Source organism: Neocloeon triangulifer, unplaced genomic scaffold, assembly GCF_031216515.1.
Source record: "Neocloeon triangulifer isolate White Clay Creek 2 clone unplaced genomic scaffold, ASM3121651v1 ptg000008l, whole genome shotgun sequence".
NCBI lineage: Eukaryota > Metazoa > Arthropoda > Insecta > Ephemeroptera > Baetidae > Neocloeon > Neocloeon triangulifer.
The window spans coordinates 4,586,425-4,655,333 of NW_026775550.1; the positions used below are offsets into that span (position 1 = coordinate 4,586,425).

Genomic DNA, 68,909 nt, shown 5'->3' on the forward strand with positions numbered 1-68,909 from the left:
TATCATTCGATCACAACATCACAATTAAAAAACAAAAATCTACCTCTTGTTTAGAACATTAGTGATCAACCGATCAGAGAAGCCATAAAATTCGAAACAATGACTGAATGTTTGCCTCCATCACATACGCAAATCAATTGTTGAGGTGCAAAACTTCCGACTCCGGGGGCACACGTGGGCAGTTTAATCGGCGTGCAAATTGCGTGCATTCATCTCGCATGAACGTGTCGTTTTATAATTTAAAATGCAATACCCGCGGCGGCCTTTGAGGCCTTTCACATTTATATATTTATTCCTTTTGTGCACTGCTTTTCTTCTCTGAGATATTTACTGCCGGCCACTGTGGGAATAATGCACCCGCAATTATCGTCCGTCGGCGGGTATAAACTTTATTTATTGCGCGATAATCTGCGTTTAGCATGAAAACATCTCGCAGAGAGTTACGAGCGGCGAGGGCCAGAAAATTGAGACGCGCGGTAGCCAAACTCGCAGCTGTTCGAAATACATAAACAAGAAAAAAATAGGAGAGATTCTTCATTTATTTGCCTGCAAATTTCTCATCGAGTACGAAAGACTTGGAAGTTTTTTGGCGCAGTGACTTAAACTATAGGATAAAAAAATTCACCGTCGTTTATTGCTAGAAATTGCACCGACCATAAAATTATAGCAGAATAGATTAATGATTCCCTGTTTTGGCGCCTCATTGGCAAACACAAACAGGAAATTTTATTGTTTTCCTTACAAATTTAATTTTTTTCCTGCATGCGTATCAGCAAAAACTTGTGATCAACAGAAGCCCAAAAATCATTAAATATACGTTGTTTTAATTACAATTCAATCAAAACTTGGATAATAATGCTAAATTTTTTATCACAAATAATATTAAGAATATGCCCCAAAATGAAATTTATCAGAAAATTGTACCTGGAATGATAGAAACTAAATTACTACAATCTTACTTTTCACATTCAACTTAAAATAAGAAAGAATGTTACGAGTCTTTAAAATTTATTAAAAACCTTTGCGTTCTTTTTTAAGCACACCATATTTCAAAATCAGCACAATTGTAAACAAACGGGTTTCAGTTGAGCGTTGACACTCGGTACAATCATTTTCCCTCGGCTTTTGTAAACAAGAGGAAAAGTGCAAGGAAAACATAATTTACGCGAAACTATTAAAATTCTCAGCGGAGAGCAAATAAATTATAATACGCTGCGAAGAAGTGTGTGTTTATTTCGCACTCGTCGCTGCAGCTCTAGATTGCATTACAATGGCCATAAATTAGAAATAACAAGTGAAAAGCCGACAGTTAAATCGTCTATAAATACGCGCACACACCGAGAGTATCAACTTCTTCTCGGATTGTGTAGTAAATAAATATATAAATATTGGCCGCGTGCGCGGCGGATAACATCTGAAAAGAATCAGGATCGCCAGCATCTCTGCTGCGGTGTGTCCGCGGCGGGGTCAAGAGGCGCGAGAGAGAACACGACACCCCTGCCTATTAGGAGCGGCCACACTCCTCTCTCGACATGCATGAAATTGTGTTGCTCTCACGGCCGACCGAGCTGTGCAGTGCAAGTGCGAGCAGGGGTATTAAATCTCGTGCATGCAATTAGATTGATGCGGACGCAAACAACTAATTGGTTGTAAAAGAGTGAGCGATCGCTCTGCTTTAGTGCAGCAGCCAGCACGACACTCTCTTATTCTCACTCACACATGTGAATGAGCTGGAAATAATGCATCTCTAGGAGTCGAGGTGTCAGTCGATTGTTATTCGCTCATTGACAGATAATCGTGCAACTGATAATACCGTAGGAAAGGAGACTCTTTTGGTAAACTCAAAATTCATCTAGAAAAGAAATTTAATGTTTTTACTGACATTTCTTGACTTTGACAGTTTCTCCTTTTGCGTTGTTAAACCATGGAATGACCTGCCACCCACCCCGAAAGACTGTTCTGCACAACTTTTGCAAAAATTTTGTTGGCAGCAGAAATTTTAAGATTAATTTTTTTATGATAAGTGATAATTAGCTTGCGGCCCAACTCGGCGCAGACCTCTCTTGAGGCTTCGCCTTTTAACGACTTGTTCGCCAGAGGTGCTGCCGTTTCTTCTTATCATTTTCTTATTTTATAGCTTAATTTGTGAAGAATAATAATAAATATAAAATTTTCTGGCGAGAGTTTTCTTAAATTCTCTCCAAAATTCATCTCGGGACATGGATCTTTGCAAATTTGGTCTTCTGAATAAGAGACTAATTTTACAATATCATTTTATTTAATCTTTTCTTACAATTTTTTTACTTTCCTGTGACTTTCTTCCAATATTGGGACTTTTCTTAAAAAAAAAAATCAATTTTATTCGAATCTTATTTTATTTCGAAACAAACTGAAAACTCTCGTATCAAAAACTGACCAGTTAAACAATACTTGAAAAATAAAGTCCGTTATAAAATTAAAAATTACATGACTTGGCTGTAAAAAGTAAACTGCGAAAGATTTGTTGGAGTCAAAATAAAATAATCTTCTTCATCGTAATAAGAATTTAAAATATATAGAGGCCTGGGTTGAAGTCTTTCGTTAAAAAGAAAAGTCTCTTCAGCGTTTTTTTTTTTTAATAATTATATTGTATTTTAATATTTATTAAATAATTTAATAGCAAAATAAATTTATTTTTATTTTTGTTCTTTAATATTTTATTATTAACTATCTATATTTATTTTACTTGTTATTAATTTTATTTTAATTTACTACATTTTAATTTATTATTATATTATTTTTTATAATATTTTTTTTCTATTATTTTAACTTATTAGTTATTACATTTTTAAATATTTTATTATATTTTTTTATTTATTTATGTTTTTCACACTATTCTATATTTCTTTATTGTACTTTCAACACATTATGAATTTTTCTTTATGATTATTATGCGTTATACGTTATACTCTGTCACATAAACTTCTAATTTTTTTCTCTGATTTATTATTTCACTATACATTTATACTCCACTATTTCTATTAATTTCCCAGGGAAAAAGCATAAGTAAAATAAACCAAGCTTTCTAAAATTAAAATTTTTACGCGAGTCTCATTGGAAATAAAACTTCTCAATCTATATAAATAGGCTCTGTTGCCAGCTTTTTAAGCACCATAACTCAAACAACAGCAAAATAAAAGCGAACAATAAAAGCCGCTGGTGTTGGAGAAGCGAGTGAGCTGCACTTAAAGTATCGACGCTAATTGTTATGAGAAAAGTATTTCACGCCCGAACACCGCAGCAACTACTCGGAGAGTAAATTATCTCCATCCTTCGCTCGCACACACTCGTGAAGAGTGTTATAAATAAAATAAGCGTCTCCCATTCTACGGTATTATGCATTTTACGGCAGCAGCAGCAACGCTTTTCATCTTGTTTGCTTTAATTCTCGTTACTTTAATGCTAACTAAGTAGAAAATAAACTTTAAACGTCTTTCATATCGAATCAGTTCAGCTCCTTGTTATTTATAAATATATATAAAAAAATATAATACCTCGCGATTTATCGAGGAGGCGAACAAACGGTCTTTTCCTTTTATTGCTCCTTTTTTGTTCCGGCCTAATCACTTCGTTAGGGCGTGAAAAATCATCGCGCTTCTCTATAAAAGTGCATTTTACTTTTTGTCCGAACGCATGCACCGAATCAAGGTTGTTATTTTTGGTGGAAAGCAGCACGCATCTCTCTTTGGTGCTCCGCCTTGGGAGGTCTATCCATTCTTTTGCCTAAACGGCTCGTCTTTTTACTCTTTTTGCTACAAATTAAAAAGTATTTTCAGCCCGGCAACAAAACACCGATTGTCACACGTCAAATCGAGCGAAAAATTGAAGAAGAAAAAAAGAAGTGCCGAGCGCGCCGCCGTAAAATAATGACTCGTCGATTCTGCCGTCAATGGAGCATTCATCCGTCGTTGTGTGCCCAGAGCAAATATTTCCCCCCGATAGCTTTGCAACTTTGCAACAGCTCGTTACGTTATTAAATTCAAAGTGTTCTTATTGAGTACGAAACCTTCTTTTTCACTTACGTGTGTGCGTAATAAAATTCAAATACATGTTTCGCGTGATTACATTTTTGTAGAAGGCCAATTTTTATTTCGACGCAAATATAAATTTTTCATGTACACACGCAAATTTCACATAGTTTTACTTAGTCTTTCGGTATATTAATAAATGCCGCAAATAATTTGATTTTTATGAAAAATGAAATTTTTCATTAAAGATTCCAAATTCCAATTCAAAATATAATGCCTTAAATAAAGTATATTTAATTTCTTAGATAAAATTAAACGGACAATTTAAATTAAAATTGCAATTTACTGATCAACTAAGCTGACGTTTTTTTTAAGTAACGCCAAGACGATGTCTTGATTGGCCTATTGTAATGCAAATTGCAGGTTCCTTATGTTTATTTATTAATTTCCACTATTTTGTAATTTTATTTAATAATGTAGTATCAATTTTAATGATTAACATTTCATAAAAAAGTCTTAAAAATATAAAAGCATGATAAAATTTTTAGAGAAATACTTTAAAATATTCAAGAATGAATGAAAAATTATCATACAATTTCAGTCTTTAGGGCAAGGATGGACGCGATCTCAAATTTTTGCGATTGCGATCGCGATCGCGATCATGAAATTGAAAAATCGTGCGATTGCGATCGCGTTCGCGATCAAAAACGTTGCGATCATTTGCGATCAAATATATTTTTGAATAACACATTTCCGAACGGTTTTTTATCAATTCTGGTTTCAGAACGAGGAGTCCGAACAAAAATGAACTCCTTAGTTAAGGAAATTTTTCTGTCAAATTACCTGAAATTGACATTTTTTTCTTCCAGATTTAGCATTAAATTCGCCCTAATTAAGCATAAAAATTGCTTTCCTCGATCGCAAAAAGATCGCAAATGATCGCCTGCGATCAACCACCTTTTGCGATTGCGATCGCGATCGCGATCATCTTTTAAAAAATTGGTGCGATTGCGATTTTGTCCATCCTTGCTTTAGGGGATCATTATTAAAAATTAGAGCTTAAAATAGTTATTGAATGATAATAATGACAATTTAAATAATTTCAAAAGCGGCAGATGAAATTTTTATTAAATAAATCAGTTTTCTTAACTCAATTGCAACTAAAAAGGAAATAATTTAATTGTATAATGGTTTTGAAGCATTCAAAATGTAGTAATTTGCCTTCTTTTGCTCTTTTATAACAGGTACTTTTGCGTTTTTAAAGCGTTCCATTCTCTCCATAATGTTGGATCGGCTCGGGGTCTTGCGCGCGCGAGATCCTCGCCGGGAGATTATTTTAATTGATTGGCGTGACCTTAAGGCAACTTTTCTTTCTTCCATGTCAGAGGTCGTCTGTTTGCTTCTCATTTCGAATGTGTATCTCTATTGCGGCGGCGGCGGCGGCGACCGGCTCGCATCTCTATCAGGCAGCCCGAGGAAAACACATTAGGCGCGTTAACAGCCAATAAGCATGCTAAGGGCGCGCACCGAGCCCTGACAGAAAGAGCTGCAGAGACACACGCCGCGGCCCATAATTCTCTCTCGACCAAGCGACCTGTCCTCAGACGGACGACGAAGGCAAATACCAGACTCGTTGATTTATTTTGATGTTAATAAAAACGCAGAACTGTACTTTGTGGTAAACTGAAAGGGGAAAACAATAGGGTAGTGCGAGAGATCGATCAAGAGGCAATTAAAATTAATTAATATTGATCAATATATATTAATTTATTAATAATAATAATAATTTATTAATATATATAGGGCAAAAAATGGACTCTGAAATTCACTTCTAGTCCAGTAAAACACTGATTTTGTTTTTTAAATTTTCTTCCAACAAATATAAATGGAAATTAAACATACTTATAAGAGAAATCAAATCGGAAAATTATCATAAAAATTGCTGCAAACGCGGTGGTGTCAAGTAAGGTTAAATCTAGTCAATTAAACGAAAAACCTGATGTGAAATATTTTATCTTGATTGTAATATATAAATTAAATTTTTTTTTTAAGGTTCGACCCTCATCTTATTTTAATAAATATGTAAATTTTGTATACTTTTTATAATTATTGCTCTGAAAATAAATAAAACGATATCATCAACATAATTATTATTACTCAAGATTTTCGTTATTATTTCAAATTTATAAGAATAAATAAATTTACAATAATGATGATACAATCCACTGGAATTGTAGATGATTATGTGAGTGGGTTCTTCTTAATCGTAAAAAAAAAATGAAAGTAGAGGCCCCTTTTGTTGAATTGAATCTCTGAAACGGCTTTTAATAATATGTATTTTATTTACTAAATAATTTAAATGTTATTTCTCAGATAATTATAATTGTTAGTGTGCGTGTGTTTTTCTGTTCAAATTAGTGTAGAGTAGTGTTTTGTTTGTGTTGTAAAGTGTAAAGCAGTTTCAGGGGTTAATTTTTAACAGGTTTTTACGTGGATTTACTGAAACTGTGCGAGAAACACTTGGCTTTAAAGAATGGAAAATTTTGGTTTGTATATTCCATTCTTTAAAGCCAAGTGTTTCTCGCACAGTTTCAGTAAATCCACGTATAAACCTCTTATTAATGTCATATTTATTAAAAAATTTTGTTTAATATAATTTTATTTCAAAACTTAAACTCTTAGTCTTACTTTTTATTTTATTACAATTTTTTAATTATATTAACATTTTAAATTTCTTTATTTTATATAATTTCTTTTAATTTCATTTCATGTGTTTTTATCTTATTTTAATTTAATTTAGTCTATTCTATTTACTTTCTTACAATTTAAATTGAATTGCTGCATAGGTGTAAAAGATAAAAAGAGTCATATCTAGACAATATATTATACAAAACAGCCTCTAAAATGTTTTAATATCTTGATTGTAATATTATGTTTAAGATTTGATCCTCATTAAATAATTGGGAATATATACAAATTTTCTATAATTTGCATAATTATTGCTTTGAAAATAAAAAAAGCATCTTTAATACAATTTACTAAAACTTCAGTTTAGAGTTATTATTAAAATTTATAAGAATAAAATAAAATTTTATTATAATAATACAATCCGTTGGAATTGTAGATTATATTAGTGGGTGCAAATTTTTTAGTACATTTTTATCTCATTGTCAAGCAAAGAGAATAAGTATGCGGTTCAAATTTTTGCATCCCTTTCGTCACTTCCCTCAATTAACCTCCGTTTAGATTAGAAAAAAGCAAAAAAGAAGCACGTGGCGGAAAGTCTTGGAAAACGGGTCTGAAAAACAATTTGACCTCGCGAGCGCTTAATAGACACACACGCAGCTCTCTCGAACAAAACGGGGACAAAAATAGGAAAATGGTGAACGTGAATCTTGCAGACTGCGCGACGCGGCGTGCGTGCAAATGAGGTTGGAAATGGAAATGCGCGCCTCGCTTTGTTTGCCTTATGATTTACCGACGCCTACGTATTAATTTGCCTAATGCACGCACACGCCACTGCGCTGAACAAATAATGTATATATTCGGACGAACCGAGACAAAGGTGAGTTATGATTTTAATTTGCGCGTTATTGGACGAAAAACAAGACTCTGCGTGTGGAACGCGAAAATGTTGCGAATTCTCCTCTGCTCGATGCCACCGAATGTTTTCGCAATTCGCAACTTACTTAATTCGCGTTATTTTTCCCGAAGAGTGAACTTTGCGCACTTGGCATGGAGCAACTTTGGCCGACGCTCTGAAACAGTTTTTGTCCCTTCTTCCTTGTACACCGACTGCGTGCACGTTTTTTTTTTTTTTTTTTTTTTTTTTTTTGTACAAAAACGTGCGCAGCGAGTGGAACTTGAATACCGAATTCGAAGAGAGTTTTTTTTATTTCGTTTTGCATTTCAACTTATATCGTTGTTGCCTCTTTAGAAGGTGAATAAAATGCGTGACTCAACAAGAGCGACCAGAGGAAAGCAAAAGTTTGGATTGGATCCAGAATGTATAAAATAAAGTTCTGTTTTAGATTAGTTCATTTTTCAAACCAATTACATCACAATTAAAACTTATCAAATCAAATAAATGGATACGTAACTTATTTGTAAAATTAGAATTAGAATTTTTTTAATTAAATCATTTTGAATTTACCTTATTTCTTGGCATAATATTTTTGTTAATCGATTGTCAATTTACTGGACAAGAATAATAAACTGCATATTAACAGACTAAGAAATTAAATATTTAATCTTCCAAATTACAATTAGTGGATAAAACTCCTAATTTCATTTTTTTTTACTAGAAAATCATAAAAATTGAAAATTCAATTACTCTTGTAGTAATTTTAAATTAATGCAATCTTCAACCACAAATAAATAAAATTTTCAAATTCGATCTCTTAAATTTGCATTAAAAAATTAACCGTTTTGACCGAATAAAAGTCTGGCTGCTCCGGTGGGCGCGCAGAGCGCGGCGCTCTGAAATGTTTTTTAGGCAAGGTCGTGACCTCACGCAGGCCCTTCGCCTTTTCTCTCTCCCACCACCCCAAACAACAATAAAATCCGCCACCCACCCACTCACCCAACCCCTCCTTCGGTGCCTCGCTCGCTCGCTCGCCTCTGCTTTCCGCGCCATTGCGTTCCATGCTCCACCTCGGTGTAATGATCTCGCGATTTTTTATTATTACCACTCTTGCTGCACGCATTATTATGTACATTTATTTATGTACGTCACCTTGATCACACGACGTGACGTCAGCGGATCATTCGCACGAACGCCGAAACAAAAATCGAGGAGAGCGTGTCGCGCCGGCGAGAAAGGAACGGTTTATTGAGGGCGCAAGTCGCTTTTGCTCGATTTCAAGACAATGCCCACAGTTCTAAGTGAAGGTTGGCGAAAATGATTGAGACAATTCTTGAATATTTGCTGTGCAAAGCAGCAGATTCGTTTAATGTTATGAAAAAATCTCAAAATCAAAAAGGTTTTTAAAAAAGAATTTTGCGATAAAATCTGAGAGTCCCAATTTATTTGAGACGATTTTTGATCTTACATAACAAAACTTAAAAAAAAAATCAATTGAAGCTTAATTTATATAAAAGACCCACTGCAGTTGATATTTCTCTTTATTTTATAAAATTGTTCTTAAAAAAAAAAAAAAATCATCATCATCGCGTGGACCAAAATTAAGGATATGAGAGCAAAAAATGATGATTTTTTAGATAAAGTTGAACTCAAAATAAAAATAATAAAAAAAAATTGGGTGGTGCCTTCCGCACCACTAATAAAGGGCATAGGCCGACAAGACTTTGTCTTGGCCTGACCCTATAAAAAAAAAAAAAAAAAAACTACCCATGAATCCCTCCGAGAATAGCAAGATAGTTGATTTTTTTGTTAATTTAAGGTGATTGTAAAGCTAGTAACCTGCTGCAGTCTTTTAAAGCCTATAAACTATTATTTCAAACATTTTTTAATGTTAAGAAAATTAAATAAATTTTAAGCAAGTAAAATATTATTTACTATATAATAAAATTATTTAATACGCTTTTATGATTATTTTGTTTATTTACGTATTTAATTAATTAGATAATTATTATATTTATTCTTTCATTAATTTATTTGTTATGTTCATTCGACTTTTTAAAATAATTGTGATAAATTTTAAATTTAAAATATATTTATAATTCACCGCATTATTGTGTATTAACAGATTATTAGCATCAACTGTTAAAATCGTCTTTTTTCAAATGTTATGATTTTTTCATTAATATGATCAACATAACAAAAATCAAAATATTCTAGCAATTTCAACTGCCAAAAATTTCTTTATTTATTTCCAAGTCATTAGTCACTCCAAATCCAAAACTATTACATTAATGTACTTGACTTCAAAAAAAAATAACCAAACGGGTTCTGTAATAATTTAAATTCGTTTAGATAACGTTCTTAGCTCTGTCTATAAGCTTTTGGATCGAGTCAGCATTCAAGGAATTTGGAGTTTCGTAATTATAAAAATTATTAAAATAAATAAATAAAACACCTTTAACTTACAATTTATAAAAAAAAAATCAATTTAATGCATTCCAAGCTTTCAGCCTAATCAAATTCGCAATAGCTTCTGATGGAGCTGGAGAAGTTTATGCAAATGGAAAAGGCCATTTGTGTCGTCAACATCTGCCGCGACTGCAATTCCATTCCGTTTCTTCTCTCTCAATTTAATCTTTGATGCAATCATTCAAGACCGCGTCTTAACTCGAACGGAATACCAAATGAAGCGTGTATTTATGCAGAAACGCACTGCGCCACTCTTTTTTTTTAAGTACAAAAAAAAATGATCGCAAGGTGCTGCGCTTCGGCCAGACGGCCAAGCAAAAAAAAATCCATTTTAATCATTCTATGTCTAGCGGAAACAACCACGAGAGCGAAACTCATTCTGCAGCCGTCCATCCGCGATCGCAGCTTTTTGCGCCAAACTTGTTTAATCTCCGGTAGCAATCATGCGTGGCGTTGATAATAAATTATCCGCAGCGCGTCTAACGGCCAATTTTTCTTTCGCTCGAGGACGATCTGGGAAATTGACTCATTACCTCAGATTCTCACAATCAAAAAGTTTCGATGCTTTCCAAGCAAAAGGGAAAGGAAATAATTTATTAGAAAAAAAGAAAAAAATATGTTCAGAATTTCACTGAGTGGTTTACAAAATTGTTTTGTATAGTTTCCAAAATCTTTGAGGGAACTTTGTTATGGTTTAATTGAAATATACCAAAATTTGACTAAAACATTGATTGGGCATCAAAAACTTGATTTAAATAGATTAAGGAGGATAATAATTGACTTAAAACTTTGACAATATTGCAAAAAAGCCCGTTTTAATTTAAAACTTGTTGATCATAAGTTAAAATTTTGGTCAATTTCCAATTAATTTAAAAATAATACTTTATTCTTAATTACTTTCACCTTGCTTGAATCTGTAGAATTCCTCGTGTTACAATGTGAGCAAAATAGAAGAAAAATGGTTGAATTAATTACAATAATATATGAACAAAATTCGAATTCATTGGAAAGTTTTAATCATAGGAAAAGAGGGAAATGATATAAAAAAAATTCTCCTCTAAAATCGCAATTTTTCATCTTAGGCCATCATTTTTGTAAACCAATTATGTTATGATTTATTACTTTGAGATTCTCTTTCGGCAAGAATAATTTCTGTTTCTTCTACTAAAAAAAAAATGAAGAAAATGCACGATCCTGAAAAGAACAGATCCGCATTGTGCACACAATTTTGCTTGTTCCATCAATCAGACGGAGCGCGGTCGCAGATTTACTATTTTTGCATGCGAAAATAAATTGTGATGAGAACTAATTTTACTGCCTTTGATTCTGGTCGAGTGCGACATTGAATTTCGCGTACCCCCCACCACTCGCGGCCAAATTCGCTCCATCTTCGTTTTATTTTATTTTTTAATTTTTTTTCCATCACGCGCCTGATGGCCTATGCAGCATATCCGGCTGAACAGACGCGCTCGAGTCTCTCACCGTTGCGATCATCGCGTTTCAAGGTCCCGAACTCACACACTTTTTTCCACCCTAGGACGCCCGTCGACGGTGGCGTGACTTTGGATTCGCCACCGCACATCGTAAAAATCTCGCAATGCCGCGTTGGTGTCGAAAGTGATAGCTGCAGAATAGTAAAAGTAACAAGCGTGTAAAGAGAAGGAGGTTTTTTTTCGGGTCAGATGTAATAAAGGAGTGAATTCGCTGTTTATCTTCAAGACTACAATTTACAACATCTTTTTCGATCATTTTAATGAGAAAAAAGATATGCAAGTGTTCGCGCTAAATTATTTGAAATTGATTAATTTTGAAAAAAAGAGGCAAATTTTTTTTAAATCTCTATTTATTCTTGTTATCAGCAATGGAAATGTAAAATTTTTAACTTTCAGACACGTTAGGAGTATAATTATGAAGTTCTCTTTGGTGGATTTTTTTAGTTTGCAAACTTATTTGAAGTTTATTTTGAATTTCAATGAAGGTTTTTGGGCGATAATATTTTTTGTTAGAGAATATTTAAGGACCGAATTTTTAAATTTAAAAATTAAAGATTTACGAGAAGCATCAATAAAAATACTCACATTTTTTGCTTTTAAACAGATAAAAATATGGAACGCTTGACCAAAAATTTGTACCAAAATCAAGGCAGAACTATTAATCAAAGTGCAGAGAGTGGGAAACGAGCGTCCGTTTGATGGGCGAGACGCAGTGTGTTGCTCCGGTATTTTTTTTTCTTTCTTTCTTTTTTTACTTTTCGCGTCCATCCGCCTCGTTTGACTCACGCTTTATTACCATTACGTACACTCCTTCTGCGAGAGAAGAGGCCTAATGGTGCAAAATTTGCACGGTAGGTTGCAATTTAAAAGTGACGCGTCTATGACTTCGCTGCGGGAATTCCCGCGAAATTGCGAATGCAGGCGTTAAATTACAAATAAAAAAGCAGAAATAAAGAGAAAGATGCATTGGCGCAAAAAGCTGCTTCATTTTTATTCCGCCTTTTTGCAACTCGCTCCTTTTCTATGCAGAAAAAAGAGCAAGTCTTTCTCACTAATTCAGCGCAATTGCGAGAGAGATGCCCGCGTGTGGAGCAGCCTCTCCGCTTTTTATCTTTTATCCATCTTGATTACGTCTCTATAATGAGCGCACAAGGGGGTCCTCGCAGCAGCATTCATTAAAATTTCTCGCATTTTTCTCTCAGCTTGCAAATTGAAAATGCACAAAAGCTGAATTAATGTATTAGGCTTGATACGGTGCACTTTGCAATTGGCAGTTCACTGAACAAAAGAAAATATATAATAATCTAAAATTCTCCAAGCTGTTGCATGGTGAGAGATATTTTAAACCAGAATTACTATTTTGAAAATTACGAATTACAAAAAAAATTATTTTAAAAACAAAATATTAAACTATAATTTATTAAAAAAAATAATAAAATTATTAGATAATTTTTATTATTTAGTTATTTACTTTTTATGCTTTTATATGTTTATTTATTTTATTTTTATTTATTTCAATTATAGTATTAAAAAATAAAAAAATTTCCAGAACTTATAATAATTGCATATTAGATATGATAATTATTTAAATTTTTTTTATAAAATTAAAATTCTTGGTTACTAAATCTCGATAATCAAACTTATAGTCTCTGGACACTTCTGCTTGTCATCAGTCATCATTATTTGTATCTCTTAATTTACACATCCATCTTGATTTAACAACATTAATACTTATTTCAAACAAATTTTTGTAAACTTTAAAAACACCAGATTTTTAACCTTCAAATATCCATGTTCAGTTGAATAAATTGTTCACAAAATTGAATTTAAACTTCACCTAACGAAAAAATGTAAAACAAGATAAAATATCTGCATTTGACAACTTGAAATATCGATTTGCATCTGGGTGGGTGCGCGCTTCAAAGATCTGCAAGTGCGATCAGTTTTCGCAGTTCATTTTCGCGTCTCGAGAGAGAGATCGTGCGATCGAACCGGCTCCGAAGTACATTTTCCGCCGTCTCATGGGTGCACACAAACGCGCCGGTTCAAAAAAAAAATATATTTACCGATCGAGAGGCTTGCAGACGCAAGTTGGAAAAAATACATAAGCCATTTGCCTCGGCCGGACTAAAAATAAAAAACTAGCTGCTGCTGAGACGGTCTGGTCTCGAACCCGGGCGTATATTATGATTTGTTAAGGGCACGCAAGGAGTCACGCAAGCCTTTATTATCCCGGGCGAGCCGTTACGACAATTTTTATATCTGAATTACTTATTGCGTCCAATGTGATTTTTTATGGCGGCTCAGCGAGCGTTGCCTGATTCTATTTATCATAAGGCGCACTACTCGGCAGAGGTGCCGCCGTTATTATTTCACGTTTTATCTCACAGTGTATTATTTTATTCAAAATAAGCCGCCGGCGTAATCTCGTTTTTATATATTAAATGCCATTCAACGCAGCCGGTCTGGCACGACGTGTGAAATAAAGAGTCAAAGGCTTTTAGTGCACACATCGCGGCTAGAGAGGAGCCTAACCGAGAGCCTATTGTGTCGGGTGTTCGTGCGGCCTAATTTATTCGCCGAGCTCGGATTTCGGATGAAAAGCTTTCGTGCTACTCTTCGCCCTATTACCTGCGTTTCCACCGCTTTTCGTAATATTTTCTCTGCTCCTCCACAGCAGGAAGCAATGAGCTTCAAAACAAATCTGTAATAACCTCGCACGAAAACGCTTTTTCGGCTCAAAACATATATTTAAATCGTTATGAAAAGAGAGCGCGTGTGGGATGTTGAGAATGGAAAATAATACGATAATACATCAACTTCCTGGGTTCATTGTTTCAAAATTCGTACAAAGAATTTCAAATTGAAGTATTAAATAATTTATTCCTTGAACCCTCCATATTGAAATATGATTTATTCAAATCTAAGATAAATAAACATAATTGAAATTCACAGTTCAAATCAGAATAATTCTAAAAGAATTGCTTTTTGCCACCTAATAAGGAAATTCAAAACTCTAAATCAGAACCAATTCCACCGCGGTAATATTTTTTACATTCAGACTTGATTAAATAAAACTAAATTTAATATGAAACTTACACTTCTTGGAGCTAGTTTATTGCAAAATGACAGCAAAAAATTTAAGTTGCGATTGAAAAAGTAAATCAGAAGATAAATTTTACCCAATTTCATGAAATGAACAAACGTCTCAAACTGGCTTTTTATGTTTGTTGAGAATTTCAGGTCATTTTAATTTATTAAAACCAAATTTTTTTTCTATTTTTAAACGAAAAACTAGTCCTTATAATAAAAAAGTTAATTCATTTTAAAATGAAATTTTTGACATAATCAATTAACGTTACAATTTTATTGTTTCCAAGTACACGCAATTACTCGAGATAATAGGACAATTGAAGAATAAAATCAATTTGCAGGTATCGAGCTCGCGGCACCTGGCGACGTGCGTTGCGCCGCCTGACAGGCGTGCTCAAAAAATTGCCTACCTCGTAGGCTGTCGGTCGAGCCGCTGCCGGGAGAGGGGAGGGCGATTTGAAAGGCAGTGATTTAACTACGCGAGCACGTTTCTTTGAATTAATATAATTAATAACACATACGAGATAGAGAGAGACGCGGGTGCATATATATTTTGAATTTATTCTTGAGCTAGGAAATAAATTATCCATTGTTACACACTCGGTGGCGCTACTGCCACAATAATATAATACTGTCGCCGTCCGCAACAACAATGATAATAATAAAACGCTCTTTATTATATTTACTGTAATTTTTCAATTGCTCTCTGCAGCCACCATGACATTATGAGAAATCGCCGCTGGCTGCCTGTTTGGAGGAGAATTTTTTCGCCTTGCGTGTATGTTTGTGTGTACGAGAGGCGGTACACATAGGAGAGAGAGAATAATCAGGGAAAACGCAATGCGCAGCACGGTAGCACTTCTAACATTACACAGAGAGACGTATTTATTTATAAACGGGAGAGCCGTTCGTCCGCTCTCTGGCTCGTAAATAAAAAAAAAATAGGTATAAAGAACCGAACGGACGGACAATAAGCAGAAAATAAAAAGAAAATCCACACACGCTCTCTTCGAGATTTGATTCGCTCCTTTTTAATGTGCGAGGTGTTGCAGATGTGTGTGCCATTTGAGATGCGCAAAAAAACGCATCCCTTTTTTTTAATCACTCCGTTCGTATTGATGGGAAAAAGTATTTAGGACTTTTTTTACTTGGCCATTCAAAGGCGCAGCCGTTCGATTTGCAGTTTTCTGCTAACAGTTTTCCAATTTATCAAACTGGAAGTGGAGAGTGGGAATGAAATCGTTATAGCCGGACTTTTATATTTAGATTGTAATTATGCACGCACCATTGGCAGTGCAAATTAATCTACGTGCGAGGCCGTTGCTGTGCGCAAATAATAAATTCCTTTCGATTCGGCATGGGAAAAGTCAGTTGGACGTGTTGAAGGATAAATATCGTCACTTCTAAATTAGACGAGTCTCGCTTCGTGACGGATGAGAATCGATACTGGTTCTCATATTTGATTTATTTTCTTTTTGACAGAAGTGAGTGTTTGAGACATTTAAATTGAAATATCATTTCAGATTACATTTTCTCGCAATACTTACTTCTAATTGTAGGTTTTTAATGATTGCTCTCATTTAGATTTTAATAAATTTTTTTTCAAACAAAGTGGATAAATAAACAACAATAAAAAGGGAAGAGTAAATCCGAAAATGAATTTTAAATTTATAAAATTGGTTAGGTCACTGATAATCTTTTGATGACTGCACTTCTATTAGTTTTGAAACCCTTTTCTGCTCATTTCCCACTTTTCAAAATGTTATTTAACAAAATTGTAGTTCATTTACCCTGAGTAAGCGCAATTTGATCGCTTATATGCTAATTTGATCTTCAAAATAAAATTATATTTTACATTCTGTTGTAGTAATAATTTTGTAATCCTCTAATAACTGAATCATTTAAGGTTAAAATTAATTTTTAAATTTATTATAATATTTTGTACCATTTAAAACTTTTGATGTATGTACATTTTGTGTCCATTAAAATATTATTAAATTTATTTTAGAAATTTAATTAGCGTAAAATAATTAAGCTTAGAAAAAATTTCAGAATAAAATCTTCACAAGTGTATTAAAAAAATTGTACCCAAAATCTCAGCATTCATACATATTTTAACAGAAACGTCAAATTTTAATCCATAAATCTTGTATGAAAATGTTAAAGCGAGACCGAGTGTATCTTGAACCACAAAGATTAATGGTGCACATCACAGCCAAAATTTTATGGCTTCATCTTACAAAATAAAAAAATAACACACAGCACGGTGCCTGGAATGATGAAAAATATTTGACCATAATTTTCTGAGAAGCTGATCGATACTTCCCGAAATAGCCGAGAGTGCGTGCGGAACATCGCACTGTAAATCATATCTGGATAGAAAATCCCGCGCCTGCCGGCGCACAGACCACTTTTCTTTCTCCGCTCTCAAATAAACCAATAAAAGTGGCGCGGCCCGAAAATTGCGATAATACAATGTATTAACCGAAACGCTCGCTCGCTCACTCGCAACAACCGCCGGTCATGCCGAACATTGTTTTAGGCCAAAGATTAAATTTCTGGATAAAATGTGTGCGCAATTCGGAGCAACTATTTATCTTAAGGGATCATCGTTATAAATAACCCCATGGGAAGAATGATTTCGCCACAATCTTGAAACATATTGGCTTGGCTCGCTTCGCCAATTTTTCTCTACATTTTCATTCTGCGTAAAAAAATAAAAAGCGAAACAAAAAAGAGAAGTGAGTTATGTTTGAATATATTATACATTTTTTTTAAAACACACAGCTGATTTGCAAGTTGAAATCTCATGGAGATTTATTAAGAAATAAAAAATTGAAAAAATAAGTGAACAAAATTAAAATATTAAATTTAAAAAAGGCGCACCCAGATAAAGGAAAAGAATTTAAACAATTAGGAAAAACACATTGCGACAAAAAATTAAAAGTTCTAATTAAACTAATTGCAATAGTTTCGATAAGTTTTAGCAAAATTCCTGCTAGTGGTGGTGCTTTCTTGTCCACAAATGCATTTCCACAAACAAATTATTAATTTATTATCAAATATTGAATATATTAGACAAATTAGACTGTAAAAATAATACACATCGATAGACAAAAATTGATTGAACACGTCTTGTTGTTTAAATATCAAATTAAAGGTTTTCCACAAGGTTTATTCTGCTTTTCTTTATCAAAAATTGGCTTGAACAAACCCCAGAGAGGTGATTGTTTAAATGAAAAAATACAGCAACCAGAGAACATTTAAAAGTCATCTTAAAAACAAAGAATATCTTCACTTCATTTAATAAAAATAAAAATTGATCAAAATTATTAAGAAAAAACAGTTATTTCGCCTCGTTTTATTGCCGATTTTGTCAATGCAACTTTTAGCCCAACTACTACAAATTTTACCAAATTGTTCTCAAAATTAGAATTTAAATTTTATTTTGAATTGTTAAAATTGTCTCCTTTAGCGTCATCCAACTATCAAATAAATCAAATAGCTGCGCTTGCAATCCTTTGATTGACTGTGAAAATTATTACTTTTTATCTAATTTTAATTAAAAATTTAAACGTAAGGAAGCATTTTTTTTTTTTACTGTTTGGAAATAATTTTTAACGTGTAAACCCAGCGTACGTTTGGCCCCCAATCGAGTTAATCTCTACGAGTCACTAATCCAATTTTGAGGAGAGACGCTCTTCTTGCCAAATCCGAAAGAAGAAAAGTGGCGCCGCTGCGAAAAAACGCTGGTCGAGCATTATCATCTGCCGTCTTTCCGTAATGGTGTTGAGACGCGATAATTATTATTTGGGCTGTGCGCTGCTAATGGCGTTCTACGCATACTGCATGCGGCGTGTCCGGGGCGAATGGTGCCGGCAGCGGAGGAAAGACCTTCTCTATAATTAGTCCGGAATCAATAGCCAGGCAAGCAAACCCGCCAGTCTCTAGCCGCGCGCGTCTAGCCCGACAAAAAACGAACGCGTTGCTTTTATTCGTTCGCCGTTTTTTTTCTCTCTTCCTTTTTCATCATCATCATCATCAGCCTAAAGTGCGGCAATAGGGCCCGAGTTCGTGCCCATCACCAACCATGTATGCGTGCGTGATTCCAATTTATACAGCGGCAGCTACTCCTTTTCTTTTTGATAGAGACCTTTGCACTAGAGAGGCGCACAATTAGGCACACACACCTGTCTAAATTCGTTTTCAAAGTGTTGGATTTTTTTAAATTGTCAAAGTTCTGAAACCTTTTGATTTAAAAAGAGCATAATGCATTGTGTCAATCAATGTCGAATCTAGTAATTTACGAAAACTTGTGATAAATAAATAGAAATCTAAAATTAAAAATTATATAACTAAAATCAAGAATTAAAATCTTGATCAATTATGTTGAAGTATTTTAATTTCAAGAAAAATGTGCTATTTTTGTAAATCAAATAAATGTGGAATAAAAGTTAAAAATATAACGATAAATTATAATAAATTAAAATTATTCATTTTACATTAAAAAAAAAAATTAAAACCGGGCGAACCTCGTTGCAAAGGAAAAATGAAAAAATAAAGGACAACTGACCCCAAAGGCGACCTGCGATCTGCTGGTACTTTAAAAACCTAGGGTTTCTTGTGTCCAACTAAAAATAAGTGGGAGGAATTTTGAAAAATTAAAAATAAAATAGGGAGAATGTAATGTTAATAAACAAAAATTGCAGAAATTAATTAAGCAAAGGAAGACACAAGAAACCCTAGGTTTTAAAGTACCAGCAGACCGCAGGTCGCCTTTGGGGTCAATTGTCCTTTATTTTTTCATTTTTTCTTTGCAACGAGGTTCGCCCGGTTTCAATTTTTCATTAAATCCACCACGAGTGTTACCATTCAATTTTCAATTTACATTGTTTGAAAATTTTACAAACAATAACTTTGCCATACAATGATAATCCAAAATAGCAAGAGATCTAAAAAAAGATACTGTTTCAGAAATAATTTCGGAGGGAATTGGTTGGTTGGTTTAATGAATTGAAACAAAATCCGCAAAAATCTTGAAGACCTTTTCATCATTCTGACTGGTCTTTAACAAGGGAAACAATTGCATCACCATAATAATTTAGTGTAAAAAAAAACACGAACTAGATAAAAATAACCTTTGTAATTATAATTTTAAAATCTAAAAATAAAATGATTTGCAGACAGTTTTCTAAAAAAGGGTCCAAAGAAGGCATTATTTCTCCGCCGTACAATAATAACCGCAATTAATGCTCGTATGACGACGGCTCGTAAAAAAGAGTGCCGAATTTAACGATTTCCAGCGTTGTGTGTCCGTGCATTTGCGTCTCTCTGCGGCGCAAACTCTTTTTTCGGAAGATAATTTTAACTCGGGCTGGTATAGCAACGAGAGCGAGCAAAGCGTCTCGCCGCACGCATGCCTTCGCCTAGGAATACAATTTTTATTATTGGGCCAAGAGTTGGGTTTTATCGGGTGTGTGCCGCAATAAAAAGTATGCTCGGTCGGTCCGCTCATGGTGCGAGAGAGAGAGAGAGAGAGAGAGAGAGAGAGAGAGAGAGAGACCCAGTTCGTTCTTCGTTCGCACATTGATTTTGGCCGCTCCGAAACAGGATGCGGTGCGTCCGTCCGCCGCCCCGTCTGCCTGCCAGTTCGCACGCATTCGCTACTCTTTTGTGCCACAGTTACCGGCCCGAAATGATTTAATGGTGCACGACGACCAAATGAATATATATATTTGTGCATTATTCGTGAGCGCGGCCAGAAAGAGCGAATGCGTGCGTGTCATTGTCCCCGCCGGCGTATCGATCTCGCATTTACTTATTCCCAACTTTGCTCGCCTAGTCAAGATTATTATTTTCATATTGCGGGGTCTACATGTATACATTTTGACCAAAAGGATTAACCATAAAAAGTTTTTTTTAATTAAAATGGGACAGAAATTAAATTGAACATTATTTTAATTTACTGTTCTAAGGGAAGTGACATTTAAACAGGTTGTAAAGATCCTCTATTTTTGCAATAACGGTAACTTTTTAAGAGTTAAATTGTTTTAGGTAAAAATTTAATTAAGCAAATTTAAAGTGGTTCATTATTATATAAAATTTCTTAAAAAATCCAACTTTATGTTTTATTTTATTTTATTTATTCAGCATATATTTAAATTATTTTTAATAATCATAATAATTAATATTTTGTTTAATTGCATTATTTTGGTTGTTTGTCACACATTTTCAAATATTTAATCTATTTAATATTGATGATGGTTTTAAATTATTATGGAGATAATTCTAAAGGAAGTCTTCTTGTTTATTGTGTCAATATGAAAAACAGTAAAATTTTCTTCGAGTCATAATTGTATAATTGTATAACAAAATTAAGTCCGTTAAGAAAGTATCAAATTCATCTCTCGACCACCGCCGAGAAAGCTCATGAATTATGGCTGCAGCCCGCAGCCGAAACATGTAGAGCAGGATATTGTTTTTTCTTAAACAATAAACAACTCACAAAAACCCATCGAGGAAAAGCCGATTTTAAATTCAAATCACCATGAATCAACCCTCGATTGTGAAATTCTACCACAAAAAAAAAAAAAAAAAGTATCAAATTAGTCTATAAATTGAAAAGTATGATTGTTTTTGATGAAATAAAATCCGGCTTCCTCGGTGAAGATGAAAAACTTATTGTTTCTGTATCATGCAGAAACAATCATCTTCACCGAGGAAGCCGGATTTTTTATCAAAAAAATAAACACCTTAAGTGCCAAAAGGTTCCACAACTACAGGAACATCTGTAGAAAAATTGTTGAAAAAAAAGTATAAATACTTTGAGAAAGCAAAACAATTAAAGTAGTTTCTTTTTGCATTAAAAAAGGCAATCTTTCAGTCTAGTGATATCAATGTAAGGTGGGATCAAAGAATTATATTAAATTCAATTCAATTTTATTGTTGTTCTGTTAGACAAGAATATTAATAGTAGTCTTTAGAACATGTCAGGTCTAAAATTAAAATTAAAAAATTAGACTTTTAGTCCTGTTTTAGTTCCTTAGATTCAACGAGTTCCTTAATTTTTCTTTCGATTTGAAACTTAATAATTTGTGCTCATTTGATGATTTTGATTGCCCTTAAGCGTAACAAGAAGGAAAACTAGATTTTAAACATATTTTTATTACAATTATAAAATTTTCCACACCTATAATTTAACAAACATCATTATGTAATTATGCAATTTCGTTTGCAAAAAGAACTTAAGAATGAAAACAATTCGTCGGGTTTTAATTATACGGTCTTTGCTGCAGGAAAAGTGAAGCGGAAACTGCGCGTCGGCACCTGCTTTTGCGCGAGGTAAATGTCGCAAGTTTCAATTAAAGTTCAAGAGTAAACTTTTTCTCTGTGATCCTTTTCCTTCCGTTCTCTCGCACCGGCGGCATGTGCGCAGCTAGGCAGGATGCAGCAGATAGAAAAAGTTATGCAACGCGCACTACGCCCGAGCTGTGCAGGCTGCGGTGACGTTGAAATAGGGGCGCTAGCCTCCAGCTAGCGCGGCAGACGCCGAGTGGGGCAACACAAAAAAATAATAAAACGCTTGCTTCATCGCTGCTGCGCCTTTGCTCTATTGCAGACCGTCAAATGGAAATATTATACTGTGCAATAGATTTTTATACTCGCAGTTAACGACCGCTTCTTTCGCCTGCCTCATCCAACGATAATTAATTGAAATAAATTTACCACAGATAGAGTGAAAAAGAGTCTTTTATAAAAAAATAAATTTGAGAAAACGTGCAGAAGGAAATACGTGAATACAAAAGAGATTTTTACTTTTGGTTTTTCAAAAAAACAATTTTCATAATCAAAGAATTGATTTGATCCATGTAAAAAAAAATGGCATGTATTAAGGGTTGGCGTAACTAGAAGAGACAAATACAAGTGAAAAATTGTGAGATAAGAGATCTCACCTGCCAAACTTTGTTTTATATAGAACTTACAATCAGGACTTAGGACCCTCGTGAAACGCAGGTCGTGAATTCAACATACCAAACTAAGCTAATTTTAATCCAGTTGAAAGTTCTACATCCGAATGACCTTGATTATTAAATAATAAAAACAATTTTAATAAACAATAAATCAAATCAGAATTAACAAATAAGTTCCAAAATCACTAGGCAACCTATTTAAATTGTAAGTCATTTCAGCGAGGACTAAAAAGCTCGTCAGATGCTCGATAATGTACATTTCGTATATTTTCTATCAGTATTAAAATAATTTTTAATTATAGGAATTTATTACAAAATCTCTCATCTGATTGCAATTTCCCATCAAAATAAAAATTCGGCGGCGACAAGTTTCAATCTGGCTGCTGCATAAATGTATCGATCTTGGAGCCAGACGCTTTTTTTCGCTCTCTCGCAGAGAGAGAGACAATCGAGAGCGAACTCACACACACACACGTCTACACCGCAGACTAATTCGCGCTCGCGCACGGGGAATAAAAACGCACACGCCATCCAATTTGCAAAATTGCCGTCGCCGCCGAACCGAGCCGGAGATCAAAGTCAACTCGAGCGAAAAGAGCATCTTGAGAGTCGCCGCGGTTCTTCCGATCATAATAAAAAAAAACGCACACCTTCCTCGTTCAAAGAAAGTATAATAATAATGCAGGGCCATTGTTTACGCCGGGGAGGAGGAGATAATTTACGCCTTTTGACATCTTGAGGGGGTTCGGCCGCTTCTTTTTATCCCGGCGTAGACGGAATCATCGACCGGGCGGCGGCGCGCCAGCCGAGTGAGAGTATAACACACCCAGCATTGCTCCATCACACATTTAGGCTGCGTCCTCCCGACCTACCCCACCTCGCCCAGCGCTGTCTGGCTCGGCAGCCAGACTCGCTCTATGTGTGTGTGTGTGTGTGTGTGAGTGTGTGTGTGCAACCCCTTCGGCCGTGGTGCGGCGCCCGCCCGCCCTCGAGTAACCCCAGACGCGCCACCCGAGTGCAACCACCCGACTGTGCGCTTCATCGCGCGTAGTTTGCGCTCTCGATCTCTCTCTCTCCCTAATGCTATGTGTGTGTGTGCAGGCGTGTGTGGGCGCATATTCGCAACTTGACATACGCTGCTTGTTGTGCACAATACTCCCTGCAGTTTAGTCACGTGCGCGTCATTGTAATTATCAAACGTTTTCTCATACAAAGGGAAATTATTGAACATTAGAACAGTTTTTTTGTTAAGAAATTAAATATAATAAATTTATTTCATTGAATTGTTTTTTCGGATAATTGATTGGCCAAAACGGCTGTCCTAATCATTATTATTATTGTTGTTTATTTGTCCAAATTTTTACATCACATTGTTCACATAAAAATTGTTGAAATCAGAGTAGAATTTTTTAATTTAGCCATAAGTCTCGCGTTGCGCAGGTTCATTTTCTTGAAAGGAAAAGTTATATAGAATGTTATCATGCTGGGTCCGAAACGAATAGCTTATAATTGCTCAGTTTCACTGTTTCTTAAAGATAATAACTTGACCATTATTTATTTTAATCATTACACTAGTAACAATAAAAAATTGCAAACTAGTAGGTTACGCAATGTGATATGATAAACGATATTATTATTATTGATCTTTATTGACGTATGAGGCGTCACCACGATTTAATGACTCATTGCGACGCGCCCCATTTGCAACATAGTACAAAACAAGTAGAGAGTAAAAAACAATAAAAATATTACAATGTATCAATTAGTTGAAAAAACCTCTCTTTGCTGTATAAAATTTATGTAAATGAACAAATCACCTCAAACTACTTTCAAAAATCTTGTATCGAGGCTCTAAGCGAATCGAAACAGGCAATTTGTTATACAAAGCAGCTAAACAAGTCAAAGGGTTCTGCTTAGAAATTAACAAAGTCTGAGCAGGAACATACAAATCCCTTTTTGCCTGTGTCTGATAGTTATGAACTTCACTTGTTTTTTTTAAAATAGTGCGGATATTTACGAACAAATTTACACTATAATGTAATATTAAAATTAAGTTGTAGAAGCAATTGGAAGCAACGAAGATAATAGATTGATTTTTAATGCGAATGAAGCAAAAAGAAAACAATTTAATTTCTAATTGTATATTATTTCCTTATTGCGCAAGACAAATTAATTCTTTACTTAAAATTTTTTTCCAAAATCTTTGGTTAAAAACAAAAAAAAACCGGCCGCTTTTATTCTATTTAAAGATGGAATAGAAATATCAATTTTATTAATTTTTACAAGTGAGATACATTTATTGTCAATATTTGACCGCTTTTAAATAAAATTTACTGTTGATCCTTAAGCAAAGACGATTTTTTTACACTGTATGGATGACAAAAAAATTATTGTTCATTTTGTCTCATTGGTGGCACTTTTGTTTCACTTTTATTTAGCATTTAACACGCCTGTTCTCGGAGTCAGTCATATTGCTTTGCATTTTGTCTTTACTTCTTTATTGTGAAGAGTTGATGATGTTCCGGAAGCTATTTTTACTCTGGTTTTGGTGTTTCTTGTAAAAATGATCTGGAAATATTTTCATTTCGAAAGGCTGCAGTTATGCTGTTTATAATCAATCATAAATTTTAGTAATTCAGTCAAAATTTAAATAGAAATTTGCTGCATCGTTTGGATGACAACATCGGCGTCGTTGGGTTAAGCGTTGTGCTCTGCGCCAATCCCCCAGGGCACCGTCGGTGTTGTGCAAAATATTTATCAACGATGCACACACACACATAATATGTAGGTAGGTGTATTACTTGCAGTGTGTGCACGCCGCGGATACTGTAACATGTGCGCGCCTATGTTCATATGTACATATATGTATGGGAGCAAACACTGGCCCGTCGGCGGCCACCCACTCGCCCGCCCGCACTGCACGCGTTTAATTCCTGTCTGGCTTTGTATGCAAATATGCAGCGCGCTACTCGGATTGATAGACGGCGAGGATTAGTCGCGACTCGCTTTTGACGCGCGCTCGGATATATGCGAGAGCAAAAAAGCTCTGCCGCAGCGTTTGTTATTATTTGTGCAGTTCTCCGCAGTTTCGCAACGAGAGAGTTGTTGCTGCGCCGAGAAGGAGAATGAATGCACTGAGAGTGAAAAGCGCTGATCCACTTTATTTTCTGCGGGGAGGGAAATGCATTTTTCGCTTTACGGTCTCGGCGTGGAAAGGAAAATTTACGATTGCGCGCGATATAAAAGCCTCGGGTTGCAGCAAAAGCGAAGGGGTGAGAGTCGCTTGTTTGCTATCAAATTCATCCAAGGAATATTTGTGCTTATCAGTTATTGCTATTTTAATAAAGATTTTATGCAAAAATTTAATTTAGGCTTTCAAAATTTATTCGAAAATTTCGATTACAATAAAAAACGGACAAAACATGCATGGTGTCTTAAGTTAAACTTTGTCTGAAAAAGAAACATTTAACCTCAAAATTTTCTTTTGAAATTAAAAAAATGACCCTCAAGAAATATTTATGCTGATCTTTGTTTTTCAAATTTTGATATCGTGTAACAAGTGATTTATGTAATGAATTGAAAATAAAGAAATAAATCAAAATTGATTATTTATTCAATCGAATTTCAAGACATGGATTTACAAATGAAACAAACATTGAAAACTTTGAAAAACCATCCATCAGATTAAAAGAAATCTTGGAATTTCTTTTTCTGAACTAGATAAAATTTCTAGGAAGGAAAACATTGTTACATAATTAGTGATCAGATTTCTCGTCCGGCTTCTTCAAATAAACCCAAGTTGAAATACCAAGAATTTTGAAGCCCAGCTTTTGTAACAGCTTTGACGACCCTTCATTCCACGTCAGCACAGTTCCATAAGGCATGAACCCTTTCTGGCCAAGCGCCCTGGTGATGTGCGCCATGGCAATGGTCGCGTACCCCATGCGTTTGAACTTGGGCACGGTTTGCAACAGTCCCGCCGCTCCGTACTCGGACTGCAGGACCATCGACGCGAGTTCCTCTTCTCCCTGCTCGTTTTTAACAAAAACTCCAATCGTCGGGTTCAATTCGATTTCCTTTGCCACGACCGGACGGTATTGATAGTCGTAGTGGCGCCAATTATCGCACACAATTTGCAAATGGGATTGGTCCAGCGGTGCGACACGAACATTTGCAGGGAGCCTTTAATTTATTTTTTAATTAATTATTAAATTAAAATTAGTTTAATAATTACAAAGTCTTTTGAAATCCCTGCTAAGAGCAAATCTGCTTGTGGCTCAATTAATTTATATTATTAATAATTTTAGTTAATTATGCTTTTTGAATAAAACTTACTCAGGTAAAGGCAAATTAGCTGCTTCTTCCACAGACATGTAATGCAGATGACAGAAATTTTCAATTGCGTCGCCAGTGTGCTTGAAACCCTTGATTTTCAAAATCTCAGCCACCGCCGTCACGTGTCTCTCCAACACCGAGGAAAATTGCTTCAATCTGTGCCAGTCGATTAAATCTGTGTGAATCAAGGCGCGTGCCAAGCTGTCAATCTTGTCTTCTTTTGCGTAAAGAACTCCATAAATTTTGTTGTCGTCCTTTTAAAAATTTCTCTGGTTTAATAAATTTAAATAATTATAACCCTTTCCCTACAGCCAGTTTATCTGCGATGCAAACCACTGATCCGTCGGTCCAGTCGGGGCTTAAAATATCTACTTTCAAGTTTTCGATTTTCTTCCGCCACGCCAAATGCGTCAAAATCCAGTGGTACGGCTTTGGGATTAGAATTATATCTATAATGTAATAATTAGTTGAAAACTTACAACAATAGAATCTGGTAAATTCTTTTTCAAAACATCCAATAACTTTGGAAGATCTTCTTCTGAAACCCTTTTTAAAAAGTGGTCGCGGCTGCCCATATTTATAATTATTATTTAATTCTTCTCTCCGTTCACAAACTTTGACCGTCTCAGCACCTTATCGCAGCTGTTTGAAGCTCACGCCTGCTTATCAAGCCTTATATTATAAAGAAAAAACCTTGAAAACTCTCCTCCTTTTAAACGGCGGCCAATCAATTATTGCCCTCTGGTAGTCTCGAAACACTTTTGGACGGCTCAAATTGTCTGTGTTAAATTTAAACGACCTTGCTCGGTATTTAAGTGATGCGTCCCTAGACTCGTCTGAAATACTTTTATTGGATCGTAAAAAAATCCCTATAATTTTTAATTTAAAATAAATTCCTTGATGATTCTTATTGTTACATAACAATCAGTTGCGATAAGAGTGGAGCCGCGATACTGTTGGACGTAAGTTGAAAGAGTTTTTCAGTATTTGTATTGTGCCGTGTTACGCAAGGAAATCCAAATGCGAGCAAGATTATTGTGATTTTATGCCCGCTTTGTAAAATTTTTAACACTGGAATTTTTGCTTTTTTTAATTACTCTATTGCAAACGAGTGGTCGTGTGTGGTACAATAATGTTATACTATAATGTGTTGTCGCATAAGAAATTAAAATTCATTTTGTTAAACATTTGCAATCCATGCAAACATTATTACTACTTTGAAAATAAATGTATTATAATAAAATATTATAATAAAATTTAATTTAACATATTCCTGTGCTAATAAAAGTTTTGATAAATATATAACAATAAAGATAATAAATAATTGTAATGATAAATAATAATAAAAATTATGTTATAATTAAAAAAAATTTATTCGTTTAATTTAATTTTTTATATTATTAAATAAATAAATTAGCTGGTACTTTTTAAATTTTTGCTTGCTTCACAAATTTCAGTAAATTTAAAATCAACACCTGCCGACAATCTCATCATCTTCCTTTCTCCCTCATTCCAAGCAATCGAGCCGCATAATGTTAATATTTGCTCTCAACTGCACATCAGACACACAATCAAATATGCATGTGTGCAAGTGCCCACAATTTGCAGACAATCCGCCGCTGTCATATGAAAGAGGTTACATCCATAATTGCACATAACGTTGCTATAAATTAGCTGAAGGTGCTAAAAGAAGCTACTTTTTTAATTGGAAATAATATTTTAATTTCATTATTTTTAGTTTTTATCTGTTTTTTATGCGAGCTTTAACAAGGACAATTGATTGACAATGAACAACAATGTCGCGCGCATTTACATCATTACACTGAATAACATTAAAGTAGGAAAAGAAGACAGTAAAATAAATTAAAACAAAAATGTAGCAACTAAATTATAATTTAAAAAAAATGTGCTTTGACAACCAAAAATTTTATTAGCACACTCGATGCGCATGTTGCAATGAATTAATTAGATAATTTTAAATTGTAAGGTTTTTCCGCGTTTTTTCCGTGATTTTTCTTCCTCTTGACTCTTGATATGGACCGTGACAAAAACTGGCACAGCCGTTTTGATTTTTAATGAAAAACCATTTCTTCAACGAGAGCCACTACACTTCTTGATCAATAATCAATTTAGACCGGTTTCCGAGGATAACAATAAAACAATGAGTGTGCAACTTTATTATGAGAGCGAGCGAGCGCGAGATGGTTATCGGTTTTTGCACATCACGCCGTGCGGACGGACAAGAGCGAGCCGGACGGCCGGCAATAAATCCAAAAAGCGTGCACCCATGCAGAATCTCTCCGGCGCACGAAAATCCTGTGTGCAAGTCTGCACCACCGCAGACTGCACAATATGGATAAATGTGCCGTCGGCTAATTTTGCAGTCGCGGCTCGTAAATTGCTCGCTGCATGTTGCTTTGATCGTCAAAGGGTGCTCGAAGGATGCACTGCACTCGAGAATTATGCCAATTATATGAGAGAGTGCAGCTTTTTTCCGACGTGTGTGTGTGCGCGCGGCAAAAGTGACACTACTTGAATGTGCGCGGCGTGTCGCAATTATATATGCATATATATGTCCGTCTGCACTTGTTCGAATAGGCCGCTGAAAAAACGCCCCGGCTCTCTCGCAATTTGCGCAACACGGCGGCTTTTTTGCACACCAGAGACGCCATCCGACGACGCTTTTGTTTTTTTCCGACTTTTTATCTTTCTCTCAGTCTGCCGCCGCCGCCGCCGCTTTTCTTTTTGTTCTGTCTAGCTCTCTCTCGCAGCCGCTTTTCCCCTGCTTTCAGTTTCAGACTTTCCGAAAGGATGAAAAAAAAGTACGGCACAAGAAAGGACGCCGAGGCGTGCCTGCCAGACGGGAAGGTTTGCGCCCCACTTTTCGACCCAGGCTAATAACCTCCCATAAAATTTTTAATGGGGCTAATTAATTCCACTTGAATATTGAATTTCTAACAGAAATGAAAATCTCTCGTTTTTTAAAGAGCTTTTAATAAAAAGGCTAGACGTATGTACTGACATTGGCCTCTAATACACTCTCAAACACTCAGTTAGATTTAGATGGTAAAAATTTTGAAATTTTGTTACAGTAAAAATTTCAATAAAGAGAATAGGTTTTTCAAATAATATTTCAAGCTGGCTTATCTGCATTCTGAATTTTGTACTTATTAAATCGGATCTCATTTTAACCATTTCTTCGTTTTTTTTTAGTTATATATCATCGTGAAATTAGATAAATTGGAGGGTGCGAAAATATTGATTTGATTCATTGATTTCATAATTGCCACAATGATAAAGAGCATAATTAAAGGCATATGTTAAATTATATTTAATTTATACGAAAGATTTAACATGATTTTCATTTAGATTTTTAAGAATCTTGATTCAAATGGGATTGGACTCGAAAATTTTGTTTAATGTTTCTAGCTCTTCAAAATTATATAGTAACCGGGGTTTTTTTACTTTATGTTTATTTAATATAACTACTTTATTTTTTTTCTTATTTTTTGTAATTTTATTTAAAATAATTCCTTCAACTAATGGTCTAAAAAGTAAACTCGCTTTCCACGTCTCTTCAAATGTTCTCTACCTCTCTCTTGTTTTGGATTAAAAAATTCAAAATTAACAAATTTTGTTTTGTTTTAAAAGCTTTCGTGTTTTAAAATATTTAATAAATATAATATTTAAAATTCATTTTATAGTGGATGAAAATGCACTGATATAAAGGCTCTGCTAATCCTTATACAAATGTTTTTTTAGATGAAGCGTTCATTTTACTGATTTATGCCGAACAGCTCTCTTGCAGGCTTCTGTTTCATTTTCTCTCGCAGCGCGTATGCAAATTCATAAATTGCAATAAAACGCGCTTTGCGGTTGCAGCTTGCTTAAAAAAATGAGCGACTCGCTCTCGCGATGAATAATGGAGACATGCAACACAGTTATAAATAAATTCGAATGCACACACGCGGTCGTTATATTTCATTGTGCGCGGCGCATAATAATGCAGGTTGCACGCATCGTGTGTACAAGAGAACAGTTTATTGTGGATCCGCGATGTGAAAATGTGAATGCACTCTTCGCAGGCCGTGCAGTAGTGCAATCGATAAGCGTCTCTGAATTTAATAATATGCACACATCTCAATACGAATAAAATGAAAGAGTCTCTTGAGCGCGCATATATTTATTGTCCTCAGATCTTAATTTGATTAAAATAATGGCCTAGAAATGATTTATCTGCGGCCGGCGAGAGATGAGTTCTGAGAAATCAGGTACACATAATATTCAACAACAGCATCTCTCATATTTAAATAATAATAATAATGCCACACACCGCAGCAGCAATTATTTTAAAAGCCGCACGATGTGAACGCCGCTGCTGCCGACGAGCCGTTTTATATATATTTTCTTTTGCTGCTTTTTCGCTTCAAAATAAAAACAAACCGGGAGCAGAGCACACATATACGCGCGCGAGCCTGTCTAGACACTGCATCAAAACACAATCCATGCATGCTCATGTGTAATGGAACGTATGTACGCTTGGCTCATGAATTATTTCTCTAATGAGACGTTGATGATCATTGATTGCTCAGAGCCTGTGAACGACAGTGAATGAAATTCTCCTTCGACGTCGGTAACTGAATAAAGCCTCGATTAATTACAAATGGGATGAAAAGAAAAACTACAATTTTTTTCATAAAACTTAAAATACGACGCATCAAATTTTTATTTTATGAGAATAATAATCAGTTAACCATATACATTTATGTACAATCATTGTAAGCTAAGCATTTAAGCAATGGAGTAGCCTAACGCAGGCCTCGTAATTTTCCCAGACAGCCGTTGTTGGGGAAAAGTATTTTACAAATAACAATAATTTATTTATAAATATTCAAACAAATCCAATTGTGGAACTGTACGGTTCCAATTTTTACAATAGCATGTTGAATTATATTTTCGAATGAGACATTGATAGGTTTGTTAATATAATTTTTACATGTCATGTGCTGTCTGTTTAAAGTTTTGTACCAGAGAGTATTAATAAGTTAATGCATGTTATGGTTAGCGAAGTACTAGCGAAGCAACAACATTGTAAAAATCCAAGCCTCATTTTCCTGTTTCAAAATTTGTGCAGATAATTTTCAACATAGGCTTGCATTGTTGAATTCCTGCTACGTAAAAGAAACAAATCATGGAAATTTTAACATCTATGGCACCAGATCAGAGTAAGAAATGTAGTTACGAGCTAAAAATGAGTTTTTTTCCGGCTAGAAATAACAAAAGGTGACGTTTGGATGCAGAAAAGTTTTGTGGAAAACTCGAACCACTCTTTTAGTAATCATGTGCCCATTCGTTCTCTTGTAGGAAATTGTCAACAACCTCTTTCATAGCAAAGTTTGGAATCAGTTGATCCTGAGTTAGTTTAACTCGAGTTACTGGGTCAAAGTGGCCAACTCGCTGGAAGAAGCAAAAATGTCAAAAATTTCAAATATTATATAATAATAAAAATTATCCGTACCTGCAAATGTTCTTCAATGTCTTTCCTCTCGTATGTGATGCCACTTGGAGTAATTACAGGTTCTCTGAGGATCTCGAAGCTAATTTTCCCACACAGATAATCAGGAACTTCCCTTTTCTATAAATAATTTTGATTATTTAGCAATCAAATTTCATAAAAAAAAGACCGACACTCACCCTCCGTCTTTCATCTATTTTAGCGAAAATCGCATTTAGCTCCCCAAGGTAATTATCCTAAACAAAAATCGATATCAGCTTGAAAATATAAAAATTCTATAAAAGTTTTCTTCTTACACATTGATTTTCCAGCTGCATTGCTTTTTCTGATGCTTCCTCCTCACTCAACCCTTCAACAGGTATGCTCTCAAGTTGTGACTGAAAGTCTTGTCTCACGAGACGGTTGAGATACGACTAAAAGCAAATCATTCGGTAATTCATAACACATTACATAACAAATAATGGATCCAACCTGGAGTTCAATTTCTTGAGCAATTCGCTTCTCCTCCTGCAGGTTCCAGCGCTTCTTCCTGGCAATTCTCAGTTGGCCGGCGATGTCGTCGCCAAAGTTGAGCTTCTGCTCTCTTGCCAAGTCATTTGCTGGAACGAGACGGAGTGAAAAATCAGGTGTTGTTGTTGTGATACGCATGAAGCAATTATTTGAGACTGCAGCACTTGTGGGTGCTCCAACAGATGTATCAGTGTGAAAGATTAGTCATTTGCAATTTCACTTTTCACCGCAAATAGATATTGCACTTTTTTGGTTTCAGAAAGTCTTTCTTACTAATGTGCCAAAACTGGTTGGATCCAGATCATTTCAACTTTTAATTACACATTAAATTTTTGCATGGCACGTAAACGCCAACTTATTTTAAACCTTTTTTTTTAATTAGTCTCATTTATGAAAAAAAAATCGCTGATGTGTCAAAATTTATTTCCAACCGATTCATTTTTTTTTTAAATAAGGAATATTATATTATTTTTTTACTATTTCCAAACAAACCTCTTTGTAAATGCTTTGTGGCCTCATCAAAACTTTCAGTCTCGAGAAGAGACTGTCCAAGGAAAAAGTGGCCTTTCACCAGGGCAGGGTCCATGTCCAGGGCGCGCCGACAGTCCTGCGCACACCTGTCCCAATGCTTCATTTTGAGGTAGCATAACGCCCTGTTTGTGAAGTACGTGGGCTGGTTGGGGTTTTTGATCTAGAGAATGAGCAAATTAGCATGGCAATAAATCATAATGTAATTGGTGTGAATGTGAATACAATCGCTTTTGTGTAGCAGTTGATGGCGTCCTCGTACTTCTTCAGGCTGAAGAGTCTGTTGCCCTGGTCCTTCAGCTCCTTGTCCGACAAATTGGCCGTGGTGTACATGTGTGATTTGCTCATGTTCTACTGCTAATGCGATATGTTGAGACGGTGCTGGGCTTAGCACGTACACAAAAGGGCAAGCTCGTGACAACGATGCTGTCAAATTTCGCCGACTGCACCCGATGTCCGGTCGAAAAACTGCACCGGCGACTGTCCAAGGGAATTCCTGGTCAAATGCAACGTCTCTGAGCTGGTGGATTCTTCATATTTTCTAAAATAAGAGCAACTTTCTTGCGTAATTGGAGAACGTCCGACACAAAAATGTATACACAGCTGGAAACTGTGACGTCACGAAATCCAAACGGCGCCAATACTTTGAAAGTTATGGTAGAGCACAGTGTGAAGTAAAAATATATAATGTGAGCTTAAATTATTAATTACTGTTATTATCATTTATGTTGTTGCAATTTTTAAATTTAATTGTCTAATTTATAAATATCATATCATAGAAATAAAGTTGCAAAAAATAGTCGGGCAAACAAAATTTTGAGCTTTACACCAATTTATTCTCGAATACAACAATTATATAAAAAGGAACCAGTTAATATATATCAGAAAACATTAAAATTTGAACATGCGTGTTTCGTTAAATAAATTTAAGCACACAATTGAGAATATTATGTTTCCAGTGCATATATATGAACACCTATCGTCACATTATGTTATGTTTTTTTGTCAAGATAATAATTGCCAGTTTACAGTATATAATTTATACTTTCTTAAAACAAATTGTTTGAGATTCATTAAATTGCAGTTTAAATAATAGCACTCAAGGTATTTAAACACACAAAAATCAACCAAATTCAGAAAATTAGGTCAAAATAAAAATATTGAAATTTTCAGGACACTTTCTAAAGATTAAGTTATGTGCAAATAATTTCACACGTAATAGTTGTTTGGGACCGTTTTTATCAGTTCCTTTCAAATCTCTATTAGCGCACAGAAGTTAAAATGTAAACATTGATAAAAATGTGTGCAAATATTTAATGCGTGAAAGTGAAATTTTTTGCGTTTTGTGCGTAGTATAAAAACTGCTGTGCACACAAGCTTATTACCATTTTATCGATTACATAAGTTATGTTTAAGTCTCATTTCCACTTTTAGTTATTTGCAGTCACATTAGAAAGAACATAACGATTTTCTGGAAAAATGAAACAGATGTAACGAAGAATGTTAGATTCCTTTGGACACCAATATCTTAGTAGTATCATCTTATATAAGATTGGCAGGTTTTAAAGACGGATATAATTTTTGACGGACACTTTGGCCACATTTACACAATTGATATTACTTTAAAATCATGACAAAGTTAATACATGACACAACTGGAAAATAAATGCAAATGCTGAACGAAACAAATCCTCACTATCACATGTCCACTGTTACATTGTTCTCACATCAGTAACTGGTAGTAAGAGCTGATTGTATAGCATTGCAGTCACAATATCTTCTTACTATGGCATTGTGCAACATTCACTTCATAACAGAGACGAGGGCACATTCACGTTGACTAATGAATGGATTAAAAATAATGAGTTGCTTAATTAGCTGCAGGAATTTTAGGTTTGCTAGGATATCTACTTCATTAACTTGTAATATATAATAGTTCTCTATCTGCGTCTATTATTGTGAAAGCTTTATCGTGTTTTTCTTGGTTTAAATTAAGCGTCAAGCTTTGAAAACAACTAAAGGTGGTTCAATATTAGTTAGGTTTTGATGAAGCATCGTTAACGCCGAAAAACAAACTGTTAATGGAGTTTAAAGACAAACTGGAGATTGAAAACGAATCCCTGAATTCAAGACTGGAGAAGGAGGATCGAAGCGAAGGTGTGAATTCTTCGTCACAATTTGCCATCGGTGCTCCGTCTTGATCGGGAAGATTCTTCTCCTTGCTCTGCCCATCTTTTTGTTCTCTGCGAAATTTTAATTTAATCAAAATTAAATCATATCTAAATAAAATTGTATTAGCCGCTCCTATAATGATCAAAGGTCAAGATGAGGCCATGAGCATGGTCAAGGTCATGACATTTAATATTACGTCACACAAACGAGGTTATCACCGAGAGATAAGCTAGTCAAATTAGCCATTTTTTACAACAAAAGGACACTAACATTAATATTTACTTGAGGAGGACCAATTTTGAATTACCTTATAAAATATTAACACAAACAGGAATGTTCCGTTGCTGTCTCAGTGGTTCTGTTAGTTTTGTTCTTGCTCAGAGGCTGCACACAGGGGTCGGAGCACAATCCTGGGGTCTTGGTCCATCATGCGTTCGTTCTCCTCAGAACTGATGGAGTATTGATTGACATAAAAATATTAATCACCACAATGCAGAGGACAATTAGTTAAGGGAGGTTCTAAGGGCGTGATTGGTTCAGGGTCACTTACGTTTCTTTGTGCTCCATCAACTTCCTGGTTTCTTCTTCGTCGTTGATAGTCGGAGGCTGGTAGGCGATTTCGGAGACAGGGCCATACTGGGCAGTAACAAGCGTGTCAGTCGATGTCGGTCCAAGCGTCAAAATCTAAAATATCAAAAAATAAATTAACCCTATAAAAGTTAAAAGACATCATAAATAATATTAATGATTTAAGGCTTAAAATAATAAACCCAATGAAATTATTGAACAATATTGGGCTTTTAACTAACTTGCAGCAAAAGGCTAATTAAAATTAATGGTACTATAGGCCTATAGCATATTAAGGTAGGCCCTCTTTACATAATTTTTTTTTATAATTTTCATTGCAGACAGTTTTGAAAAATTAATAAATCTTTTGCATTAACGTCATAGATACCAGATTTCCAGGTTGGAGATTAAAATTTTTATGAATATTGGAAATCAATTGTAATTATCTCAGAAATATTTTAAATAAATTAATTTATATTTGAAGCATACATATCGATACATATAAACACTTTAAAAATTTTAATTTATTATATTATTTAAATCTGTGAAAAAAAAAATAAAATATAAATTGACGAAATACATTTGAAAAAAATTACATTTTATGCTTTTTTTTTTTAATTTTCACCAAATATGTTTAGGTTAATTAATTTTATGATCAATTTCTTCATTGCGCAAAATAAATAAAAATTTGCTGCATTTATTCACCTGAGCATTATTGCCGTCGCGCAGTTGGCGTACGAGGTCTTTGTCCCCGCAGCAGAAGCAGCCGCCGCGGTGCCTCCGGAGGACGCTGGTGTAGCCCAGCAGGAGGAGGATGCCGACGAAGAGCAGCACCGCGCCGCAGATGGCGATGGTCAGGTCGCCCGAGGTCTCGTTCTCGAGGACGGGGACGTTTTTGGTGGCTCGGTAGTCAATGCTGCCCTCGATGGCCATCATGAGGCCGGCGGCCACCGAGAAGAGGCCCAACACCAGCACCATCCACTGCAGACACTGGGTCCGGCTGAATCCGGAGGCCACCGTCTGCGACAAATAGCCACCGCCGGGCCATTCACTTCCCTGTTGCTCGTAGCTGACCGTGGTCGGCTGGTACACGGGATTGCTCGACGGCATCTTCTCTCAGTTTTCCTCTTTTCCAATACAATAGACCAGCACAACAGCAGGGTTGATATGGAGAAGCTCGATTGGAGACGGACGACGTAGATCGGCTCACAAAAATAGGCCTCGGGCGATCATTTAAGGGAAATGCGGAAGCGCACGTTCCAGCACCTGCGTCGATTGCATACCAAGGGCACCGGCCGATGACTCATGCACGCACCTGATCGCGAGACAGAAATGTTATTAGTTTGCGGTCAGTAAAAGTTTTGGCTGCTAAAAATAAATTTGTGGCGCCTCAGCAGCTCTCGGCGGCGGCGGTCATCGGACATTCGGTTGCTATCGGACTGCGACTCACCCGTCTCGCTGATCTCTGGCACCGCATTATCAGCTGAAACGAGTCTCAAAATTGCCACACTTGCCTATATTTTTGTTGTTTGCGACCGCATGTTGTGGCTCGCTCGCTCATGGAAGGCAGCGCACCACTCGCTCGACTCCTACTTCTCCTGTCACTTCGCCGCTGACGTCACAGCTTGATTATCAAGGGCCGTCTGCGATCATGCGCGTTTGCTTTTAAATTTTTTAATTTATTTTTTTATGTTCATTGGCGAACAATATAATTTTTTGCATATTTAATACAGACAGCTTAAAAGGAGCAACCTCTACAAAATTAATTCTAAAGTTAGCAAAATTCAGGTCCCACCGAGATTTGAACTCGGATCGCTGGATTCAGAGTCCAGAGTGCTAACCATTACACCATGGAACCTCTTAAGAGAAGGGGAGAGTTACAAAATTAATATAGTCTCTACAAGATATTTGCAAAAGTTTAAGTGCAAAGAAATTATGATGAAAATAATTGAAGGCTTTTCGAGGAAAGCACCGATTTCTTTTTTCCATGATCATCTCCTCGAGGACCTCGAGTGTCAACTTCAACAAACACATTGCGAAAATAAAGTGCAATCAAATCTGTGCAAGTAATGTAGAGATTCTGATTGCATGAATTCAATTAGTTAAACTTTTTCATGGCGGGTAAGATATATTTTCCATTTTCTATGATTTTGGACACAATTATATTGGTAATTATTAATTTTATAATTTGACTATTGGAGATTTTTATTTTTATTTCAAATTAATGGGCGCACTATATGAACGTTATATGAAAAAAATTTGATTAAAAAAATTTACTAATTAACAAGAGGCCTTCCTTCGTCTGCAGCAACATTTTCATGTTCACTTTTTTGAGCATCATCAGAGTTCTCCGATATATTCTCCTTCTTCACTTTGTCTCTAACATCAAACTCCTTCTGCCGCAACGAAACTGGTACCAGGTCACCCCAATCACTATATCTTGCGCAAAGAAAACTTGCCCTGACGCGATTTAAGAAATTAGCACTGGCAGGACTTTAAATTTTGTCTGCGCTTACCTTCCATCCTTAGACTTAGTAAATGTCACGTCTTCGAGTTTGCCCTCTGGTGTGCACAAAGAGCAGATCACGTGCCCACTTCTGACCATGGGCGCCCGAACCATCCGGGGCCAAGACGGTGATGGACTTTTCCTCCGGCCTTTGCCAAGGATGACAAATGAGAAACGCTCCTTGGAGGCTTCCCCCTTGCTTTCGGGCCAAAGTTTATAATATCGACTTTCAAAGTTGCAAGGCGACCTGTCTCCTTCCCGCAACAAGCGCGGACAAGCAAGTGAATGAGGACACTAAAATGGAGATAGTATTTTTAGATTAAAATAAATCATGTGATAAAAGTTCTTACCGGAGCCAGTATGTGCATTTCCTGGCCTTCTTTCTTTGACTGAAACAGGATGAATTCCTTGGCTTCATCAATAAGCTGCAAATTATGTTTTTAAGACAGTTATATGACGATTCTGATAAAACAAACTTTGAATCCTTCTCTCGTCCCCAACTCCACCAGCACGTAATAATCCTTGGTCTTTCTCCACAGATTTATATGAGCGTCTAAGCGAGCTTCTAGGCTTGGAAACTCAAACAATGTGTGGGCACTTACGACCAAGTCAAAAGTTCTCTGCAATTGAAAAATAAATAAGTGTTAGATTTTTTAATAATAAATTTTGATTTTGCTACATTCACTGTGGGCGACATGAGCTGGCGAAAATATGTTTGGGGAACGTGGAATTTTCCACCAGCCTCTCCTCCCTTAAGAAGAAGCTCTGCCAGATTGACCATGTCTTTCGAGGAGTCAATGCAGTGAATTTCCTCCAACTGTTTTGACCATCTTGAGATTGCGGCCCTGAAGAAACATTTTTATAAATCATTTAGCAATTTAAAGGGAATCTCAAATTTACCATGGGACAGAACCTACGCCGCTTCCAAAGTCATACAGTGTCCTTGGAACAAAATTTGGAGCCCATTTGGATAATTCGACGAAAGCTCTGTCCACAGCGGAAAATTCTGCTGGCATTCGGCTCAGCATGTAAGAGAGACACTTGGTCTTGGTGTACTCGGTGGGTTTCCATTTTCTCTTTTCTGTTGACTTTCCTGGCTCAAATCGGTCTTTCAGCAGCCTTGCCAGTTTTTCTCCTTCGGTAAATAAAACTTTTTTGTTTTCGTCTATAAAAATAACAAAAATAATAATTTAGTTTAAATATTTCAGACTCAGACTAGACCTTGGCAAACTTTGTCGATTGCTCTTTGCAGAGGATTGGGAAGGTCGGCAACTGCACTGTAAACTTTGCCGGGATGTGCTTTGCCGGTAAAAGAATCCTTTGAAGCTTCTAATGTTAGAGACTCGTCCAAAAGGCCAACTGCTTTTACTTTTGTTGCCATCTGCAACGATTTTTTCATTACTATATGAATCACATGAGTCTGTTATTTAAAAATGCTAATATTAAAGCACCATCTGATGAGCAATAATACTATTTTGAGTTACATAATATTTTCATAAATATTTTATGCTCACCATTCGAGAAAAACTCATTCCTACAGCACACCCCCTCGCAGGAATAAAATTTAACTTGGAAACAATCATCTTCTTGGATGCGATTGTTAATCAAAAACGTAGAACTGGAAATTTTTCGAAAATATTTAAATAAATCTGATCAAATATAACAACTTATTTGTAGAGTATGACGCTCGTCCATGTGCTTTTTGGTGTCTAATTAATCGACTATGATAATCAGTGATTTCGGTGTTGTTTTGTTTTGTGTTTGTTGATTTCCGTCGGTGCGGTTGGTGAAGTTGGTTCGCTCTGGTTTAAAGCTGCTAGCTCCAAATAAACGAGGAACAAGGTCTACGTACAGCGGAGAGGAGTTTCCGATTTCGTGACATGTGGGCGGAGCTTTGAAAAGCTTAAAAGCACATCATTAAATTTTGTAATTTTGTATCTATTCTCGTGTTTACATTCCAAGTTCCCGCTTCACTGCGCTTCCCGCTTCCCACGACAGGTGTCCGCGAAACTAAAAATGTGGGCGTGACCGTTGTTTTTGTTAATTGTCTTCGATACAAAAAAATAGGCATATTTTCCATGCTTAAATCACGCAAAATTTATTAATACTTGAGTCACTTTTGCTTGTAAAATTTCAAGCGGGCGGCGCGCACCTCGGCATTCTGGCTGCTGTTTGACTTGTCCACAGCAAGGAGCCTCATTCTGCGAATCTCGTCAAGGTCGACAGGTTGACCGGCGTCCAAACCTTGATTTGTCTCGTCCTTGCGCTTCTTGCGCGGCACCTGGCATTCTGCCTCTTCCCTCGGGCGCTTCTGCTGCCGCTGATCCAACGGTAAATCCTCCAAAGACTCAACATTTCACCGCATTTCCTCCTCCACCTCCGCCTCAAGATCGAGTCCGGCCGAATTGTTCAGATCAATGTTGGTGGCTGGAATGACGAGCTCCGTGGTCGTGGTCGGCTCGTAGGCGTTTTTGCTTCTCAAACAGAAAACTGTTTTCACGCCTGCATGCATTCCAACAGCCACGGGTGGTTCTGTCTTCTCAACTTTCACATTCAGCTGGTTTCCATCTGCCATTCTGATTTCAATCCTGTCACCCTCCAAGACTGCAGCCAATCCAACTATGAAATTGTGAGCGTAGAGTTGTTCTGCCGCATTGAGCATGTTGTCCGTGCTTAATAGCTCGATAGTTCGTGCTCTGGCTAATTGAACCAGGCTCACTCGAACTTTCAGGGGCAAGAGGTCTTCGGAACCACCTGTCAAGTTTTTCATCTGCCAAGATGGAAGGAAGATCTTCTTGGCCGGAACGCCGTGGAAGCGGGGAACGCTAACATGGCTTACTTTCCCGTTGGAAACCGCGATTCTCAGATGGACTTCCATTGGGTCCGAGATCTTGTTCTTCTTCATGAAAGCGTCAAACCAACTTGGATGTTTTTCGTCAAGTACCGCGCGACCCGTTTTCAGAACATCTTCGGCCCCAACAAATTCTTCGAAGTAAGCCACGTTGGTGACGTCCTCCGCCGTCAGGTCCCGTCCATTACGATCACTTGATGGCATCCTTTAACCGAGAATTTTTTAGAGTCGAGCAGCGAATTCAGCGAACAGTTGAATTTTGAATGATTGAAAGCAACAATGGGAATGATAATTTCCATTAATCGCAACAATCGCATTAGTTTTGATTTTGTTAACATTTTTTTCCCCAAACAATGATAAAGGATAAACCACGGCAGCAAAAAAAAATTAATTTACAACGGGTATACGGGAATGATCATAATTTTTGAGCGGAGATTTTTATATAGGAATTATTGTGCATCGGAACTGAAGATGAAAAATTAAGCTATACACTGGTTCAAAGAATTACAATAAATAAATAATTGTCAGATTTATGACCGAATGATTGTTATCAATTTATGAATTGAACTTTAAGGAGGATAGGAATAAAAAAAAAACTTTTAAATTCAAAATTCTCTCTGCAATTTTTTTATTCAATTCCTTCAATAAAAGCATAATATTATATTTATTTGATTTTCAAATTGTGTTTTTAGTTCTAAGATCAATAATTTGGCCTCTCGATCATTGTTACCGTTTAATTGCACAAATTAATACGCAAAAGAAAATGTTAGCGAATGTTAGAAATACGCAACTCAGAGGTTTTATGACTGAAACTCTAATTAAATATGTGATTGAATATTGAATTTCCAATGGTGAAGCTGCATTTTTTCCGCCTACGACCCAGCACGCGGGATAATCCATAGGAGATTTATTGATTTATTCAAGGTTTGCGGCCGAATTACTTTTATTTAACTGTCGCCCTTTTTATTTTTTTTTCTTTTTTCCCATCCTATTTAGGCTTAATTAGGGAGGACTGAGTCGACTTAACAAAAAACTTAAGTCCGCGCCGCATATAAAGTCTCAACTTAAGTTGAGTCTAAGTCCGCCAGGGTGTAGAGCAAGCATTTTTTTATTGTCCGTCGGTGCGGTCGGTGCATGGACCTGTCGGTGAAGTTAGCTTCTTGGAAGTTAGTTCGCTCTGGTACTCTGGTTTTTAGCTCCAAATAAACGTGGAACAAGGTCTACGTACAGCGGAGAGGAGTTTCCGATTTTGTGACATGTGGGCGGAGCTTTGAAAAGCTTAACAGCACATTAAATTTTGTATCTATTCTCGTGTTTACATTCCAAGTTCCCGCTTCCCTGCGCTTCCCGCTTCCCACGACAGGTGTCCGCGAAACTAAAAATGTGGGCGTGGCCGTTGTTTTTGTTAATTGTCTTCGATTTGAGATTTGATTCAAGAAGTATAAAATTTTATACTTCTTGATTTGATTTGAAGAAACAAGCACGTGTGTTGCTGTTGCGTCTCATGTCGCCGCCGGGATTAACTCCGCAGAGAGATTAAAATCTTCCGTTCAAAATGTTTGGTCTCGCTCATGGCATGTATTCAACTTTTATTTGAAAACTGCTAAATTTTTTACTGACTGGGAATATTTTTTGTCAGCTCGCTGAGGCGCTTATGTCACTTCTGAAGCAGTTTTCCAGGTGGTCCAGATCCAGCCTGCTCGCTCGCTGGCCAGCCAGTGCGTTCAGGCAGTATTATTATAGATGATATTTCAATTAAATAATTTTAATTATCAAATTCCAGCCATCGACCATAATGTGACACCCTTCTTCGGCCAAGCAAGTTTGCAAATGAGAGCCAACAAACATCACCGGCCTGTTGTTAGCCTTGTGAATCACTTAAAGGTGAATTATTATAAAATTTTGTAATTTTACTGCTAAATGTACTGTCCATTTTAAGTAATTAAAAACTAAAAAATGATTAATTTAGGTTATGACCCTTGTGCAGCATTCTCATCGTGATGATTATTTGCTAATTCTGCCCTGACCTGATGTGACCATTATGTGAAGAAAATGCAGCAAATCCACATCTCACTGGTCGTCTACCTACGGAGAAATCACAAACTCTTATTCAAGCCGCTTGCAACACCACGACTGCCATCATTGTCAAGGTGATTTGTTTTCCTCACAGGAACGGCATAGTTTGCTGAAACTTCTGTTTAACTCTCTAAAAGAAATAATTTGTACAGTCAGACTTGCTCTGCACAGCAGTTTGACCTGAAAAATTCATTCAAAGTCACTCATTGCAGCTTCTTGACACAAAAAGCATTTCAATGAGGTGCTTATACCTTATAATGCCATGTTACATCGTCACTGCTGCGGAAAATGTCTCCAAGTGGGGCTCCAGCATTATTATTTCTCATGGGAAAGGGGACGATCGGACAATTTACCTTGACAGCAGTGATATATCGATATGTGCTCAGTTAAAAAATAAACTTTTCAATAGAAAATCATAACATTTGATCAGTTATGATAAAAAGCCTGACTGTCCATTGTGTTATAGTTTGCATCCAGTGTATTCCTGGTGAATCATTCTCTCTGCAAGAGCACTACATTGAAATGCTCGCTGCGATGCTGCGCCGAACAACAAAATCAACTGCAGGATCTGGTCACCATGAACAAGGAAAACATCTCCGAGTGTGGGAAAACGTCTGCCCTCCTCAGCATTGCACTCTCGGAGCTTGAGAATCAAACAAATCTCTCGATGAAGAGACCTTCCAGGTAAATGACACTCTTGGACCCAATCAAACCAAAACCAGCCTCAGCACACCTTTTGACTTAATTAAAGTATGCATAATATTATTTATTTTAAAATTAAACGGCACTTGTCGAGGCTTTTCATTAATTTGCCGCTGATTTTCCCGCAGTTGAAGCAGCATGAGAGAGATCTGTCCGACTCCAGACCACTGTCCAACTCGGCGTACAGCTATGAAGACCAACTGTCAGTCAGACTTCTCGGGACACCAAATTCTCATCAAGGGCGCAATAGAGTAAATAAATAGCCACGGAAAATGGACAAAATTTAATTTTCGTAAAAAAAACATAAATTTTAAATTTTTTTTTGTCAATAATGCATCTTTTTAACATTGTAATGTAACTTTTTAATTCATTATTTTTACCTATTAAAGATAAATTTTTTTCGTGCAAAAATAAAACGTGGTCAAAAAATCTAATTTCCTAACATTGATCAATATAATTTATTCATTCAAAAAGAAGTAATTAAGCTAAAAATATTGTGTCTTAGCAAATGATGGGAAGAATTCATATAAAAAATAGGAATATTTTCCATGCTTATATCACGAAGAATTTATTCAGGGGTTTAGTCACTTTTGCTTGTAGAATTTCAGGCGGGCGGCGCGCACCTCGGCGTTCAAGTTGCTGGTCGAGTTCTTGTCCACAACTAGGAGTCTCGTCTCTCGAACTTTCTGCAAGTCGACAGGTTGACCGACGTCCGAATTATGATGAGACTCGTCATTGCGCTTCTTCTGCGGCAGCAGCCTTGGTGATTCGGCCTCTTCCCTCCGTCCTCCGTCGTGTGTTGCCAGAATTGAGAGCTGTAGATTGATTCGGCATATCATCAAGAGACTCGACACGCGACATCTCCCCCTCAGTCTCGGGCGGCATCTCCCCCTCTGTGACCTCAGTCTCAGCCACAAAATCGAGTCCGGACGCGTGATGCAATTCTGTAGTGGCTAGAACGAGCTCTGTTGTTGGCTCATCATAGGCGTTTTTGCTGGTCGATCCAAAAGAAAACTGTTTTCACGCCTGTATGCATTCTAACGGCGAATGGCGGTTCGGTCTTCTCTATTTTGACTATAATTTGGAATCCAGCCGACATCTGGAACTCGATCCGGTCACCCTCCGTCACCGCAGCCAGACCAATCACAAAGTTGTGAATCTCCAATCGCTCCGCCTCGTTCAGCAACTTGTCCGTGCTCAGCTTGATGATGCGTCCTTCTGCCAACTCCACCAGGTCGACTCGAACTTTCACATTTGAGACGCCAGCGGAAACGCCACTCAAGTTTCGCATTTGCCAAGGAGGGAGGAATATCTTCTTGGCTGGCACCCCGTGAAAGCGACCGATGCCAGCGTGGGTTACTTTCCCGTTGGCAACCGCGACTCTCAGATGGACTTCCTTTGGGTCTGAGATCTTTTTTTTCTTCATGAAAGCGTCGACCCAAGTTTGATGTTTTTCGTCAAGTACCGCGCGACCCGTTTTCAGAACATCTTCGACCCAAACAAATTCTTCAAAGTAAGCCACGTTGGTGACGTCCTCCGCCGTCAGGTCCCGTCCATTACGATCACTTGATGGCATCCTTTAATCGAGAATTTTTTAGAGTCGAGCAGCGAATTCAGCGAACAGTTGAATTTTTAAATGGTCAAAATCAACAATGGGAATGAAAATTTCCAATAATCGCAACAATCGCATTATAGTTTTGATTTTTTTTACATTTTTTTTTTTCTCAAAAAAGATAGAGAAACCACGGCAGCAACGAAAATTAAATTAAAACGCGTATACAGGAATATGATCTTAATTTTTGAGCGGAGAGATTTTTAGATAGGAATTATTGTGCATCATTGGAACTGAGGATGAAAAATTAAATTATGTACTCTCTGGTTTAAAAAAATACAATAAATAAAAAATTGTCAGACTTGTGATCAAAAGGTTGTTATAAATTGATGAAAATTCTTAGGCCATGTTTTGAACGGCCGAATAAATTCTTGCGATTTTTCAAGTACGCCGATCTTCCCAAAATTTCGCCTACCCCCCAAAATCGACCACCGAGAGTCCGTAACTCCGGTCAAAACCAGCAAAATTCGGTTATTTCCACGAGAGAAAACGATTTTAAATTTAAAAAAAAAAAGGATGAATACACTTTTAAGAATTCTTTCTATTAAGTTTACATTATTACACCTTACCTCTGAACGCCGCAAAGCAGGCCAAACAAGCGGAGACTGTCAGGATGACTGTAATCCACTTCGGCAAGGTGGATTCGTCGCCTCCGCTGCCACCGATGCTGATGTGGTAAGTGGTTGTTGGCAATGTTGAACAGTCCACAAAATCGACGGTGGTGACATCCTCTGCTGTGAGGTCCCGTCCAAGGCGATCAGTCGATGGCATCTTGTAAACGAGATCAGAGAGCCGATCTGCCAGCAGTTGAATTTCAAATGATCAAAAGCAACAATGGGAAATGAAAATTTCCGTTAATCGCAACAATCGCGTTAGTTTCGATTTTGTCAAAAAAGAAAGAGAAACCACGGTAGCAACGAAAATTAAATTAAAACGGGTATACGGGAATATGATCTTCATTTTGAGGAATTAATATTGTGCAGCATTTGGAACTGAAGATGAAAAATTAAATTATACACACTATAGTTTAAAAAAGTTACAATAAATTAATAATTGTCAGATTATTGATTGAATGGTTGTTATTAATTGAACTTATAAGAGGATAGAAATAAAAAAAAACTTTTGAATTTCAAAATTCTCTCAATTTTTTTTTTATTCCTTCAATAAAAGTATATATTTATTTGACTTTTTAAATTGTGTTTTCAGATCAATAATTTGGCCTCCTTTTTACTGTTGAAATGCACAATTTAATGTACAAAAGAAAATGTTAGAATTACGCAACTCCAAGGTTTTTATTTATTTATTCTCCATCAATTACAAAACATACATCACAAAAATTTTCAAAAAAAGTTTGTTCTGAAAATACAAGTCAGAATATTTGTTGTTATTAGTTGGGGGAAATGGATGGAGAAATGGCTTTTTGCAAGCAGACAGGCTGCTAAAGCACAGTGAACTCTGCTGCTCTTGCGAAGTGAGAGTCACCGGCCGCTGAAGCCATCAGAGGGAGTAAAATAGGGAGACGGCACCATACGTTAAAAGTTACTTGAGCCGTCGGCGGGAGAGAAACTACTCCTCGCTTAGACTGTCATTGTCATCTAAATTAAAATCAAGTTTTTGCCACAAGTACGCCTTGCACAGTAGGGGAAACTGTGCCGGCGTACATTCCTTCACGGCGGGTGGCGTGTCATTCCAGTGTTTGACAACACGGTAAGAAAAATCGTCGCGGCCGAATTGTGTTCTGGCTGGAGGCTGCTGCAACCTGGGGTGGCTGCTATTATCACCCCTCAGCGTTCGGCCAGTGGTAATGCGCGCTCTCGCGTTAAAATCTGTCACACCGGACTCGCACTTCTTAAAGAAGCTGAGGTCATTATAAGTCAATTGCATATCAACCGGCATAATATTTTATGAATTAACTCTTTTTAAATGTGATTGAATATATTAAATTCCCCAATAATTATAATTATATTAATGTAAATTAAAATATTGATATTTCATTTGAAGACTTGCAACAATAAAATGAAATTAGGTTTTTGCTTTCAAATATTGAATCAACCTACGTCACTCTCGCTGAATTGAAATCTCATTTTGTGGATAATTTGTGTTACATGCAGTTGACGTAAAAATGAATAAATTTACTGCATAGGGCCATGGATATAGTTAAATTATGGAATCCAATTGGAATTAATTATAGAAGACATCATAGAACTGGGGAATAAGGGCAAAGCTATCAGAATCTTATGAATCTTGTTTCAATCAATCAAAGATAAGCAAAATATTTATTTATCTTTTTTTCATTTGGTATATTAATGAAAATAGTAGGGAATAAATTAATTGATTGAAACGCATTAAAACGTACATTAATTTTAAAACCATTTCTAAAATTAGTTTGATTACAATTATCATTATATTATCCCGAACCATGAGACTAAAAGGAATTTCGTCTTTTCTTTCAACCATAGCATTTTCTGCAGATTGCGTCTTTTCCACTCATATGATAAATGTATAAAAATCCTCCTGTTATAATTTGCCTATTGGAAATTATTTTATTTCAAATTATTGGGCGCGCTCTTTAAACATAAGTTACATAATATTTAATTAAAAAATTTACTAATTAACAAGAGGCCTTCCTTCGTCTGCAGCAACATATTGATGTTCACTCTTTTGAGCATCATCAGAGTTCTCAGATATCTTCTCCTTCTTAACTTTGTCTCTAACATCAAACTCCTTCTGCCGCAACGAAACTGGTACCAGGTCACCCCAATCACTATATCTTGCGCAAAGAAAACTTGCCCTGACGCGATTTAAGAAATTAGCACTGGCAGGACTTTAAAATTTGTCTGCGCTTACCTTCCGTCCTTCGACTTAGTAAATGTTACACGTCTTCAAGTTTTCCCTCTGGTGTGCACAACGAGCAGATCACATGCCCACCTCTGACCATCGGCGCCCGAACCATCCGGGGCCAAGACGGTGATGGACTTTTCCTCCGGCCTTTGCCAAGGATGACAAATGAGAAACGCTCCTTGGAGGCTTCCCCATCGTTTTCGGGCCAAAGTTTATAATATCGACTTTCAAAGTTGCAAGGCGACCTGTCTCCTTCCCGCAACAAGCGCGGACAAGCAAGTGAGTGAGGGCACTAAAATGGAGAGTATTTTTTAATAAAAAAAAAATCATATGATAAAAATTTCTTACCGGAGCGAGTATGTGCATTTCCTGGCCTTCTTTCTTTGACTGAAACAGGATGAATTCCTTGGCTTCATCAATAAGCTGCAAATTATGTTTTTAAGACAGTTATATGACGATTCTGATAAAACAAACTTTGAATCCTTCTCTCGTCCCCAACTCCACCAGCACGTAATAATCCTTGGTCTTTCTCCACAGATTTATATGAGCGTCTAAGCGAGCTTCTAGGCTTGGAAACTCAAACAATGTGTGGGCACTTACGACCAAGTCAAAAGTTCTCTGCAATTGAAAATAAAATACGAGTTAGATTTGTTAATAATAAATTTTGATTTTGCTACATTCACTGTGGGCGACATGAGCTGGCGAAAATATGTTTGGGGAACGTGGAATTTTCCACCAGCCTCTCCTCCCTTAAGAAGAAGCTCTGCCAGATTGACCATGTCTTTCGAGGAGTCAATGCAGTGAATTTCCTCCAACTGTTTTGACCATCTTGAGATTGCGGCCCTGAAGAAACATTTTTATAAATCATTTAGCAATTTAAAGGGAATCTCAAATTTACCATGGGACAGAACCTACGCCGCTTTCAAAGTCATACAGTGTCCTTGGAACAAAATTTGGAGCCCATTTGGATAATTCGACGAAAGCTCTGTCCACACAGCAGAAACTTCTGCTGGCATTCTGCTCAGCATGTAGGAGAGACACCACTTGATTTTGGTGTACTCGATGGGTTTCCACTTTCTCTTTTCTGATGACTTTCCTGGCTCGAATCGGTCTTTCAGCAGCCTTGCCAGTTTTTCTCCTTCGGAAAATAGAACTTTTTTGTTTTCGTCTAAAAAATTATAATTTAGTAACGCTTAAATATTTCAGACTTCATCAGACAAGACCAAAGCAAACTTTGTCAATTGCTCTTTGCAGAGAGGATTAGGAAGGTCGGCAACTGCACTGTAAACTTTGCTGGGATGTGCTTTGCCAGTAAAAGAATCCTTTGAAGCTTCTAACGTTAGAGACTCGCCCAAAAGGCCAACCACTTTTGTTGCCATCTGCAATGTTTTTTCATTACAATATAAGAACATAAATTTGGAATATTTGGATGTGTATTATGAGAATGTTCACATTTCATAATATTTTATGCTCACCATTCGAGAAAAACTCATTCCTTCACCGCAGCCCCTGGCAGGAATAAAATTCAACTTGGAAACAATCATCTAGCTTCTTGGATGATTTTTTATCAAAAACATGCTATTTTATTTTAAGTATACTTCCATCCAAATTGTATCAGATATTTAAATTTAATACTTTTAACTAACGAGTAAATGTATCTAAAGATATTTTATTCCACATTTTAGCAGGTTTATGTTTCATTTCTACATAAAGCTTTTTAACAGAATCAGTTCAATAATCTGGAAAATTATTAAATTTCCAAAGAAATTAAGAATGGGATGAAATGTAATAGTTTTCATAAACGTAAGTCCCACCATTTCAATTAATGCTTTTTGGTAAAACTATGTGTAATATAAAATAAGAGTAACACACAACCTTAGGTGAGTGAAGGAAACTATAGAACTAAACATGGCTTTTGAGAAGACATTCGTTAATTAATAACGAATTCCAGCATTTTCATGGAGAAACTTTTGGATGTAAGCTCTGGTCGAATGAGACCACATTCCAATGGTGAAATTCATTCCTCTGGGGTAGTGCCTGTGACTGAAAAATGTTATATCATTTTTAACAAATCAAAATTTTAAGAATATATATAATTTAAATGATTTTACGTTTTGTAAACGTCCTGAATAGGCATTTCACTGGTAATTGCCTTCTCCAAATCAAGCACTTCCTCAACATAGTCTTTCTCTGCAAGGAAAAATTTACAATTCTGTTCTGATTTAAAATAAAATTGAGTTACTAGTCAGAGTGCGAATCCAGTTATTCCACTCATGAATGTACTTCTCTGAACCAGGGTGATGGTCCAAAAATGGCAAGGTCAGTACTTTGGTCTTGGTTCCTTGCCAGTAAAGGTCTTCCAAGATCACACTCATGTTGTACTTGCTCTTCTCAAAATTGTAACCCTCCTAAAGTTTTTAATTTACATTAAAACATGTTGAGAATTCCTCGATTCAAAACCAACTTCCAAAATGTCCATGTGACCAAGCATCACAATTTTCTTGTGCCAGATGAAGTCCTTGAAGTCTCGCAAGTAGCGAATTGCTTTATGTGTGGTTGCTCCCGAGAAACAAAATCCACAGTAAAGAGAATTTGTCTCTGAAATATGTATTCAGTTGTAAAAAATCTCTGTATATATAATATAAAATTCAACCTGGGAATCCCTTCCTCATGACACCCCTCAAGTTCCTAAAGGCCAAGTACATCAGGAAGTCGTCACCAACCAACTGATGGTTTCTTATCATTGGATTTTCAGTCCTTGGAGATTTAGGTGGTTTCACAATGGGTTCCTTAACCTTTAAGTGTGATTTTTTTATTTAAATTTTTAAGTCTAACAAGCATTTTTTTTTTCAAGTTTACCATAACAGTCGCAGGATCGTCCTTTGCAATTTCATGCGTTTCCTTCAGCATTTTACCAAAGCTTCCATTATCAACAACATCTCTGCATCTTTCATGTTCAGCTTGGCATTGTTATCCATTTCAACGTCTGTTATTGGCTTGAAACCACATGCAGGGTTCACATTTTCAGAACCACTCGTAACCTTGTTCTGAGAATTGAATTGCTTGTGCAAATAATTGATTTGCTTGTGCAAATCCAAGTTGGCAAACAGATTCTCCTTTTGTTCAGAGGTGAACGAAATTGACTTCCTATCACCTTGGCCACTTTCATACGAGGCTTTCTTGGGTACGTCAGATGCTGGTATAGACTCTTCATATGGCTTTTGTTGCTTAAAGAATGGTTCCTCTTTGGCAACCTGGAGGTTGGTGTTCCGGAAACTGCTCGGGGAAGGTCGAGAGGGACCAGCAGTAGCAAAGTAATTTTGCTTGGCAACAGGAGCAGAGGAAATTGGCCGATGCATCTCAACAGATGGATGTTTGGGCCACTTGGGCAAAGACATTTGCTATAAAGTTTAAATAGTTATTATAAAAGCCGTCATATTAAAATTTTATTCCCCAGAAAAAATATAAATATTTAAATTATAACATATACCTGTTGATGATAAGACCTCATAGACTGAGAGTAACGGAAGCGACTCTGAGAAACCTAAAGAATAGAAGATAAAATAATTGAATAACTTATTGAATTAAATAATTGTATTAAAATATATAACATACTTGCATAGGTCGCTTGACAGAGTACTTGGCAGAAGATGGTTTCCTCTTGGCCTGTTGGCGCTGGATCAGTTCCTGAATGTGCCCCATGTTGCTATGTGAGGCATCGTAGCCTAACAGAATGTCTCCGTCTGGAGCTGTTCCTGCCTTATGGACACCAGGAATGGTTTTCAGAAAAGAGACAAGGGTAGGATAGCCAAGCCTGGCAAAAGGGATTGACGATCCAACTTGGTCCCTGAATAGCCCTGCAAATAGAGAAATATCCTTTATGATTCCGTCCAAGATGCAATGAAACCATCGATTACAAAAATTATGCATAATCAATACTCCTCATTTCCTCATTAAGGAAAAATTGTTTAAATTTCATTATATTTTTTTTTCAGGGTACGGGTGTTATTATATTACTTGTCAGTTCCCTGGTGGTAACGCATTTTTTGTCCAAAATCAAGCAAGACTGGATCATCTTCACAACTTTTTCCTCGTCCATTGTGCTGTTCTGGTGTGTTGTCTAAAAATCTGATAAAATTGTTTCATTAATTAAATAAATTAAATATTAATATGATACATGCAATGACTACGCTACCGTAACATCTTTAGTATTTTTAAAGATTTTATACTAAACACCTTGTTATTATAATTTTCATTTATCACTACAATGCGATGTAATATGTACTAATAAGTAAAATAAACAATAGTATGGTTGAATAATTAACTTAAACTTTATAAAGAGGCACACAAAATGGCAAACAAATTTAGGGATAAATCAACTAAAAAATCTGAATGTAGGAATTAAATCTCAATTAAGAAAAAATTCATGAATAATATACAATTAAATCCGCAATTAAATCATTTATGAATACATAAAATACATATTTGCACCCCTCTCAGGATAATTAAAGCATACCAGGTATGTATGTAATTGTTCGAGTGAAATTAAGCAAAACTGCGGTGAGAATTTTGCCAAGGGATGTGGATTAAGTCCCTAATGACTGCCGTCTGCTACTGTATTCTACGGTATATTCTATATCAATCGTCAATTTCTCGCCATTTCTAATCAATCACGCAGTTAAAATTGTTATAATTGCATGCAAGTTTACTATTTTTTGACAAAACGAACCGAATGTTAGGTGACGCTGTACCGACACCGACAAGTTAGTGCAGCAAATTGAGCAAAAAATTGAGTGGAGCTTATGGAGCCGCCTGTACGAATTTGGTGCGAAACTGAAATATTGTACTTGCCTGTACACTCATGACTCACGTCACTCACTCACAGTAGACAGTAGAGCTATGGGATACGAATAAGGGCGGGGCTTAGGTACCTCCCATTTGATTACATACATTGTACCAGTTTAACATTGTGGGTATGGGGGGGGGCTCCGCCTTTCTTCGTATCCCATGGTTCCACAATTCCTACCAAGAAGTATCCAAGCGGAGAAAGACGGTACTAATTGTCTGGGTTGCTCGGCGATGTCGTGCGTCGTGCTGGATCATGACCAGACATGTCCAGACAGTACAGAAACTACAGAAGAGCTTTCAGCTTGGCCGCTTGGGTACGCCAACGGGCAACGGGTGTGGATTGCACTGATTGCAGGTCGAGATCCATGATCCATTTCTCGATTTCGCTCGAATTTCAGCACCGACGCCACTGACGCGGAATGAAAAGCTGCATGAATCGCCCGCCAAGCTAGAGCGTCACTTGCGTCAGCGATCACCCGGATCACCGATTGCCCGCACCGAACCCGCAGTGCCGACGCCGACTGCCGACGCCGACTTCAGAGACGACATATACGGGTCGAGCCGTGGAGTCGTGCGCGGTCAGAGACCGTCAGAGCGGATGTCGATTGCCGACGACGCGGTCGTTTCCTCGCTGTCCCGTGGGACCCGCGTCCTCTGAACTTGAGAAGAGGGAAATGGTCCAACCTCTGCTGCCATGATGAACATCGAAGCTGAAAAGGTAAAAATCACGTTTATGTATATTTTAGTCATACATTTGTCATTTTATTTTCTCTTCCTATCCTGCAAACATGATTATGACTGAAAAATCAACAAATTATCTAATGCATTAATGTTTAAAATTTAAATTTTTAAATCTTTATGCTTAAATTTTGTGAACGAGGATTTGACAAAAGGAAAAAGAGGAATCATTAATGCACACTTATAAAATTTTGAGCGGAAAAATCCACCGGCGGATGGAAATAAATATTTATTGTTAATATTATGTGCGCGGAACATTCCAGTGGAATTATATCTACATTATTGTTACAACAGAAATGATTATCCCTCTGCCATTTTATTCCATTGGGAGAGAAATTTTGACTCAGATGTACTTGCTTCTTCTAAGTCTTCTTTGCTCCCATCACAAGGTCAATCATTACTTTTACTTCCTCTTGGATGTGAAAAAAAGTCCTTTTCGAGGCAGTACGCGAACAGCCGCACACGAGAATGAACACGTTTGGACTTCGCGCGTCAGGCATCCGATGCGCCTCAATTCTCTTTACTCCACTTTTTGTTCGCATTCCTAATCCATCCACTATTTATGAAAGAAAACCGCATTAACAGAGTTTGGAATTTAGAACCAAACCCATTCTAGTTATATATCAAATGATATTAATTTCTAAAGATTGTAAAGAGAAATTTACAGATGAATATATTTTATTGATTTAATAAAATTAATGTAGAAGAAAGATATAATTTGCTTCATGTAGAAAAAAATATAAAATTAATTAAGGTGCGAGTTCAGGGTGGTTAATTGTTTTAGTTAAAATTGAGACAGCATTTTGTCCTCAGAATACTAAATTAACTTAATTTAGAGGAAACAATTACATTAAATTGAACCGTGACCGGGGCCACGCCAAAAAGATGTGTGTTCAGGAGGTCCTTTTTTTAGTTGTAAATGGAAAGATTTTTATACTCAGAAGAATTATTGACAATAAATAAATTTAATTAAAACCGTAGCCAGGGCTACGCCGTCTAGGTTCGTGTCCTTCGTGTGAAAACGAGAAATAAAATTTAATTAAAACCATGGCCGGGGCTACGCCGAATAGGTGTGTGTCCAGAGCGGTTCTTTTTTAGAGTTGAAAACGAGAAATTAAATTTAATTAAAACCGTGGCCGGGGCTACGCCGAATAGGTGTGTGTCCAGGGCGGTTCTTTTTTTGAGTTGAAAACGAGAAATTAAATTTAATTAAAACCGTGGCCGGGGCTACCCCGAATAGGTGTGTGTCCAGGGCGGTTCTTTTTTTGAGTTGAAAACGAGAAATTAAATTTAATTAAAACCGTGGCCGGGGCTACGCCGAATAGGTGTGTGTCCAGGGCGGTTCTTTTTTTGAGTTGAAAACGAGAAATTAAATTTAATTAAAACCGTGGCCGGGGCTACGCCGAATAGGTGTGTGTCCAGGGCGGTTCTTTTTTTGAGTTGAAAACGAGAAATTAAATTTAATTAAAACCGTGGCCGGGGCTACCCCGAATAGGTGTGTGTCCAGGGCGGTTCTTTTTTTGAGTTGAAAACGAGAAATTAAATTTAATTAAAACCGTGGCCGGGGCTACGCCGAATAGGTGTGTGTCCAGGGCGGTTCTTTTTTTGAGTTGAAAACGAGAAATTAAATTTAATTAAAACCGTAGCCGGGGCTACGCCGAATAGGTGTGTGTCCAGGGCGGTTCTTTTTGAGTTGCAAACGAGAATTTAAATTTAATTATAACCGTGGCCAAGGCTACGCCGAATAGGTGTGTGTCCAGGGCGGCTCTTTTTTTGAGTTGAAAACGAGAAATAAAATTTAATTAAAGCCGTGGCCGGGGCTACGCCGAATAGGTGTGTGTCCAGGGCGGCTCTTTTTTTGAGTTGAAAACGAGAAATAAAATTTAATTAAAGCCGTGGCCGGGGCTACGCCGAATAGGTGTGTGTCCAGGGCGGCTCTTTTTTTGAGTTGAAAACGAGAAATAAAATTTAATTAAAGCCGTGGCCGGGGCTACACCGAATAGGTGTGTGTCCAGGGCGGTTCTTTTTTGAGTTGCAAACGAGAAATTAAATTTAATTATAACCGTGGCCGGGGCTACGCCGAATAGGTGTGTGTCCAGGGCGGTTCTTTTTTGAGTTGCAAACGAGAAATTAAATTTAATTATAACCGTGGCCGGGGCTACGCCGAATAGGTGTGTGTCCAGGGCGGTTCTTTTTTGAGTTGCAAACGAGAATTTAAATTTAATTATAACCGTGGCCGGGGCTACGCCGAATAGGTGTGTGTCCAGGGCGGTTCTTTTTTGAGTTGAAAACGAGAAATTAAATTTAATTAAAGCCGTGGCCGGGGCTACGCCGAATAGGTGTGTGTCCAGGGCGGTTCTTTTTTGAGTTGCAAACGAGAAATTAAATTTAATTAAAGCCGTGGCCGGGGCTACGCCGAATAGGTGTGTATCCAGGGCGGTTCTTTTTTGAGTTGCAAACGAGAATTTAAATTTAATTATAACCGTGGCCGGGGCTACGCCGAATAGGTGTGTGTCCAGGGCGGTTCTTTTTTTGAGTTGAAAACGAGAAATTAAATTTAATTAAAGCCGTGGCCGGGGCTACGCCGAATAGGTGTGTGTCCAGGGCGGTTCTTTTTTGAGTTGCAAACGAGAAATTAAATTTAATTAAAGCCGTGGCCGGGGCTACCCCGAATAGGTGTGTGTCCAGGGCGGCTCTTTTTTTGAGTTGAAAACGAGAAATAAAATTTAATTAAAGCCGTGGCCGGGGCTACGCCGAATAGGTGTGTGTCCAGGGCGGTTCTTTTTTTGAGTTGAAAACGAGAAATAAAATTTAATTAAAGCCGTGGCCGGGGCTACGCCGAATAGGTGTGTGTGTCCAGGGCGGTTCTTTTTTGAGTTGCAAACGAGAAATTAAATTTAATTAAAGCCGTGGCCGGGGCTACCCCGAATAGGTGTGTGTCCAGGGCGGCTCTTTTTTTGAGTTGAAAACGAGAAATAAAATTTAATTAAAGCCGTGGCCGGGGCTACGCCGAATAGGTGTGTGTCCAGGGCGGTTCTTTTTTTGAGTTGAAAACGAGAAATAAAATTTAATTAAAGCCGTGGCCGGGGCTACACCGAATAGGTGTGTGTCCAGGGCGGTTCTTTTTTGAGTTGCAAACGAGAAATTAAATTTAATTATAACCGTGGCCGGGGCTACGCCGAATAGGTGTGTGTCCAGGGCGGTTCTTTTTTGAGTTGCAAACGAGAAATTAAATTTCATTTTAACCGTGGCCGGGGCTACGCCGAATAGGTGTGTGTCCAGGGCGGTTCTTTTTTGAGTTGCAAACGAGAAATTAAATTTCATTTTAACCGTGGCCAGGGCTACGCCGAATAGGTGTGTGTCCAGGGCGGTTCTTTTTTTGAGTTGAAAACGAGAAATTAAATTTAATTAAAGCCGTGGCCGGGGCTACGCCGAATAAGTGTGTGTCCAGGGCGGTTCTTTTTTGAGTTGCAAACGAGAAATTAAATTTAATTAAAGCCGTGGCCGGGGCTACGCCAAATAGGTGTGTGTCCAGGGCGGTTCTTTTTTTGAGTTGAAAACGAGAAATTAAATTTTATTAAAACCGTGGCCGGGGCTACCCCGAATAGGTGTGTGTCCAGGGCGGTTCTTTTTTTGAGTTGAAAACGAGAAATTAAATTTAATTAAAACCGTGGCCGGGGCTACGCCGAATAGGTGTGTGTCCAGGGCGGTTCTTTTTTGAGTTGCAAACGAGAATTTAAATTTAATTATAACCGTGGCCGGGGCTACGCCGAATAGGTGTGTGTCCAGGGCGGTTCTTTTTTTTTTGAGTTGAAAACGAGAAATAAAATTTAATTAAAGCCGTGGCCCGGGCTATGCCGAATAGGTGTGTGTCCAGGGCGGCTCTTTTTTTGAGTTGAAAACGAGAAATAAAATTTAATTAAAGCCGTGGCCGGGGCTACGCCGATTAGGTGTGTGTCCAGGGCGGTTCTTTTTTGAGTTGCAAACGAGAAATTAAATTTAATTATAACCGTGGCCGGGGCTACGCCGAATAGGTGTGTGTCCAGGGCGGTTCTTTTTTGAGTTGCAAACGAGAAATTAAATTTCATTTTAACCGTGGCCGGGGCTACGCCGAATAGGTGTGTGTCCAGGGCGGTTCTTTTTTGAGTTGCCAACGAGAATTTAAATTTAATTATAACCGTGGCCGGGGCTACGCCGAATAGGTGTGTGTCCAGAGCGGTTCTTTTTTAGAGTTGAAAACGAGAAATTAAATTTAATTAAAACCGTGGCCGGGGCTACGCCGAATAGGTGTGTGTCCAGGGCGGTTCTTTTTTTGAGTTGAAAACGAGAAATTAAATTTAATTAAAACCGTGGCCGGGGCTACCCCGAATAGGTGTGTGTCCAGGGCGGTTCTTTTTTTGAGTTGAAAACGAGAAATTAAATTTAATTAAAACCGTGGCCGGGGCTACGCCGAATAGGTGTGTGTCCAGGGCGGTTCTTTTTTTGAGTTGAAAACGAGAAATTAAATTTAATTAAAACCGTGGCCGGGGCTACCCCGAATAGGTGTGTGTCCAGGGCGGTTCTTTTTTTGAGTTGAAAACGAGAAATTAAATTTAATTAAAACCGTAGCCGGGGCTACGCCGAATAGGTGTGTGTCCAGGGCGGTTCTTTTTGAGTTGCAAACGAGAATTTAAATTTAATTATAACCGTGGCCGGGGCTACGCCGAATAGGTGTGTGTCCAGGGCGGCTCTTTTTTTGAGTTGAAAACGAGAAATAAAATTTAATTAAAGCCGTGGCCGGGGCTACGCCGAATAGGTGTGTGTCCAGGGCGGCTCTTTTTTTGAGTTGAAAACGAGAAATAAAATTTAATTAAAGCCGTGGCCGGGGCTACGCCGAATAGGTGTGTGTCCAGGGCGGCTCTTTTTTTGAGTTGAAAACGAGAAATAAAATTTAATTAAAGCCGTGGCCGGGGCTACACCGAATAGGTGTGTGTCCAGGGCGGTTCTTTTTTGAGTTGCAAACGAGAAATTAAATTTAATTATAACCGTGGCCGGGGCTACGCCGAATAGGTGTGTGTCCAGGGCGGTTCTTTTTTGAGTTGCAAACGAGAAATTAAATTTAATTATAACCGTGGCCGGGGCTACGCCGAATAGGTGTGTGTCCAGGGCGGTTCTTTTTTGAGTTGCAAACGAGAATTTAAATTTAATTATAACCGTGGCCGGGGCTACGCCGAATAGGTGTGTGTCCAGGGCGGTTCTTTTTTTGAGTTGCAAACGAGAAATAAAATTTAATTAAAGCCGTGGCCGGGGCTACGCCGAATAGGTGTGTGTCCAGGGCGGCTCTTTTTTTGAGTTGAAAACGAGAAATAAAATTTAATTAAAGCCGTGGCCGGGGCTACACCGAATAGGTGTGTGTCCAGGGCGGTTCTTTTTTGAGTTGCAAACGAGAATTTAAATTTAATTATAACCGTGGCCGGGGCTACGCCGAATAGGTGTGTGTCCAGGGCGGTTCTTTTTTGAGTTGAAAACGAGAAATTAAATTTAATTAAAGCCGTGGCCGGGGCTACGCCGAATAGGTGTGTGTCCAGGGCGGTTCTTTTTTTGAGTTGAAAACGAGAAATTAAATTTTATTAAAACCGTGGCCGGGGCTACCCCGAATAGGTGTGTGTCCAGGGCGGTTCTTTTTTTGAGTTGAAAACGAGAAATTAAATTTAATTAAAACCGTGGCCGGGGCTACGCCGAATAGGTGTGTGTCCAGGGCGGTTCTTTTTTGAGTTGCAAACGAGAATTTAAATTTAATTATAACCGTGGCCGGGGCTACGCCGAATAGGTGTGTGTCCAGGGCGGTTCTTTTTTTTTTGAGTTGAAAACGAGAAATAAAATTTAATTAAAGCCGTGGCCCGGGCTATGCCGAATAGGTGTGTGTCCAGGGCGGCTCTTTTTTTGAGTTGAAAACGAGAAATAAAATTTAATTAAAGCCGTGGCCGGGGCTACGCCGATTAGGTGTGTGTCCAGGGCGGTTCTTTTTTGAGTTGCAAACGAGAAATTAAATTTAATTATAACCGTGGCCGGGGCTACGCCGAATAGGTGTGTGTCCAGGGCGGTTCTTTTTTGAGTTGCAAACGAGAAATTAAATTTCATTTTAACCGTGGCCGGGGCTACGCCGAATAGGTGTGTGTCCAGGGCGGTTCTTTTTTGAGTTGCCAACGAGAATTTAAATTTAATTATAACCGTGGCCGGGGCTACGCCGAATAGGTGTGTGTCCAGAGCGGTTCTTTTTTAGAGTTGAAAACGAGAAATTAAATTTAATTAAAACCGTGGCCGGGGCTACGCCGAATAGGTGTGTGTCCAGGGCGGTTCTTTTTTTGAGTTGAAAACGAGAAATTAAATTTAATTAAAACCGTGGCCGGGGCTACCCCGAATAGGTGTGTGTCCAGGGCGGTTCTTTTTTTGAGTTGAAAACGAGAAATTAAATTTAATTAAAACCGTGGCCGGGGCTACGCCGAATAGGTGTGTGTCCAGGGCGGTTCTTTTTTTGAGTTGAAAACGAGAAATTAAATTTAATTAAAACCGTGGCCGGGGCTACCCCGAATAGGTGTGTGTCCAGGGCGGTTCTTTTTTTGAGTTGAAAACGAGAAATTAAATTTAATTAAAACCGTAGCCGGGGCTACGCCGAATAGGTGTGTGTCCAGGGCGGTTCTTTTTGAGTTGCAAACGAGAATTTAAATTTAATTATAACCGTGGCCGGGGCTACGCCGAATAGGTGTGTGTCCAGGGCGGCTCTTTTTTTGAGTTGAAAACGAGAAATAAAATTTAATTAAAGCCGTGGCCGGGGCTACGCCGAATAGGTGTGTGTCCAGGGCGGCTCTTTTTTTGAGTTGAAAACGAGAAATAAAATTTAATTAAAGCCGTGGCCGGGGCTACGCCGAATAGGTGTGTGTCCAGGGCGGCTCTTTTTTTGAGTTGAAAACGAGAAATAAAATTTAATTAAAGCCGTGGCCGGGGCTAACCGAATAGGTGTGTGTCCAGGGCGGTTCTTTTTTGAGTTGCAAACGAGAAATTAAATTTAATTATAACCGTGGCCGGGGCTACGCCGAATAGGTGTGTGTCCAGGGCGGTTCTTTTTTGAGTTGCAAACGAGAAATTAAATTTAATTATAACCGTGGCCGGGGCTACGCCGAATAGGTGTGTGTCCAGGGCGGTTCTTTTTTGAGTTGCAAACGAGAATTTAAATTTAATTATAACCGTGGCCGGGGCTACGCCGAATAGGTGTGTGTCCAGGGCGGTTCTTTTTTTGAGTTGCAAACGAGAAATAAAATTTAATTAAAGCCGTGGCCGGGGCTACGCCGAATAGGTGTGTGTCCAGGGCGGCTCTTTTTTTGAGTTGAAAACGAGAAATAAAATTTAATTAAAGCCGTGGCCGGGGCTACACCGAATAGGTGTGTGTCCAGGGCGGTTCTTTTTTGAGTTGCAAACGAGAATTTAAATTTAATTATAACCGTGGCCGGGGCTACGCCGAATAGGTGTGTGTCCAGGGCGGTTCTTTTTTGAGTTGAAAACGAGAAATTAAATTTAATTAAAGCCGTGGCCGGGGCTACGCCGAATAGGTGTGTGTCCAGGGCGGTTCTTTTTTGAGTTGCAAACGAGAAATTAAATTTAATTAAAGCCGTGGCCGGGGCTACGCCAAATAGGTGTGTATCCAGGGCGGTTCTTTTTTGAGTTGCAAACGAGAATTTAAATTTAATTATAACCGTGGCCGGGGCTACGCCGAATAGGTGTGTGTCCAGGGCGGCTCTTTTTTTGAGTTGAAAACGAGAAATAAAATTTAATTAAAGCCGTGGCCGGGGCTACGCCGAATAGGTGTGTGTCCAGGGCGGCTCTTTTTTTGAGTTGAAAACGAGAAATAAAATTTAATTAAAGCCGTGGCCGGGGCTAACCGAATAGGTGTGTGTCCAGGGCGGTTCTTTTTTGAGTTGCAAACGAGAAATTAAATTTAATTATAACCGTGGCCGGGGCTACGCCGAATAGGTGTGTGTCCAGGGCGGTTCTTTTTTGAGTTGCAAACGAGAAATTAAATTTAATTATAACCGTGGCCGGGGCTACGCCGAATAGGTGTGTGTCCAGGGCGGTTCTTTTTTGAGTTGCAAACGAGAATTTAAATTTAATTATAACCGTGGCCGGGGCTACGCCGAATAGGTGTGTGTCCAGGGCGGTTCTTTTTTTGAGTTGCAAACGAGAAATAAAATTTAATTAAAGCCGTGGCCGGGGCTACGCCGAATAGGTGTGTGTCCAGGGCGGCTCTTTTTTTGAGTTGAAAACGAGAAATAAAATTTAATTAAAGCCGTGGCCGGGGCTACACCGAATAGGTGTGTGTCCAGGGCGGTTCTTTTTTGAGTTGCAAACGAGAATTTAAATTTAATTATAACCGTGGCCGGGGCTACGCCGAATAGGTGTGTGTCCAGGGCGGTTCTTTTTTGAGTTGAAAACGAGAAATTAAATTTAATTAAAGCCGTGGCCGGGGCTACGCCGAATAGGTGTGTGTCCAGGGCGGTTCTTTTTTGAGTTGCAAACGAGAAATTAAATTTAATTAAAGCCGTGGCCGGGGCTACGCCGAATAGGTGTGTATCCAGGGCGGTTCTTTTTTGAGTTGCAAACGAGAATTTAAATTTAATTATAACCGTGGCCGGGGCTACGCCGAATAGGTGTGTGTCCAGGGCGGTTCTTTTTTTGAGTTGAAAACGAGAAATTAAATTTAATTAAAGCCGTGGCCGGGGCTACGCCGAATAGGTGTGTGTCCAGGGCGGTTCTTTTTTGAGTTGCAAACGAGAAATTAAATTTAATTAAAGCCGTGGCCGGGGCTACCCCGAATAGGTGTGTGTCCAGGGCGGCTCTTTTTTTGAGTTGAAAACGAGAAATAAAATTTAATTAAAGCCGTGGCTGGGGCTACGCCGAATAGGTGTGTGTCCAGGGCGGTTCTTTTTTTGAGTTGAAAACGAGAAATAAAATTTAATTAAAGCCGTGGCCGGGGCTACGCCGAATAGGTGTGTGTCCAGGGCGGTTCTTTTTTGAGTTGCAAACGAGAAATTAAATTTAATTAAAGCCGTGGCCGGGGCTACGCCGAATAGGTGTTTGTCCAGGGCGGTTCTTTTTTGAGTTGCCAACGAGAATTTAAATTTAATTATAACCGTGGCCGGGGCTACGCCGAATAGGTGTGTGTCCAGGGCGGTTCTTTTTTTGAGTTGAAAACGAGAAATTAAATTTTATTAAAACCGTGGCCGGGGCTACCCCGAATAGGTGTGTGTCCAGGGCGGTTCTTTTTTTGAGTTGAAAACGAGAAATTAAATTTAATTAAAGCCGTGGCCGGGGCTACGCCGAATAGGTGTGTGTCCAGGGCGGTTCTTTTTTGAGTTGCAAACGAGAAATTAAATTTAATTTTAACCGTGGCCGGGGCTACGCCGAATAGGTGTGTGTCCAGGGCGGTTCTTTTTTGAGTTGCAAACGAGAAATTAAATTTCATTTTAACCGTGGCCAGGGCTACGCCGAATAGGTGTGTGTCCAGGGCGGTTCTTTTTTTGAGTTGAAAACGAGAAATTAAATTTAATTAAAGCCGTGGCCGGGGCTACGCCGAATAAGTGTGTGTCCAGGGCGGTTCTTTTTTGAGTTGCAAACGAGAAATTAAATTTAATTAAAGCCGTGGCCGGGGCTACGCCAAATAGGTGTGTGTCCAGGGCGGTTCTTTTTTTGAGTTGAAAACGAGAAATTAAATTTTATTAAAACCGTGGCCGGGGCTACCCCGAATAGGTGTGTGTCCAGGGCGGTTCTTTTTTTGAGTTGAAAACGAGAAATTAAATTTAATTAAAACCGTGGCCGGGGCTACGCCGAATAGGTGTGTGTCCAGGGCGGTTCTTTTTTGAGTTGCAAACGAGAATTTAAATTTAATTATAACCGTGGCCGGGGCTACGCCGAATAGGTGTGTGTCCAGGGCGGTTCTTTTTTTTTTGAGTTGAAAACGAGAAATAAAATTTAATTAAAGCCGTGGCCCGGGCTATGCCGAATAGGTGTGTGTCCAGGGCGGCTCTTTTTTTGAGTTGAAAACGAGAAATAAAATTTAATTAAAGCCGTGGCCGGGGCTACGCCGATTAGGTGTGTGTCCAGGGCGGTTCTTTTTTGAGTTGCAAACGAGAAATTAAATTTAATTATAACCGTGGCCGGGGCTACGCCGAATAGGTGTGTGTCCAGGGCGGTTCTTTTTTGAGTTGCAAACGAGAAATTAAATTTCATTTTAACCGTGGCCGGGGCTACGCCGAATAGGTGTGTGTCCAGGGCGGTTCTTTTTTGAGTTGCCAACGAGAATTTAAATTTAATTATAACCGTGGCCGGGGCTACGCCGAATAGGTGTGTGTCCAGGGCGGTTCTTTTTTGAGTTGCAAACGAGAAATTAAATTTAATTAAAGCCGTGGCCGGGGCTACGCCAAATAGGTGTGTGTCCAGGGCGGTTCTTTTTTTGAGTTGAAAACGAGAAATTAAATTTAATTAAAGCCGTGGCCGGGGCTACGCCGAATAGGTGTGTGTCCAGGGCGGTTCTTTTTTGAGTTGCAAACGAGAAATTAAATTTAATTAAAGCCGTGGCCGGGGCTACGCCAAATAGGTGTGTGTCCAGGGCGGTTCTTTTTTTTTGAGTTGAAAACGAGAAATAAAATTTAATTAAAGCCGTGGCCGGGGCTACGCCGAATAGGTGTGTGTCCAGGGCGGCTCTTTTTTTGAGTTGAAAACGAGAAATAAAATTTAATTAAAGCCGTGGCCGGGGCTACGCCGAATAGGTGTGTGTCCAGGGCGGTTCTTTTTTGAGTTGCAAACGAGAATTTAAATTTAATTATAACCGTGGCCCGGGCTACGCCGAATAGGTGTTTGTCCAGGGCGGTTCTTTTTTGAGTTGCCAACGAGATTTTAAATTTAATTATAACCGTGGCCGGGGCTACGCCGAATAGGTGTGTGTCCAGGGCCGTTCTTTTTTTGAGTTGAAAACGAGAAATTAAATTTAATTAAAGCCGTGGCCGGGGCTACGCCGAATAGGTGTTTGTCCAGGGCGGTTCTTTTTTGAGTTGCCAACGAGAATTTAAATTTAATTATAACCGTGGCCGGGGCTACGCCGAATAGGTGTGTGTCCAGGGCGGTTCTTTTTTTGAGTTGAAAACGAGAAATTAAATTTTATTAAAACCGTGGCCGGGGCTACCCCGAATAGGTGTGTGTCCAGGGCGGTTCTTTTTTTGAGTTGAAAACGAGAAATTAAATTTAATTAAAGCCGTGGCCGGGGCTACGCCGAATAGGTGTGTGTCCAGGGCGGTTCTTTTTTGAGTTGCAAACGAGAAATTAAATTTAATTTTAACCGTGGCCGGGGCTACGCCGAATAGGTGTGTGTCCAGGGCGGTTCTTTTTTGAGTTGCAAACGAGAATTTAAATTTTATTATAACCGTGGCCCGGGCTACGCCGAATAGGTGTTTGTCCAGGGCGGTTCTTTTTTGAGTTGCCAACGAGAATTTAAATTTAATTATAACCGTGGCCGGGGCTACGCCGAATAGGTGTGTGTCCAGGGCCGTTCTTTTTTTGAGTTGAAAACGAGAAATTAAATTTAATTAAAGCCGTGGCCGGGGCTACGCCGAATAGGTGTTTGTCCAGGGCGGTTCTTTTTTGAGTTGCCAACGAGAATTTAAATTTAATTATAACCGTGGCCGGGGCTACGCCGAATAGGTGTGTGTCCAGGGCGGTTCTTTTTTTGAGTTGAAAACGAGAAATTAAATTTTATTAAAACCGTGGCCGGGGCTACCCCGAATAGGTGTGTGTCCAGGGCGGTTCTTTTTTTGAGTTGAAAACGAGAAATTAAATTTAATTAAAGCCGTGGCCGGGGCTACGCCGAATAGGTGTGTGTCCAGGGCGGTTCTTTTTTGAGTTGCCAACGAGAATTTAAATTTAATTATAACCGTGGCCGGGGCTACGCCGAATAGGTGTGTGTCCAGGGCCGTTCTTTTTTTGAGTTGCAAACGAGAAATTAAATTTAATTAAAGCCGTGGCCGGGGCTACGCCGAATAGGTGTGTGTCCAGGGCGGTTCTTTTTTTGAGTTGAAAACGAGAAATTAAATTTTATTAAAACCGTGGCCGGGGCTACCCCGAATAGGTGTGTGTCCAGGGCGGTTCTTTTTTTGAGTTGAAAACGAGAAATTAAATTTAATTAAAGCCGTGGCCGGGGCTACACCGAATAGGTGTGTGTCCAGGGCGGTTCTTTTTTGAGTTGCAAACGAGAATTTAAATTTAATTATAACCGTGGCCCGGGCTACGCCGAATAGGTGTGTGTCCAGGGCGGTTCTTTTTTGAGTTGCAAACGAGAATTTAAATTTAATTATAACCGTGGCCGGGGCTACGCCGAATAGGTGTGTGTCCAGGGCGGTTCTTTTTTGAGTTGCAAACGAGAATTTAAATTTAATTATAACCGTGGCCGGGGCTACGCCGAATAGGTGTGTGTCCAGGGCGGTTCTTTTTTGAGTTGCAAACGAGAATTTAAATTTAATTATAACCGTGGCCGGGGCTACGCCGAATAGGTGTGTGTCCAGGGCGGTTCTTTTTTTGAGTTGAAAACGAGAAATTAAATTTAATTTTAACCGTGGCCGGGGCTACGCCGAATAGGTGTGTGTCCAGGGCGGTTCTTTTTTGAGTTGCAAACGAGAAATTAAATTTCATTTTAACCGTGGCCGGGGCTACGCCGAATAGGTGTGTGTCCAGGGCGGTTCTTTTTTGAGTTGCAAACGAGAATTTAAATTTAATTATAACCGTGGCCGGGGCTACGCCGAATAGGTGTGTGTCCAGGGCGGTTCTTTTTTTGAGTTGAAAACGAGAAATTAAATTTAATTATAACCGTGGCCGGGGCTACGCCGAATAGGTGTGTGTCCAGGGCGGTTCTTTTTTGAGTTGCAAACGAGAAATTAAATTTAATTTTAACCGTGGCCGGGGCTACGCCGAATAGGTGTGTGTCCAGGGCGGTTCTTTTTTGAGTTGCCAACGAGAATTTAAATTTAATTATAACCGTGGCCGGGGCTACGCCGAATAGGTGTGTGTCCAGGGCGGTTCTTTTTTGAGTTGCAAACGAGAATTTAAATTTAATTATAACCGTGGCCGGGGCTACGCCGAATAGGTGTGTGTCCAGGGCGGTTCTTTTTTGAGTTGAAAACGAGAAATTAAATTTAATTTTAACCGTGGCCGGGGCTACGCCGAATAGGTGTGTGTCCAGGGCGGTTCTTTTTTGAGTTGCAAACGAGAATTTAAATTTAATTATAACCGTGGCCGGGGCTACGCCGAATAGGTGTGTGTCCAGGGCGGTTCTTTTTTGAGTTGCAAACGAGAAATTAAATTTAATTATAACCGTGGCCGGGGCTACGCCGAATAGGTGTGTGTCCAGGGCGGTTCTTTTTTTGAGTTGAAAACGAGAAAATAAATTTTATTAAAACCGTGGCCGGGGCTACGCCGAATAGGTGTGTGTCCAGGGCGGTTCTTTTTTTTTTGAGTTGAAAACGAGAAATAAAATTTAATTAAAGCCGTGGCCGGGGCTACGCCGAATAGGTGTGTGTCCAGGGCGGCTCTTTTTTTGAGTTGAAAACGAGAAATAAAATTTAATTAAAGCCGTGGCCGGGGCTACGCCGATTAGGTGTGTGTCCAGGGCGGTTCTTTTTTTTTGAGTTGAAAACGAGAAATAAAATTTAATTAAAGCCGTGGCCGGGGCTACGCCGAATAGGTGTGTGTCCAGGGCGGTTCTTTTTTTAGTTGAAAACGAGAAATTAAATTTAATTAAAACCGTGGCCGGGGCTACGCCAAATAGGTGGGTGTCCAGGGCGGTTCTTTTTTTGAGTTGAAAACGAGAAATTAAATTTAATTAAAACCGTGGCCGGGGCTACGCCATATAGGTGTGTGTCCAGGGCGGTTCTTTTTTTGAGTTGAATACGAGAAATAAAATTTAAGTAAAACCGTGGCCGGGGCTACGCCGAATAGGTGTGTGTCCAGGGCAGTTCATTTACTTTTGTCAAAAGTCCTTTGAGTTGAAATTGAGAAAGATTGTCATTCTCGGAATTCTAAATTAGCTTAATTGTAGAACATTTGTATATTAATTAAATCCTTGACTGGGGCTGCGCTGAGAAGGCGCCGTTTCAGTGCGGTTTCTTCCATTATTGATGTAAAACATCTGAGAATTTTTTCGGAGATATTTCTATCAAAATCTATTTTTCTATATCGAATTTTGTTCATGATAATTTACTTGCCCGACCATTATACTGTTTTCTTATAGTAGTTTTATTGTTCTCCTTTTGTATTGCTTTTTGAAACTTCAAACGATATGTCACCCTGCAAACTTAATTCATTATTATCCCAGTCTGCCATTTTTTGAGATTCATATTTTTTGTGTTAAATTTTTATTTTTTTTCTATTTGCAGAAACTAGTCGTTCTTCTGAGTCGTCTTCCTCGCTTTATCCTTT

The 68,909-nt window shown here is 37.9% G+C and overlaps 6 protein-coding genes, 1 long non-coding RNA gene and 1 other non-coding gene across 15 annotated transcripts; 1 reads left to right on the forward strand and 7 right to left on the reverse strand.

Moving 5' to 3' along the window:
• Positions 1-26,215: 26,215 nt before the first annotated feature.
• LOC132194716 (uncharacterized) lies at positions 26,216-27,607 on the reverse strand. Its single transcript, XM_059616173.1, has 4 exons — positions 27,430-27,607; positions 27,260-27,379; positions 26,951-27,204; positions 26,216-26,797 (listed from the first exon to the last, which is right to left on the reverse strand). The coding sequence occupies exons 1-4, from the start codon at positions 27,523-27,525 to the stop codon at positions 26,371-26,373; spliced, it is 897 nt and encodes a 298-aa protein (XP_059472156.1). The 5' UTR covers positions 27,526-27,607; the 3' UTR covers positions 26,216-26,370.
• Positions 27,608-31,637: 4,030 nt separating this feature from the next.
• Positions 31,638-34,115, reverse strand: LOC132194532 (E3 ubiquitin-protein ligase CHIP). The gene is made up of 7 exons (XM_059615853.1): positions 33,729-34,115; positions 33,468-33,666; positions 32,937-33,064; positions 32,762-32,878; positions 32,645-32,701; positions 32,469-32,585; positions 31,638-32,407 (listed from the first exon to the last, which is right to left on the reverse strand). The coding sequence occupies exons 1-7, from the start codon at positions 33,849-33,851 to the stop codon at positions 32,282-32,284; spliced, it is 867 nt and encodes a 288-aa protein (XP_059471836.1). The 5' UTR covers positions 33,852-34,115; the 3' UTR covers positions 31,638-32,281.
• Positions 34,116-34,312: 197 nt separating this feature from the next.
• On the reverse strand, positions 34,313-37,682 carry LOC132194533 (uncharacterized). 2 transcript variants are annotated; one of them, XM_059615855.1, is made up of 4 exons: positions 36,948-37,682; positions 36,226-36,359; positions 35,983-36,124; positions 35,608-35,746 (listed from the first exon to the last, which is right to left on the reverse strand). In XM_059615855.1, the coding sequence occupies exons 1-3, from the start codon at positions 37,350-37,352 to the stop codon at positions 36,037-36,039; spliced, it is 627 nt and encodes a 208-aa protein (XP_059471838.1). In that variant the 5' UTR covers positions 37,353-37,682; the 3' UTR covers positions 35,608-35,746; positions 35,983-36,036. The 2 variants fall into 2 exon arrangements, with proteins under 2 accessions (XP_059471837.1, XP_059471838.1); XM_059615854.1 differs by lacking the exon at positions 35,983-36,124 and having other exon boundaries at positions 34,313-35,746.
• A 346-nt stretch (positions 37,683-38,028) lies between these two features.
• On the reverse strand, positions 38,029-38,100 carry Trnaq-cug (transfer RNA glutamine (anticodon CUG)). Its single transcript has one exon. It is a non-coding gene; the product is annotated as a tRNA-Gln (tRNA).
• Positions 38,101-38,401: 301 nt separating this feature from the next.
• LOC132194531 (methyltransferase-like protein 17, mitochondrial) lies at positions 38,402-40,615 on the reverse strand. 2 transcript variants are annotated; one of them, XM_059615852.1, is made up of 9 exons: positions 40,416-40,611; positions 40,263-40,366; positions 39,970-40,129; positions 39,649-39,913; positions 39,428-39,593; positions 39,225-39,368; positions 39,099-39,173; positions 38,759-39,042; positions 38,402-38,702 (listed from the first exon to the last, which is right to left on the reverse strand). In XM_059615852.1, exons 2-9 carry the CDS (start codon positions 40,329-40,331, stop codon positions 38,519-38,521), a joined length of 1,347 nt encoding a protein of 448 aa, XP_059471835.1. In that variant the 5' UTR covers positions 40,332-40,366; positions 40,416-40,611; the 3' UTR covers positions 38,402-38,518. The 2 variants fall into 2 exon arrangements, with proteins under 2 accessions (XP_059471835.1, XP_059471834.1); XM_059615851.1 differs by having other exon boundaries at positions 40,263-40,615.
• Positions 40,616-42,353: 1,738 nt separating this feature from the next.
• On the forward strand, positions 42,354-44,811 carry LOC132194534 (uncharacterized). 4 transcript variants are annotated; one of them, XR_009441552.1, is made up of 6 exons: positions 42,354-43,177; positions 43,239-43,330; positions 43,383-43,483; positions 43,569-43,749; positions 44,142-44,425; positions 44,506-44,811. It is a non-coding gene; the product is annotated as an uncharacterized LOC132194534 (long non-coding RNA). The 4 variants fall into 4 exon arrangements; XR_009441554.1 differs by having other exon boundaries at positions 42,355-43,177; positions 43,239-43,317; XR_009441555.1 differs by having other exon boundaries at positions 42,357-43,177; positions 43,239-43,279.
• A 3,727-nt stretch (positions 44,812-48,538) lies between these two features.
• LOC132194930 (methyltransferase-like protein 17, mitochondrial) lies at positions 48,539-50,323 on the reverse strand. The gene is given in 9 exon segments (XM_059616529.1): positions 48,539-48,780; positions 48,837-48,865; positions 48,868-49,122; positions 49,179-49,253; positions 49,305-49,448; positions 49,508-49,673; positions 49,729-49,998; positions 50,064-50,209; positions 50,306-50,323. Coding segments are annotated over 9 exon segments (1,287 nt in total). The 3' UTR covers positions 48,539-48,596.
• Positions 49,865-53,724, reverse strand: LOC132194629 (tudor domain-containing protein 7A-like). Of its 3 annotated transcripts, XM_059616036.1 has the most exons (7): positions 51,690-51,876; positions 51,484-51,625; positions 51,295-51,428; positions 51,073-51,238; positions 50,942-51,020; positions 50,054-50,873; positions 49,865-49,998 (listed from the first exon to the last, which is right to left on the reverse strand). In XM_059616036.1, the coding sequence occupies exons 1-6, from the start codon at positions 51,738-51,740 to the stop codon at positions 50,765-50,767; spliced, it is 681 nt and encodes a 226-aa protein (XP_059472019.1). In that variant the 5' UTR covers positions 51,741-51,876; the 3' UTR covers positions 49,865-49,998; positions 50,054-50,764. The 3 variants fall into 3 exon arrangements, with proteins under 3 accessions (XP_059472019.1, XP_059472018.1, XP_059472017.1); XM_059616035.1 differs by lacking the exons at positions 49,865-49,998; positions 50,054-50,873; positions 50,942-51,020; positions 51,073-51,238; positions 51,295-51,428 and adding exons at positions 52,321-52,374; positions 52,446-52,687; positions 52,848-52,958; positions 53,682-53,724 and having other exon boundaries at positions 51,690-52,231; XM_059616034.1 differs by lacking the exons at positions 49,865-49,998; positions 50,054-50,873; positions 50,942-51,020; positions 51,073-51,238; positions 51,295-51,428 and adding exons at positions 52,321-52,374; positions 52,446-52,687; positions 52,848-52,958; positions 53,560-53,682 and having other exon boundaries at positions 51,690-52,231.
• Positions 53,725-68,909: the final 15,185 nt, after the last annotated feature.

What these genes read in the sequence shown, in the direction of transcription:
- LOC132194716 (XM_059616173.1), bottom strand. Translation starts at nt 27,525, where the DNA reads ATGGGCAGCCGCGACCACTTTTTAAAAAGGGTTTCAGAAGAAGATCTT. An exon ending in ATTTACCAGATTCTATTGTT is followed by an intron (nt 27,380 to 27,429) that starts GTAAGTTTTCAA and finishes CTAATCCCAAAG; the next exon opens with CCGTACCACTGGATTTTGAC. An exon ending in GCTAATTTGCCTTTACCTGA is followed by an intron (nt 26,798 to 26,950) that starts GTAAGTTTTATT and finishes AATAAATTAAAG; the next exon opens with GCTCCCTGCAAATGTTCGTG.
- LOC132194532 (XM_059615853.1), bottom strand. Translation starts at nt 33,851, where the DNA reads ATGAGCAAATCACACATGTACACCACGGCCAATTTGTCGGACAAGGAG. An exon ending in CTCAAGAAATTGAACTCCAG is followed by an intron (nt 32,879 to 32,936) that starts GTTGGATCCATT and finishes ATTTGCTTTTAG; the next exon opens with TCGTATCTCAACCGTCTCGT. An exon ending in TGCAGCTGGAAAATCAATGT is followed by an intron (nt 32,702 to 32,761) that starts GTAAGAAGAAAA and finishes ATTTTTGTTTAG; the next exon opens with GATAATTACCTTGGGGAGCT.
- LOC132194533 (XM_059615854.1), bottom strand. Translation starts at nt 37,352, where the DNA reads ATGCCGTCGAGCAATCCCGTGTACCAGCCGACCACGGTCAGCTACGAG. An exon ending in GCGACGGCAATAATGCTCAG is followed by an intron (nt 36,360 to 36,947) that starts GTGAATAAATGC and finishes TTGATATTTTAG; the next exon opens with ATTTTGACGCTTGGACCGAC. An exon ending in TTGATGGAGCACAAAGAAAC is followed by an intron (nt 35,747 to 36,225) that starts GTAAGTGACCCT and finishes AAAATTTCGCAG; the next exon opens with AGAACAAAAAGATGGGCAGA.
- LOC132194531 (XM_059615851.1), bottom strand. Translation starts at nt 40,331, where the DNA reads ATGATTGTTTCCAAGTTAAATTTTATTCCTGCGAGGGGGTGTGCTGTA. An exon ending in GAATGAGTTTTTCTCGAATG is followed by an intron (nt 40,130 to 40,262) that starts GTGAGCATAAAA and finishes AAATCGTTGCAG; the next exon opens with ATGGCAACAAAAGTAAAAGC. An exon ending in ACTAAGTCTAAGGATGGAAG is followed by an intron (nt 38,703 to 38,758) that starts GTAAGCGCAGAC and finishes AAATCGCGTCAG; the next exon opens with GGCAAGTTTTCTTTGCGCAA.
- LOC132194629 (XM_059616035.1), bottom strand. Translation starts at nt 52,929, where the DNA reads ATGGACGAGGAAAAAGTTGTGAAGATGATCCAGTCTTGCTTGATTTTG. An exon ending in CTGTCAAGCGACCTATGCAA is followed by an intron (nt 52,375 to 52,445) that starts GTATGTTATATA and finishes TCTATTCTTTAG; the next exon opens with GTTTCTCAGAGTCGCTTCCG. An exon ending in TGAGGTCTTATCATCAACAG is followed by an intron (nt 52,232 to 52,320) that starts GTATATGTTATA and finishes TAAACTTTATAG; the next exon opens with CAAATGTCTTTGCCCAAGTG.